The sequence below is a fragment of the Bombina bombina genome, chromosome 1 (genome assembly GCF_027579735.1).
Source record: "Bombina bombina isolate aBomBom1 chromosome 1, aBomBom1.pri, whole genome shotgun sequence".
Taxonomy (NCBI): Eukaryota; Metazoa; Chordata; class Amphibia; order Anura; family Bombinatoridae; genus Bombina; species Bombina bombina.
This window is the reverse complement of record NC_069499.1, coordinates 204,077,621-204,149,709: the sequence shown is the minus strand read 5'-3', so window position 1 is coordinate 204,149,709 and position 72,089 is coordinate 204,077,621.

The following is a 72,089-nucleotide window of genomic DNA, read 5'->3' as shown; positions in this document are numbered from 1 at the left end:
ACTGTAAGTGGATCATCAGGGGGTTAGTGTTAGGCTTTTTTAAGGGTTTATTGGGGGGGGTTTATTTTTTAGTTTAGGGTCTAGGCAGTAAAAGAGCTAAATGCCATTTAAAGGGCAATGCCCATACAAATGCCTTTTTCAGGGCAATGGGTAGCTTAGGTTTTTTTAGAATTAGGTTTTTTATTTTGGGGGGTTGGGTGGTGGGTTTTACTGTTGGGGGCTCTTTGTCTTTTTTTTACAGGTAAAAGAGACCCCTACATTATAGTTATTAACCCCTAATCTGCCTCCCCCAACGTCGCCGCAATCTAACTACAAGTATTAACCCCTAATCTGCCGACCCGATATCGCCGCCGCCTACATTATAGCTATTAACCCCTAATCTGCTGTCCCTAACACCGCCGACCCCTACATTATAGTTATTAACCCCTAATCTGCCCCCCCCCAACGTCGCCGCAATCTAACTACAAGTATTAACCCCTAATCTGCCGACCGCAAATCGCCGCAACTATAATAAATGTATTAACCCCTAAACCGCCGCACTCCCGCCTCGCAAACACTATAATACATTTTATTAACCCCTAATCTGCCCTCCCTAACATCGCCGCCACCTACCTACAATTATTAACCCCTAACCTCCCGCCCCCAACGTCGCCGCTACTATAATAAGGTTATTAACCCCTAAACCTAAGTCTAACCCTAACACTAACACCCCCTAACTTAAATATAATTTAAATAAAACGAAATAAATTTACTATAGTTAAATCAATGAATCCTATTTAAAACTAAAGACTTACCTGTAAAATAAACCCTAATATAGCTGCAATATAACTAATAGTTACATTGTAGCTATTTTAGCATTTATATTTATTTTACAGGCAACTTTGTATTTATTTTAACTAGGTACAATAGCTATTAAATAGTTATTGACTAATTAATAGCTACCTAGTTAAAATAAATACAAATTTACCTGTAAAATAAATCCTAACCTAAGTTACAATTACACCTAACACTACACTATCATTAAATAAATGAATCATATTTAAAACTAAATACTTACCTGTAAAATAAACCCTAATATAGCTACAATATAACTAATAGTTAAATTGTAGCTATTTTAGCATTTATATTTATTTTACAGGCAACTTTGTATTTATTTTAACTAGGTACAATAGCTATTAAATAGTTATTGACTAATTAATAGCTAACTAGTTAAAATAATTACAAAATTACCTGTAAAATAAATCCTAACCTAAGTTACAATAAAACCTAACACTACACTGTCATTAAATAAATTAACTACAAGTACCTACAATTATCTACAATTAAATAAACTAAAGTACAAAACCCCCCCACTAAATTACAAAAAATAAAAAACCACTAAATTACAAAAAATAAAAAAATATTACAAGAATTTTAAACTAATTACACCTAATCTAAGCCCCCTAATAAAATAACAAAGCCCCCCAAAATAAAAAAAATGCCCTACCCTATACTAAATTACAAAAGTTAACAGCTCTATTACCTTACCAGCCCTGAACAGGGCCCTTTGCGGGGCATGCCCCAAAGAAAACAGCTCTTTTGCCTTTAAAAAGAAAACACAATCCCCCCCCCCCCCACATTACAACCCACCACCCACATACCCCTACTCTAACCCAAACCCCCCTTAAATAAACCTAACACTACCCCCCTGAAGATCTCCCTACCTTGAGTCGTGTTCACCCAGCCGGGCCGAAGTCTTCATCCGATGGGGCAGAAGAGGACATCCAGACCGGCAGAAGTCTTCATCCAAGCGGGGCAAGAAGAGGTCTTCCATCCATCATACAAGTACCAAAATACAAACAAACACTAAATTACCAAAAATAATAAAATATTACAATAATTTTAAACTAATTACACCTAATCTAAGCCCCCTACTAGCTATTAATATAGCTTCAATATAACTAATAGTTACATTGTAGCTATTTTAGGATTTATATGTATTTTACAGGCAACTTTGTATTTATTTTAACTAGGTACAATAGTTATTAAATAGTTAATAACTATTTAATAACTACCTAGCTAAAATAAATACAAATTTACCTGTAAAATAAATCATAACCTAAGTTACAATTACACCTAACACTACACTATCATTAAATTAACTAAATAAATGAATCCTATATAAAACTAAAGACTTACCTGTAAAATAAACCCTAATATAGCTGCAATATAACTAATAGTTACATTGTAGCTATTTTAGCATTTATATTTATTGTACAGGCAACTTTGTATTCATTTTAACTAGGTTCAATAGCTATTAAATAGATATTGACTATTTAATAGCTACCTAGTTAAAATAATTACAAAATTACCTATAAAATAAATCCTAACCTAAGTTACAATTAAACCTAACACTACACTATCATTAAATAAATTAACTACAAGTACCTACAATTAAATACAATTAAAAAAACTAAACTAAAGTACAAACCCCCGCCCCACTAAATTACAAAAAATAAAAAAATATTACAAGAATTTAAACTAATTACACCTAATCTAAGCCCCCTAATAAAATAACAAAGCCCCCCAAAATAAAAAAATGCCCTACCCTATACTAAATTACAAAAGTAATCAGCTCTATTACCTTACCAGCCCTGAACAGGGCCCTTTGCGGGGCATGCCCCAAAGAAAACAGCTCTTTTGCCTGTAAAAAAAAAACACAATCTCCCCCCCCCACATTACAACCCACCACCCACATACCCCTACTCTAACCCAAACCCCCCTTAAATAAACCTAACACTACCCCCCTGAAGATCTCCCTACCTTGAGTCGTGTTCACCCAGCCGGGCCGAAGTCTTCATCCGATGGGGCAGAAGAGGGCATCCAGACCGGCAGAAGTCTTCATCCAAGCGGGGCAAGAAGAGGTCTTCCATCCATCAGAAAAGTACAAAAAAACAAAGAAACACTAAATTAGCAAAAATAATAAAATATTACAATAATTTTAAACTAATTACACCTAATCTAAGCCCCCTACTAGCTATTAATATAGCTACAATATAACTAATAGTTACATTGTAGCTATTTTAGGATTTATATTTATTTTACAGGCAACTTTGTATTTATTTTAACTAGGTACAATAGCTATTAAATAGTTAATAACTATTTAATAACTACCTAGCTAAAATAAATACAAATTTACCTGTAAAATAAACCCTAACCTAAGTTACAATTACACCTAACACTACACTGTCATTAAATTAACTAAATAAATGAATCCTATATAAAACTAAATACTTACCTGTAAAATAAACCCTAATATAGCTACAATATAACTAATAGTTACATTGTAGCTATTTTAGCATTTATATTTATTTTACAGGCAACTTTGTATTTATTTTAACTAGGTACAATAGCTATTAAATAGATATTTACTGTTTAATAGCTACCTAGTTAAAATAATTACAAAATTACCTGTAAAATAAATCCTAACCTAAGTTACTATTAAACCTAACACTACACTATCATTAAATAAATTAACTACAAGTACCTACAATTAAATACAATGAAATAAACTAAACTAAAGTACAAAAAAAACAAACACTAAATTACAAAAAATAAAAAAAATTACAAGAATTTTAAACTAATTACACCTAATCTAAGCCCCCTAATAAAATAACAAAGCCCCCCAAAATAAAAAAATGCCCTACCCTATACTAAATTACAAAAGTAATCAGCTCTATTACCTTACCAGCCCTGAACAGGGCCTTTTGCGGGGCATGCCCCAAAGAAAACAGCTCTTTTGCCTGTAAAAAAAAACACAATACCCCCCCCCCCACATTACAACCCACCACCCACATACCCCTACTCTAACCCAAACCCCCCTTAAATAAACCTAACACTACCCCCCTGAAGATCTCTCTACCGTGTCTTCACCCAGCGGGCCGAAGTCTTCATCCGATGGGGCAGAAGAGGACATCCAGACCGGCAGAAGTCTTCATCCAAGCGGGGCAAGAAGAGGTCTTCCATCCATCAGAAGTCTTGATCCAGGCGGCATCTTCTCTGTTCATCCATCGGGAGCGGAGCGGCAACATCCTGAAGACATCCCACGCAGAGCATCCTCTTCTTTCTTGATCCGACGACTAGGTGACTGTACCTTTAAGTGACGTCATCCAAGATGGCGTCCCTTGAATTCCGATTGGCTGATAGGATTCTATCAGCCAATCGGAATTAAGGTAGGAAAAATCTGATTGGCTGATTCAATCAGCCAATCAGATTCAAGTTCAATCCGATTGGCTGATGGAATCAGCCAATCAGATTGACCTCGCATTCTATTGGCTGTTCCGATCAGCCAATAGAATGCGAGCTCAATCTGATTGGCTGATTCCATCAGCCAATCGGATTGAACTTGAATCTGATTGGCTGATTGAATCAGCCAATCAGATTTTTCCTACCTTAATTCCGATTGGCTGATAGAATCCTATCAGCCAATCGGAATTCAAGGGACGCCATCTTGGATGACGTCACTTAAAGGTACAGTCACCTAGTCGTCGGATCAAGAAAGAAGAGGATGCTCTGCGTGGGATGTCTTCAGGATGCTGCCGCTCCGCTCCCGATGGATAAACAGAGAAGATGCCGCCTGGATCAAGACTTCTGATGGATGGAAGACCTCTTCTTGCCCCGCTTTGATGAAGACTTCTGCCGGTCTGGATGTCCCCTTCTGCCCGATCGGATGAAGACTTCGGCCCGCTGGGTGAAGACACGGTAGAGAGATCTTCAGGGGGGTAGTGTTAGGTTTATTTAAGGGGGGTTTGGGTTAGAGTAGGGGTATGTGGGTGGTGGGTTGTAATGTGGGGGGGGGTATTGTGTTTTTTTTTACAGGCAAAAGAGCTGTTTTCTTTGGGGCATGCCCCGCAAAAGGCCCTGTTCAGGGCTGGTAAGGTAATAGAGCTGATTACTTTTGTAATTTAGTATAGGGTAGGGCATTTTTTTTATTTTGGGGGGCTTTGTTATTTTATTAGGGGGCTTAGATTAGGTGTAATTAGTTTAAAATTCTTGTAATTTTTTTTATTTTTTGTAATTTAGTGTTTGTTTTTTTTGTACTTTAGTTTAGTTTATTTCATTGTATTTAATTGTAGGTACTTGTAGTTAATTTATTTAATGATAGTGTAGTGTTAGGTTTAATAGTAACTTAGGTTAGGATTTATTTTACAGGTAATTTTGTAATTATTTTAACTAGGTAGCTATTAAACAGTAAATATCTATTTAATAGCTATTGTACCTAGTTAAAATAAATACAAAGTTGCCTGTAAAATAAATATAAATCCTAAGGTAGCTACAATGTAACTATTAGTTATATTGAAGCTATATTAGGGTTTATTTTACAGGTAAGTATTTTGTTTTAAATATGATTCATTTATTTAGTTAATTTAATGACAGTGTAGTGTTAGGTGTAATTGTAACTTAGGTTAGGGTTTATTTTACAGGTAAATTTGTATTTATTTTAGCTAGGTAGTTATTAAATAGTTATTAACTATTTAATAGCTATTGTACCTAGTTAAAAAAAATACAAAGTTGCCTGTAAAATAAATATAAATCCTAAAATAGCTACAATGTAACTATTAGTTATATTGTAGCTATATTAATAGCTAGTAGGGGGCTTAGATTAGGTGTAATTAGTTTAAAATTATTGTAATATTTTATTATTCTTGCTAATTTAGTGTTTGTTTATTTTTTTGTACTTTTCTGATGGATGGAAGACCTCTTCTTGCCCCGCTTGGATGAAGACTTCTGCTGGTCTGGATGTCCTCTTCTGCCCCATCGGATGAAGACTTCGGCCCGGCTGGGTGAACACGACTCAAGGTAGGGAGATCTTCAGGGGGGTAGTGTTAGGTTTATTTAAGGGGGGTTTGGGTTAGAGTAGGGGTATGTGGGTGGTGGGTTGTAATGTGGGGGGGGGTATTGTGTTTTTTTTTAACAGGCAAAAGAGCTGTTTTCTTTGGGGCATGCCCCGCAAAAGGCCCTGTTCAGGGCTGGTAAGGTAATAGAGCTGTTAACTTTTGTAATTTAGTATAGGGTAGGGCATTTTTTTTTATTTTGGGGGGCTTTGTTATTTTATTAGGGGGCTTAGATTAGGTGTAATTAGTTTAAAATTCTTGTAATATTTTTTTATTTTTTGTAATTTAGTGGGGGGGGGGTTTGTACTTTAGTTTAGTTTTTTTAATTGTATTTAATTGTAGGTACTTGTAGTTAATTTATTTAATGATAGTGTAGTGTTAGGTTTAATTGTAACTTAGGTTAGGATTTATTTTACAGGTAATTTTGTAATTATTTTAACTAGGTAGCTATTAAATAGTCAATATCTATTTAATAGCTATTGAACCTAGTTAAAATAAATACAAAGTTGCCTGTACAATAAATATAAATGCTAAAAAGGCTACAATGAAACTATTAGTTATATTGCAGCTATATTAGGGTTTATTTTACAGGTAAGTCTTTAGTTTTATATAGGATTCATTTATTTAGTTAATTTAATGATAGTGTAGTGTTAGGTGTAATTGTAACTTAGGTGATGATTTATTTTACAGGTAAATTTGTATTTATTTTAGCTAGGTAGTTATTAAATAGTTATTAACTATTTAATAACTATTGTACCTAGTTAAAATAAATACAAAGTTGCCTGTAAAATACATATAAATCCTAAAATAGCTACAATGTAACTATTAGTTATATTGAAGCTATATTAATAGCTAGTAGGGGGCTTAGATTAGGTGTAATTAGTTTAAAATTATTGTAATATTTTATTATTTTTGGTAATTTAGTGTTTGTTTGTATTTTGGTACTTGTATGATGGATGGAAGACCTCTTCTTGCCCCGCTTGGATGAAGACTTCTGCCGGTCTGGATGTACTCTTCTGCCCCATCGGATGAAGACTTCGGCCCGGCTGGGTGAACACGACTCAAGGTAGGGAGATCTTCAGGGGGGTAGTGTTAGGTTTATTTAAGGGGGGTTTGGGTTAGAGTAGGGGTATGTGGGTGGTGGGTTGTAATGTGGGGGGGGGGAGATTGTGTTTTTTTTTTACAGGCAAAAGAGCTGTTTTCTTTGGGGTATGCCCCGCAAAGGGCCCTGTTCAGGGCTGGTAAGGTAATAGAGCTGTTAACTTTTGTAATTTAGTATAGGGTAGGGCATTTTTTTTATTTTGGGGGGCTTTGTTATTTTATTAGGGGGCTGAGATTAGGTGTAATTAGTTTAAAATTCTTGTAATATTTTTTTATTTTTTGTAATTTAGTGTTTGTTTTTTTTGTAATTTAGTGGGGGGTTTTTGTACTTTAGTTTATTTAATTGTAGATAATTGTAGGTACTTTTAGTTAATTTATTTAATGACAGTGTAGTGTTAGGTTTAATTGTAACTTAGGTTAGGATTTATTTTACAGGTAATTTTGTAATTATTTTAACTAGGTAGTTATTAATTAGTCAATAACTATTTAATAGCTTTTGTACCTAGTTATAATAAATACAAAGTTGCCTGTAAAATAAATATAAATGGTAAAATAGCTACAATGTAACTATTAGTTATATTGTAGCTATCTTAGGGTTTATTTTACAGGTAAGTATTTTGTTTTAAATATGATTCATTTATTTAATGATAGTGTAGTGTTAGGTGTAATTGTAACTTAGGTTAGGATTTATTTTACAGGTAAATTTGTAATTATTTTAACTAGGTAGCTATTAATTAGTCAATAACTATTTAATAGCTATTGTACCTAGTTAAAATAAATACAAAGTTGCCTGTAAAATAAAAATAAATCCTAAAATAGCTACAATGTAACTATTAGTTATATTGCAGCTATCTTAGGGTTTATTTTACAGGTAAGTCTTTAGTTTTAAATAGGATTCATTTATTTAACTATAGTAAATTTATTTCGTTTTATTTAAATTATATTTAAGTTAGGGGGTGTTAGTGTTAGGGTTAGACTTAGGTTAAGGGGTTAATAACCTTATTATAGTAGCAGCGACGTTGGGGGCGGGAGATTAGGGGTTAATAATTGTAGGTAGGTGGCGGCGATGTTAGGGAGGGCAGATTAGGGGTTAATAGCTATAATGTAGGCGGCGGCGGTGTTAGGGACACCAGATTAGGGGTTAATAGCTATAATGTAGGCGGCGGCGATATCGGGTCGGCAGATTAGGGGTTAATACTTGTAGTTAGATTGCGGCGACGTTGGGGGAGGCAGATTAGGGGTTAATAACTATAATGTAGGGGTCGGCGGTGTTAGGGACAGCAGATTAGGGGTTAATAGCTATAATGTAGGCGGCGGCGATATCGGGTCGGCAGATTAGGGGTTAATACTTGTAGTTAGATTGCGGCGACGTTGGGGGAGGCAGATTAGGGGTTAATAACTATAATGTAGGGGTCGGCGGTGTTAGGGACACCAGATTAGGGGTTAATAGCTATAATGTAGGCGGCGGCGATATCGGGTCGGCAGATTAGGGGTTAATACTTGTAGTTAGATTGCGGCGACGTTGGGGGAGGCAGATTAGGGGTTAATAACTATAATGTAGGGGTCGGCGGTGTTAGGGACAGCAGATTAGGGGTTAATAGCTATAATGTAGGCGGCGGCGATATCGGGTCGGCAGATTAGGGGTTAATACTTGTAGTTAGATTGCGGCGACGTTCGGGGAGGCAGATTAGGGGTTAATAACTATAATGTAGGGGTCGGCGGTGTTAGGGACAGCAGATTAGGGGTTAATAGCTATAATGTAGGTTGCGGCGATATCCGATCGGCAGATTAGGGGTTAAATAATGTTATTATAGGGTTTGCGATGTGGGGGGGCCTCGGTTTAGTGATTCATAGGTAGTTTATGGGTGTTAGTGACTTAGTGTACTAAATGGGTGTTAGTGTACTAAAACATACCGAATTTCGGAACGGAATAGAACCGAATTCAGCCGAATCAGAATAAATCCGAAACGAATTTATTCGGATCCGAATAAATCCGAAACGAATTTATTCAAATTTTGCCGAATCCGATTCGATCCGAAACGAAATTTGAAAAGTCCGAATCGATCCGAACCGAAAACGAACCGAATTTTTTAGCCGTGCACATGTCTACTTGCCGGCTGATATTGAGGACCTGTTATGCTGTTACAGGGTCAACCAATTAAATTAGGGGAGTATTGTTTTAACTTGTATAGTTATATTTCTTGTTTTGTATGCTCTTGTATTGGTGTTATTTTCTGTTGATCATATTAGTTATAAGAAATCATATAGTTTTTTTTTTCAACAGAAAAGCATGCCTTATTGGTATTAGTGCACATTGTAGTTTATGTACTTAAACAAAGTAACCCTTTAGATAAGCGTAACTCTAAACCTTGCAGTGTTGTGGCCTATTGAATGTCCAACTGAGTATAGAAAATATGTTTGCACCTTTATAGTTTAAAGAAAATGCTGCAATATATCAGAATATTTTAGACCCTTCACCCTATAGAACGCCAAGAGGACATGTCTCAGCTAGAAGTTTATATTAATTATACAGAGAAATATTTATTTAGGGAGTAGCATAGTTATAGTTTATGAAAGCAAATTTATTTTTCCCTTTTATTAAATGGTATGGTATCTGCAAAGTAAATTTAGTAATTCCAGATGTTTGTCAAAGAAAGGATTTATCTCACCATAAAGATATGTTTACCTTTAAGAGATTTTGTAGTTTTACATAATGTTATGATTGTAGTCTTTCCTCATACAGGAGTGTGAGATTGTTGACTATTAGGATCATAGTTGGAGAATTATAAACATTATAGATAGTAGCTATGCAGAATAAAGCAACACTAGGTTCTTTTATTTTTAGTAGTTCCAAGTGACAGTGTAAAGAGATTCATTTTTTTAAGAAGATATTTTTATTTTTGCTACAGGGCAGGCCTTACCATAAGTTTTAGCATAGCCATTCACCCTCTTGATGAAGTCTAGCAGTTTTCACTTGCTTAGTATTCATGAAGTATCATTTAAATTGTATAGAGAAGCTGTTAATTATTCTCTGTAAAAGTATCAATGTATTAAGTTTGTATTATATATCAATAATGTTTTTTCTTGGTTTTAAATGACATAGGATGAGTTAAGCTAAAGGAATTGTGATGCTTAAAAAAAAAAGATGAAAGACGTTTTATTTGGACATAATTGTGATTGTATTGGCGTGTGTACTCATCTTGTGCTGTTTCTGTTTCCTACTCAGACTCCTTCTGACTCGAGTGTCTGCTTGCTATGGGGATCCACTGGCTGCCTTGTCTACCCCATGAACAAACCATCAGATTTCCAGCATCTCCCTGCAGAAGAACACTGGATAAGCACCCCTACTGCAAATGAACTGTATTAAAGCAAAGTGTCTGAGGAAGGTGGAGCGATCTAAGAGGACAAAGACTGTTCTTAAAGTGATCAGAGGCCACCTAGAGACATTTGTGCTGTTCCCATGTCACGCTTCACTGTGGAGAGTGTACAGAGCAAAGAACAGTTGGACATATTGGGGGGAGGTGCTAGCAATGCAGGTGGAGATATAAAAGATGCAGCGTTGTTTGGGGGTAGGTGGGGGGCTGGTTGGATGTTTGTGCAGGTAGACCGGTAGTTTTGGGGATGCTGGAAGGTAGACGGAGCGTATGGGAGAGGCCGCACCTATGTGCAGTGACAAATTGTGCCCTATTAGCCTATAAAATTATACCATGACATGTGAATATTTTTCTCTATAGTATTCTTACATAGAGTTCTGTTACCGTAGTATTAGTCTCATACTGTTGTTAAAGGCTTTCCTCATTTTCTGCGCCTGTCTATTTTTATGTTATTCTGTTAGAATAAAAGGATGGTATGTTAGGGATTATTGTTAGCGTAAGTAGCACCATCTTGTTCTTGGGAGCCATTTTGTCTTTGGCATTGATCTTGTCTGAATAATCTTTTATTATAGCAGTTATTCTGTAGTGAGAGATACATGCTTGTTATTATTCTATGCAAAGCTAGTTAACCTTGCAGATGTCCTGGCACAACGCCTGGAAATTGCTATCTCTATAAGATGCTTGAATATCCTTGTCTTCATCCTAGATGCACTGTTTATTATGACTCTAGAAATATTGTTTATGAGCTAGTACTTTTCCTGACCCACACTGTGAAACTGTGTAAAATGACGCGGCCATAACGTGTCATCAAGTTAACCCCATATGCTGTAATTGTTGGCTATAAGACATGTTATGTGTCTTTCAATAAACAGAACAGGTTTAGATCATTGCTGCGTGGTCTGAATTACTGTTCTCTGGACGTCCTTATCAAATAATCTTCACTTCCAGGTGGTAAGGTGGTCTCAAGGCCTAACTGACACTCCCCCTCTGAAACCAATACCATACACGTATGAAGAGGATGCTCTGCGCTGGCTGCCTTCAGGATGGACCCGCTCTGTGGCTCCAGGATCAAGATAGAAGATGCCACCTGGATGAAGATTGAAGAGGCAGCTTGGATGAAGACTTTTAACCGCTTGGATCAGGACTTCGCTGCCGGGATGAAAATTGAAGAGGCTGCCTGGATGAAAACTTCTCGCTGCCTGGATTAGGACTTCAACTCTGGGATGAAGATTGTTCAAGCGGGACTTCAAAAACTGTAAGTGGATCATCAGGGGGTTAGTGTTAGGCTTTTTTAAGGGTTTATTGGGGGGGGTTTATTTTTTAGTTTAGGGTCTAGGCAGTAAAAGAGCTAAATGCCATTTAAAGGGCAATGCCCATACAAATGCCTTTTTCAGGGCAATGGGTAGCTTAGGTTTTTTTAGAATTAGGTTTTTTATTTTGGGGGGTTGGGTGGTGGGTTTTACTGTTGGGGGCTCTTTGTCTTTTTTTTACAGGTAAAAGAGCTGATATATTTGGGGCAATGCCCACAAAAGGCCCTTTTAAGGGCCATTGGTAGTTTATTGTAGGCTAGGGTTTTTCTTTATTTTGGGTGGGCTTTTTTATTTTGATAGGGCTATTAGATTAGGTGTATTTTATTTTGGATAATATGGTTTATTATTTTTTGTAATTTAGTGTTTGTTATTTTTTGTAACTTTTTTTGTATTTAGATACTTAGTAATTTTTAGAATAGTGTTAGGATTTTTTTAATGTGTAGTTTAGTTTAATTTAATTGGTAGTTTAATTTTAGTTTAATAATTATATTAGTTTAATTGTTAGTTTAAACTTAGTTTTTTTAATTTGACGGATAAGTTTTAATTTAATTTAAGATAGGGAAATTGTAATTTTAATATAAAGTTAGGGTTATGGTTGGGTTTAGGGTTTACTAGATTAAATTAGTTTATTGCAATGTGGGGGCATTCGGTTTAGGGTTTAATAGTTCAATTTAGTATATTTCGTCGGGGGGCTTTCGGTTTAGGGGTTAATAGGTTTATTATAGTGGCGGCAGAGTAGGGCTTAACAACTTTAGTATAGTGGGGGCGATGTGGGCGGATGGCAGATTAGGGGTTAATAATATTTAAATAGTGTTTGCGATGCGGGAGGGAGGCGGTTATGGTGTTAATACGTTTATTATAGTGGTGACAATGTCGGGGAGTGGCGGAATAGGGGTTAATAAAAAATTGTTAGTGGGGGCGATGTCGGGAACAGCAGATTAGGGCTTTAAAATAGTGTTTGCGATGTGGAAGGGCCTTGGTTTATGGGTTAATAGGTAGTTTATGGGTGTTAGTGTACTTTTTAACACTTTAGCTATTAGTTTTATGTTACAGCTTTCTAGCATAAAACTCATAACTTCTGACTTTAGATGGCAGTACAGATCTTGTCATTTTAAGCGGTAATGCTAATTTTTTAGCCTCACCGCAAAACTCGTAATACCAGCGCTATGGGAATCCCATGAAAAAACATCATTTTTACGAGTGCAGTACTGACATTGCGGTACAGGCTAAAAGGTTTGCGGTACACCTACACCGACAAGACTTGTAATGGCTGCGTTGGGGAAAATGATGCGTTATGGGCCACAACGCTGCTATTTGACTCATAACGCAAAACTTGTAATCTAGGTGACTATTCAGAAGTTCAATAGTTCATGTTGTAGGGAATTTAGTACATTGATACATAATAGATGCAAATATATCAATTTGAATGTTTCTATGTTGAATATTGCATAATTAGAATATTACATTTTAAGAAAGCATTAGAAATACTATAACAAATATATAAATTTGAATTTTTCTAATTCAAATAATGCATAATTTGAATATTACATTTAAAGAAAGCATTAGAAATACTATTACAAATATATAAATTCAAATTTTTTAAAATTGAATATTACATAATTTAAATATTACATTTAAAGAGAGAATTAGAAATACTATTTCAAACATATACATTTTTAAATTTTTGAATTGGAATATTGCATAATTCAAATTGAATTATTAGAAAATTCAAATTGAATATTACATTTAAAGAAAGCAATAGAAACACTATTACATTAAACGAATGTGAGAATGTTGTACAAACAAACGAAATTTGAAACGAACGAACGTGTTAAAATTTGTTTCATTTTTAGAATGTTGCGAAACATTTGCCCATTCCTAGTAACTACTATGGTGCCTATTCAAAATAATATGAACTAGTGAATTCTCGTCAATATCAAAATACACTTGAAATTCAGGAGCCAATATTTTAAACATTTTCAAAGGTTTTATAGTAGGCATGCACATTATTTCAGGCTATGCAGGCTGTAGCCAAATTTCAGCCTTTGTTTCACTTATGAATAACAATGCCCAAAGTAATGATTATGCCTAGTTTTTAGTAATGTATGTGACCATTTGCCAGTTGAATGATTAATTGCATGAACAACACACTTGCATTTTTCAAACCTTCACAATAGATGTTGTATACTAATTTGTGTTTAATTGACAAGTAAAAAGTATTCTACTAAAGGTCACCATCTGCTTATTGCAAACTCCCTTGTTAGCAATGGGACAAAAAGAGTCAAAACACTGTCACACACAGAAAAAGAATCTTCATATTTTTATGAAAATTATTCTTAATCTGAACACACAAAAACAATAATCACAAGCATAAAAAGGTACAATTTCACATTATTTTTAAACATGTTTTTATAAAAAAAAACCTGAGTAAATAAAACATATTCCAAGTTCTATATGGTTTAAGAGCAAAGGTACAAACATTTTTATGTTTTTCACGCAAATACACAAGTTTATGTTTGATTTTTGCTACCTGTAGCATTTTGCAACAATTTGCTTGAATTGAAGGATGCTTCATTAATATATAATACATTAATTACATAATTCAGTGAGAAACCCAAAATTTGAGAAAAAGTAAGCAATATTTTTATATGATTACATATGGCGGTGAAATGGTGGCATGAAATATACCAAAATGGGCCTAGATCAATACTTTGGGTTGTCTACTAAAGATATATATATAGTTTTGACAGTTAAATAAAAATAAACAAGGCTCTTTTTCTGATTATATGGAGTAATAGCTAAATGCTAAAAAAAACCTCCAGTATTTTGGGAATGGTTTTCCTCTGAAATTCCCAGTATTGAAGGGGTTAATCTATACAATGTATTTGTTTCTTTATTTGTAAAATTGATTTGGCCAGAACCTCCTTCATCAAATCCAATGTGCCTTTTAGGGTAGAGAGACAGATAGTTCTTGACACCTTACTGCCTCTCAGTTGACCATATACCCTTAAATTCTCATATAGTTGTGTCCAATTACATCTCTAAAGTAGGGAAGTACCCATTGTTTAATTTCCCTTCTCGCATATTAAGGTACATAAATAATTAATAGACAAAGAAATAGATTTCATAAATAGTGAAACATTTCTAACCAATGTTGTTTTGATGTGTGAAATATTATATGTAAGATATGTGTATGTATCAAGCATCAAATGAAATTATTTATATTAAAAGAGGAATTCCCAATAACAAAACGCTGGAACAGATAAGAGAAGTGAGGCTAAATGAATATTTAACATTGAGGTCCCTCAGCAAGATAACAAGTGTTTATAAATCTAGCTTAGTGGCTCAAAATGTCAATTAGATGTAAATTTATACTTCTAATCTGTATTATTTTGCTTTTTTTGCTGAAATAATATACCATTATTAACCTCTGATCTAATAACAGCACATTATTTAGCTTGCCTCAATACAAAAAGAAAGCAGCTCGATCCTCCTTTTCCTACAGAGCATCACAATTATGGAACGACCTCCCGCACACTTTCAAACCTTCCCCAAGCCTAAAATCCTTTAAGAGATCCCTCTCTACATATCTCAAAACAGAATGTGCCTGTCATGGTTGATTAAATATTTCCTACCAGTTCTATGTTAAATGTTTGCATATATTGTGTATTATTATTGTTTTTGTATTTTATTGTACCCTATTGTATCAATGCAATGTTTTGTGGTCCCAGGACATACTTGAAAACGAGAGAAATCTCAATGTATCCTTCCTGGTAAAATATTTTATAAATAAATAATAAATAAATAATTCAAATATGAACTTCAAGAATTCAAGGTTACACAGCTTTCAAGATTATTAATTAACCAAATAATACTATTATTGTTTATTTGTAAAGCACTAAATATTACTCAGCGCTGTAATATTAATGGCTTCTTTTATTAAAGGCCGGAGGACAAAGTTCACGGTCTTAAACCTTGCGCGTCCAGCCTCGTGGTAAACAGGCAGCAATATGCTGCCTACAGTTCACACTGCACAATCCCCTGAATGTGCAATGATGCCCCCTTTTTGTGTGCAGGCCAATCGCACACAAGATGGGATCTTACGAATGCTGCTACTTAACTAGCATTTCATGTTTGCTCTGAGTGAGACTGAAATGCTGGTGCTCCGAAGCAGCTATTGCTGATTGTTAAAGAGACATGAAACTCAACATTTTTCTTTAGTTATTTAGATAGAGCATGTGATTTTAAACAAGTTTCCAATTGACTTCTATTATCAAATTTGTCTAATTCTATTGGTATTCATTGTTGAAGGAGCAGCAATGAGCTACTTGGGAGCTAACTGATCATATCTGGGGAACCAATAACCAGATGCATTTATCTGCAGCCACCAATCAACAGCTAGTCCCTAATAATGCATTGCTGCTCCTGAACCTACCTAGGTATCCTTTTTCAACTAAGGATACCAAGAGAGCTAAGAAAATTAGATAATATAAGTAAATTGGAAAGTTTTTTAAAATCAAATGCTCTGTCTGAATCGTGAAAATCACAAAAAAAAATATATGGGTTTCATGTCCCTTTAAATGGAGCCCTAAGTATTGGGTACAATAATAAAATACATTTACATAAATAATAAGTATACAATTATGGAGTACAATAATCTGATTAGATTTACATAAATCAAAAGGGTAGAAGGTCCTGCCCTTGAGTCACTGTATGCTGTAAACCATCTTTACATAAAGTGATTAACAGGACAAGTGGACTCATAAGCTTACATTACTTCCTGTTTTTGTGACAAATGAATATTGTTTACCTTAAAGAGAAATAAAGGTGAGTTAAACGCTGGCGCTGTTTTGAAACAAGAGTTCAAATTTAATAGACTGAGCGCACACTCTCAAAAAGGTTTACCACTACTAATCTCCCTGATCTCTGAGCATATGCAGCCACCAATTACTACAAATACCATTGGCACGTATTTGATCCATAAGCAATGGAGTGTATAGCACATAGATATCAGTCAGCCGCTGCCTAGGAAACAAGATCACCAGCAGTATTTATAAAAAACCCAAATTCAGTTTACTTTATATTCCTTAGATAAATAGCACACAGATATACTTTGAAGGGGATATAATATATGCACAATTGGTAACAATAGAAATTCTACTAATAACAGTTGCATAATTTCGGAGTTTTAAATAAAAGTTAACTATCCTATAATTAAACCTCCTTCTAATTTGTCATCCTATCAGAAATAATTATTTAATGTAGCAGTCATAATTATGTGACATCTGTTCAAGATCAAATAATGTCAGATACTTAGAGAGCATTATAATCGGTGAATTTATTGTGCATAGCAGATGAGACTTGTATCTGTCATTGTGTTCTATAAAATGTGGAAAAGTACTGTATGAACCAGCTAAAATGATATAATACATTAATGTTATGTTGCATAGAAAACAGACACAGATTTTGTAAATGGTATTATATGTCAATAAGATCATACTAATATTTTCTGAAAGGAGAACTCATAAATACATTTAGAGTTGGCCGTTAAATTGAACTCGTAATCATTTGTGCAGCCTGATTTATTGATTTACAATACTCTGCCACTTATCTCAGTTACCATTATATTACCAAGCACTGTTTCCAAACAAAAATACAAATGTCATTGATTCACTTCATTTAACGAGCAATAAATAATTGTGTTTGTCATCGTCCTTAAAAAAAAAAAATACTGGTTGTTTTTTTTTTTTAGCATAAATTTGCACAGTTAGCATAAATCAGAGCTAAAGCTGATAGGACTGATTTTAAATTGCCATTTATTTTAGATTAACATTTACTTAGCAGGAACCTTATTTCTATATGTATTCATTATTATCTGCATTGACTAGAGCTTACCAAATAGCAGTCATGCTGGTAAAATACTATTTGGGTGTAAATAATTCTTAGTTCAAGTTTTCTATTAATTTCTAGGCTTTTTTTTTTTTAACAATGTATCAATTTGATGTATTTTTTACCTTGTAATAATTGTGAAGTATTATTTTTACCTTGTAATAATTGTATGTTAGGATTTTGAGCCTAATCTATCATTCTCTGTATACCTGCAGGACTCCAAACCTTCATTTTTTTTTTAAATTTAGCAGCCTGTTAAGATAAAGACTGTCCTCTGCTTAATTGTCTTTGAAAGCTTAATTATATATTCTATGTAAGATATGTGCTTGTGATTCACTGTGACTGCTCATGCTTCCTAGGGGAATTCCAGTACAGTTCTCCTTTTTATAGATCAAATACAGAAAAATGCAGCACGGTTCCTTTTCTATACTTAATGTTTAATAAATCCTTTTAATATCAGACCTTTCATTAATTTCTATAAATCAGGAGTCCTGACCGATTATTTTGCTTTATATTTCTTTAAACTTCATTTCTGAGTTTAGGTTTAAATGGACATAAGAAAATTATATATTGCTTTTTTAGCAGAATTAATAGATGCTACTATTTCGTGTTTATATGTGTATATATTGTGCAATAATTTTTGTAATAATTTTATTAGATGGTGTTATTATGAGTGTAGCTGTACTTTCGAATGTATTTGTGACACTTTTTTGTTTCGCAAAAGAATTAACTAGAATTCTGAGGACACGGTAATCATTCTAGCATAAATCGTGATTGTGCTCAAGCGATCACATTTACTTTCAACTTGTAATATCAGCAGTAAATCCAGAATAAACCCCTTATACTTCTCGCATTTCACTTGCAGTCTGGCCCTTTATAAGATCTAATAATATCACTGGAAACATTTGTATTCACTCCTTGACTCAGTGGAGCTATGTGAAAAAACAGCATTACAAAGGTTTTCAGCTGTCCTTACTTAAAGAGAAATGAAACCCAAAAATGTTCTTTCATGATTTAGATCAAGAATACAATTTTAAACAACTTTCCAATTTACTTCTATTATTTAATTTGATTCATTCTCTTGTTATCCTTTGCTGAAAGGTCTATCTAGGAATGTTCAGGAGCAGCAAAGAACCTAGGTTCTAGCTGCTGATTGGTGGCTGCATATATATACCAATTGTCATTGACTTACCCATTTGTTCAGTTAGAAACCAGTAGTGCATTGCAGCTCCTTCAACAATTGATACCAAGAGAAAGAAACAAATTTGGTAATAGAAGAAAAAAAATGTATGTTCTACCTAAATCATGAAATAAAAATGTTGGGTTTCATGTCCCTTTAACAGACTTGACAATCAGCCGGTAAATAGACCTCAGACCAAATCTCATGGTCTTGTTGTTTCTCTCAGCATTAAGCCCCCATTGGACTTCATATTCAATCCCACTACATTTCATTAATATGCTATGGCTCTAAAGCCCATGCCAGATATGTCATATCAGACATCAAATTAGAGTCCTGCCACTTAATCCCCAATGAATTTAGATCAGATCCATGACCCTAAAACTCATATCCATTTTATGCCCACATATAAGGGTTGGGTCGGGTCAGGCAGAATATTAGCTGTCTCTGTATTCAGGTGACGGAGCTTAGTGTCAGTGTCTTAGAGGTCGGGAATATCAGAAGGGACTAGGGCCTCCTTCTTACATTAAGATTTGTAACCCTTATTCATGACCAAAGATATTGTTACACTGAATAAATGCACAGGTTCAGATTTATTTGGAAGGCAAAAACAAGTGCAGAAAGTTCAGGAGTACTTAAATAAGTTTGCACAGTTTATAGGAACAGAACACAGTAATCAGAGTCAGGCATGGTTCACAAATATAGGAAACTTCACCCAGAGTCTGCAGCAGGGATAGGCACAGACAAAGACTGTGGCAGACATTTTTCAAAGTACAGACCTTAGTGAAGGACACCAAGGTACATTTGAAATTAAAAACATTATTTTATAGTGCTTAGTGTTATTATACTGCTGCAGATACCACTGATACTATAACCAGCCCTCCTCTGGCTATACCCATAAGCCAGTGTCACTACTGTGTCTTTGTATAGTGCTTGGTGTTATTATACTGATGCAGATACCACTGATCCTATAACCAGCCCTCCTCTGGCTATACCCATGTGCCAGTGTCACTACTGTGTCTGTATAGTGCTGGGTGTTATTTTACTGATGCAGACACCACTGATCCTATAACCAGCCCTTGTCTGGTTATAAGCATGTGCCAGTGTCACTACTGTGTCTGTATAGTGCTGGGTGTTATTTTACTGATGCAGATACCACTGATTCTATAACCAGCCCTCCTCTGGCTATACCCATGTGCCACTGTTACTACTGTGTCATTATATAGCGCTTGGTGTTATTATACTGATGCAGATACCACTGATCCTATAACCAGCCCTCCTCTGGCTATACCCATAAGCCAGTGTCACTACTGTGTCATTATATAGTGCTTGGTGTTATTATACTGATGCAGATACCACTGATTCTATAACCAGCCCTCCTCTGGCTATACCCATGTGCCAGTGTCACTACTGTGTCATTATATAGCGCTGTGTGTTATTATACTGATACAGATACCACTGACCCTATAACCAGGCCTTGTCTGGTTATAAGCATGTGCCAGTGTCACTACTGTGTCATTATATAGCGCTGGGTGTAATTATACTGATGCAGATACCACTGACCGTATAACCAGCCCTTGTCTGGCTATACGCATGTGCCAGTGTCAGTGACAGTAATATACACAGGCAAACACAGGAAGCAACTTATATATGTTGTTGATTGGGTAGCTACCTGCAGCTGGCAGGCAGGTGGAGCCAGAGAGCCAGCATAGCAGGCAGTAGAATAAGCAATTCTCAAACAAAGCCTGAGTCCTCGAGTGGCTCAGGAGGGAAGGAAGCCCAGGATCAATTCTGGGCACGGGCATGACAGGCAGGCAGTGACTGGTATATCTGAGAGGAAGGCAATGACAGGTATATCAGAGAGGCAGTGTCAAGGGAATAGTAAAGTCAGTCCAGAAAAGTGACAATGAAACACACTGCTCCAGCATGGAGGGTTAGACCCAGGACATGATAAATAAAGAGGACAAGACAAAAGCAAGCCCAGTTCAGACCAAAGGTCAATAACATGCAGGTTAAATACATTGCCAAATCAGGATCCAAAGGGTTAAACAACGTCCTGGTCATAGGTCAGAATCTTGCAGACAACAACAGAACCAAATCAGAATCCAAAGGCTGGAAACTGGTAGGGGTAAAACTCAGTAAACATCAGAAACAGGAATGGAAGCAGCACACCCAGGAATACAGTCCTATACATGGGCAAACACAGGAAGTAGGAAGCAATTTATATATGGTGTTGATTAAGTAACAACCTACAGCTGGCAGGCAGGTGGAGCCAGAGAGCCAGCCATAGCAGGCAGTAGAATAAGCAATTCTCAAACAGAGCCTGAGTCCTCCAGTGGCTCAGGAGGAAAGGCATCCCAGGATCAACTCTGGTCACGGGCGTGACAGGCAGGCAGTGACTGGTATCTCAAGGAGGCAAAGTGACACTGCAACTTTAAGAAGGAAGGCGCAAATCCAAATGGTCGGGAAATTGCAGCAGGAAAAATTTCAAAACATTATACTGGAAAAGGATCAAAATAGGGTGTAGGAACAAGTGCAGTTCTTTAAAATAGAATAAACGTAAACTGAGAATAGGAGAACCAGTAACAAAGCAGGCAGGCTCCACAACAGAGACATCCATGAAATATCAGAATACAGTGTAAGGAGAGAAGGAAAGGTTAATGAGGGAGCCCAGCACACCTGGGGATAAAAGGTGTGCTGGGAAAACAATTCCCACTCCATAATCTCACAGTCCAAGCTCTAACCAGCAAACACACCACTGCTCTAGTTTAAATATCTGCAGTGGCATAGTCCTTACATATCATCAGATCTTATATTAGACCCATAGGGGTATATTTACTAAACAGCGGTGTGAGCCTTCTGGCTCGCTGGAAACAGGAGTTAAGAAGCAGCGGTTTTAAGACCACTGCTTCTTAACTCGCCCACCACATTTTAGGTGGCAAACTGCAATCATCCCGATCAGATACGATCGGGATGATTGACTACCCCTGCTAGTGGTTGATTAGCTGTGAAAGTGCAGGGGGCGGCATTGCACAAGCATTTCTTGTGAAATGCTTATGCAATGTTAAATGCCGACAGTGCATGCTGTCGAAGTATACTGTAAGCATTCATATTTGGAAATGTATACTATAATTATTAGGACGCTATGCAATAATAATTATGCTAGTCTGTTTACATAGTCTCTTTAAAATCATGTAAATCTGTAGAGTAGTGTTGAGTAAATGTGTAACTCTTTTCAATCTGTGTAATGAGAAAGCTGAACCTGAATAAATATGTCATATCTTTTTATAATTAAACAAAAACTTGAACCCAGACAACAAGTGGACAAAATTAATACATTTTAAAATTATTTATTGAAGCAAACAGATAATACTAGATAAAATTGTATTGAAAACACTATTAGGTTACTTAGCCCAGAGCATGAACAAGATCAAACAGGATACCCAATTTAATTTATTTGCAACTTTATTAAAGGGATATTAAACCCAAATCTTGGTATCTTTGTTTGAAATATATATATATTTTTTCAAGAATAGCAATGTGTGTATGGTATCAGGAAGTATCATATACAGGGCTAGATTACAAGAAGCTCTTTAGCATTAGTGTGGGTACAAAATTACATAACAAGTCGAAAGTAAATGTGCACTACTGAGCACAATCTAAATTTGTGCTCGTTGGGTTAGTTTAAAGACCTTGTATAAAGGGTTAGGGCTAAAAATAAATGTGCACCAAACACAACATAAATACATTAAAATAAAGTGTTACACATTAATATATACAGTATCTAATAAAAAATGATTCATATAAATATGAATACAATGTTTTGATAAGGGTTAAAGGTATATGGTATATGACAAGGTGTTTGAATGGAAACAGATTTATTATATATATATATATATATATATATATACAGGTGGCCCTCGGTTTATGCCGGTTCAATTTGCACCGTTTCAGAATAACAACCTTTTTTCAGTCATGGGACTGCTATTGAAATGCATTAAAAATCAGTGCACTAATTAAAATAGCCAGTAGGTGGAGCTGTCCGCTTGTGTTTCAGCAAAGTTAAGCTAGTTTAACAGCCTGAAATTTATCTGTGTTCACAGATCAGACAAGACCTGTCGAGCAAGATCTTGCAGCCACTTCCCTATTAATCAATGCAGATTGAAATGCATAGAATAGGTGCAGACCCAATATTATCTAACATGCTAAGAATGCAGAGAACTGATTGCAGAAAAATGCAAGTAAAAAAAACTTTTTTGTTCATTAAACTTAGTTTGATGATAATACAATCAATATTAGGTTTATAATGCTGTTTAGCATTTAAAGTCTTCATTTCAAACCTTTAAAAATAATGTATTAGGTATTACTTATGACAATTTTGAGAGGGGCCTGGAACCTAACTCCCTCACTTCCCATTGACTTACATTATAAACTGGGTTTTAATTTACAATGGTTTCGATTTACAACCATTCCTCTTGGAACCTAACCCTGGCGTAAACTGAGGGCTACCTGTATACAGTATATACCAAAAGAAATGCGTGCACAGGACTTTAGGATATCAATAAGTTAAAGTTTTATTGATGTTTCGGGGGACTGATATATCCCCTTCTTCAGAATATCAATAATGTGGCAAACAACACTCTTATATAGTGTATACAGTGAAACAGAATGAATTGATCTAAACCTGATGTGATCAATCAAATCAAACATGCAAAATTCATAACCGGAACGTACGCCATGAGTTTTTTGGACTAACATAAAAACTATATCAAGACATTATATACAAAGTTAGTAAACATTAAGAAACAAATAAATAAACATCACAGACATAACAACACACTAAGACCTAGATTTGGAGTTCGGCGGTAGCCGTCAAAACCAGCGTTAGAGGCTCCTAACGCTGGTTTTGGCCGCCCGCTGGTATTTGGAGTCAGTCATTAAAGGGTCTAACGCTCACTTTTCAGCCGCGACTTTTCCATACCGCAGATCCCCCTACGCCATTTGCGTAGCCTATCTTTTCAATGGGATCTTTCTAACGCTGGTATTTAGAGTCGTTTCCGAAGTGAGCGTTAGAGCTCTAACGACAAGATTCCAGCCGCCTGAAAATAGCAGGAGTTAAGAGCTTTCTGGGCTAACGCCGGTTCATAAAGCTCTTAACTACTGTACCCTAAAGTACACTAACACCCATAAACTACCTATGTACCCCTAAACCGAGGCCCCCCCACACCGCCGCCACTCGATTAAAATTTTTAACCCCTAATCTGCCGACCGCCACCTACGTTATATTTATGTACCCCTAATCTGCTGCCCCTAACCCCGCCGACCCCTGTATTACATTTATTAACCCCTAACTTGCCCCCCACAACGTCGCCGCCAGCTACTTAAAATAATTAACCCCTAATCTTCCGACCGCAAATCGCCGCCACCTACGTTATCCCTATGTACCCCTAATCTGCTGCCCCTAACACCGCCGACCCCTATATTATATTTATTAACCCCTAATCTGCCCCCCTCAACGTCGCCGACACCTGCCTACACTTATTAACCCCTAATCTGCCGAGCGGACCTGAGCGCTACTATAATAAATGTATTAACCCCTAATCCGCCTCACTAACCCTATAATAAATAGTATTAACCCCTAATCTGCCCTCCCTAACATCGCCGACACCTACCTTCAATTATTAACCCCTAATCTGCCGACCGGAGCTCACCGCTATTCTAATAAATGTATTAACCCCTAAAGCTAAGTCTAACCCTAACACTAACACCCCCCTAAGTTAAATATAATTTAAATCTAACGAAATAAATTAACTCTTATTAAATAAATTATTCCTATTTAAAGCTAAATACTTACCTGTAAAATAAATCCTAATATAGCTACAATATAAATTATAATTATATTATAGCTATTTTAGGATTTATATTTATTTTACAGGCAACTTTGTAATTATTTTAACCAGGTACAATAGCTATTAAATAGTTAAGAACTATTTAATAGTTACCTAGTTAAAATAATAACAAATTTACCTGTAAAATAAATCCTAACCTAAGTTATAATTAAAACTAACACTACCCTATCAATAAAATAATTAAATAAACTACCTACAATTACCTACAATTAACCTAACACTACACTATCAATAAATTAAATAAACACAATTCCTACAAATAAATACAATTAAATAAACTAGCTAAAGTACAAAAAATAAAAAAGAACTAAGTTACAGAAAATAAAAAAATATTTACAAACATAAGAAAAATATTACAACAATTTTAAACTAATTACACCTACTCTAAGCCCCCTAATAAAATAACAAAGCCCCCCAAAATAAAAAATTCCCTACCCTATTCTAAATTAAAAAAGTTACAAGCTCTTTTACCTTACCAGCCCTGAACAGGGCCCTTTGCAGGGCATGCCCCAAGAAGTTCAGCTCTTTTGCCTGTAAAAAAAAACATACAATACCCCCCCCCCAACATTACAACCCACCTCCCACATACCCCTAATCTAACCCAAACCCCCTTAAAGAAACCTAACACTAAGCCCCTGAAGATCTTCCTACCTTGTCTTCACCATACCAGGTTCACCGATCCGTCCTGGCTCCAACATCTTCATCCAACCCAAGCGGGGGTTGGCGAGCCATAATCCGGTCCAGATGAGGCTCCAAAGTCTTCCTCCTATCCGGCAAGAAGAGGACATCCGGACCGGCAAACATCTTCTCCAAGCGGCATCTTCGATCTTCTTCCATCCGGAGCGAAGCGGCAGGATCCTGAAGACATCCAGCGCGGAACATCCATCCGGACCGACGACTGAACGACGAATGACTGTTCCTTTAAGGGACGTCATCCAAGATGGCGTCCCTCGAATTCCGATTGGCTGATAGGATTCTATCAGCCAATCGGAATTAAGGTAGGAATTTTCTGATTGGCTGATGGAATCAGCCAATCAGAATCAAGTTCAATCCGATTGGCTGATCCAATCAGCCAATCAGATTGAGCTCGCATTCTATTGGCTGTTCCGATCAGCCAATAGAATGCGAGCTCAATCTGATTGGCTGATTGGATCGGCCAATCGGATTGAACTAGATTCTGATTGGCTGATTCCATTAGCCAATCAGAAAATTCCTACCTTAATTCCGATTGGCTGATAGAATCCTATCAGCCAATCGGAATTCGAGGGACGCCATCTTGGATGACGTCCCTTAAAGGAACAGTCATTCGTCGTTCAGTCGTCGGTCCGGATGGATGTTCCGCGCTGGATGTCTTCAGGATCCTGCCGCTTCGCTCCGGATGGAAGAAGATCGAAGATGCCGCTTGGAGAAGATGTTTGCCGGTCCGGATGTCCTCTTCTTGCCGGATAGGAGGAAGACTTTGGAGCCTCTTCTGCACCGGATTATGGATCGCCAACCCCCGCTTGGGTTGGATGAAGATGTTGGAGCCAGGACGGATCGGTGAACCTGGTATGGTGAAGACAAGGTAGGAAGATCTTCAGGGGCTTAGTGTTAGGTTTCTTTAAGGGGGTTTGGGTTAGATTAGGGGTATGTGGGTGGTGGGTTGTAATGTTGGGGGGGGGGTATTGTATGTTTTTTTTTACAGGCAAAAGAGCTGAAATTCTTGGGGCATGCCCCGCAAAGGGCCCTGTTCAGGGCTGGTAAGGTAAAAGAGCTTGTAACTTTTTTAATTTAGAATAGGGTAGGGAATTTTTTATTTTGGGGGGCTTTGTTATTTTATTAGGGGGCTTAGAGTAGGTGTAATTAGTTTAAAATTGTTGTAATATTTTTCTTATGTTTGTAAATATTTTTTTATTTTCTGTAACTTAGTTCTTTTTTATTTTTTGTACTTTAGCTAGTTTATTTAATTGTATTTATTTGTAGGAATTGTGTTTAATTAATTTATTGATAGTGTAGTGTTAGGTTTAATTGTAGGTAATTGTAGGTAGTTTATTTAATTATTTTATTGATAGTGTAGTGTTAGGTTTAATTATAACTTAGGTTAGGATTTATTTTACAGGTAAATTTGTTATTATTTTAACTAGGTAACTATTAAATAGTTCTTAACTATTTAATAGCTATTGTACCTGGTTAAAATAATTACAAAGTTGCCTGTAAAATAAATATTAATCCTAAAATAGCTATAATATAATTATAATTTATATTGTAGCTATATTAGGATTTATTTTATAGGTAAGTATTTAGCTTTAAATAGGAATAATTTATTTAATAAGAGTTAATTTATTTCGTTAGATTTAAATTATATTTAATTTAGGGGGGTGATAGTGTTAGGGTTAGACTTAGCTTTAGGGGTTAATACATTTATTAGAATAGCGGTGAGCTCCGGTCGGCAGATTAGGGGTTAATAATTGAAGTTAGGTGTCGGCGATGTTAGGGAGGGCAGATTAGGGGTTAATACTATTTATGATAGGGTTAGTGAGGCGGATTAGGGGTTAATACATTTATTATAGTAGCGCTCAGGTCCGCTCGGCAGATTAGGGGTTAATAAGTGTAGGCAGGTGTCGGTGACGTTGTGGGGGGCAGGTTAGGGGTTAATACATATAATATAGGGGTCGGCGGTGTTAGGGGTAGCAGATTAGGGGTACATAGGGATAACGTAGGTGGCGGCGGTTTACGGAGCGGCAGATTAGGGGTTTAAAAAAATATGCAGGGGTCAGCGATAGCGGGGGCGGCAGATTAGGGGTTAATAAGTGTAAGGTTAGGGGTGTTTAGACTCGGGGTACATGTTAGAGTGTTAGGTGCAGACGTAGGAAGTGTTTCCCCATAGCAAACAATGGGGCTGCGTTAGGAGCTGAACGCTGCTTTTTTGCAGGTGTTAGGTTTTTTTTCAGCTCAAACAGCCCCATTGTTTCCTATGGGGGAATCGTGCACGAGCACGTTTTTGAGGCCGGCCGCGTCCGTAAGCAACTCTGGTATCGAGAGTTGCATTTGCGGTAAAAATGCTCTACGCTCCTTTTTTGGAGCCTAACGCAGCATTTGTTTGAACTCTCGATACCAGAGTTAATTTTATGGTGCGGCCAGAAAAAAGCCCGCGGAGCGTTAACAGCCCTTTTACGGCCGAACTCCAAATCTAGGCCATAGTGTGGATACATTCTAGTGTGTATTTCTTCCATTTTTAATAAATGCAGTGTGTGGTGAAATTCGCTGTGAGCTGGGCTTAAGGATCATTGGTTGTCATGGTAACTGCAGATGCTGTCAAATGCAAGTGCCTGTACACATGATAGTGCCATGAGAGCCTCATGTCCCAAACATTTATGAATAATGGAATAATATGCATTATGCCATGTGTACATGTTTTAAATATTAGCACATTGCGGGTTCACAAGAATCCTGTGAGAAAGGAATGCTGGCCGGGGGGACTTAAAGATGTACGGTTAGTTACAGGTCCATTCATGTGGTAAACAACCAGAATATCTTTTTTTATTAGTGCCTCATCCCCAGCAAGTTAAGTGTGCCAAATACTTTGATGTACCTTCATTGAATTGTTTAAATCTAGAACATATTAACAAGTGCATGTGATACTAAATATAAACATTGTATATCAGAGTGGTTACAAATTAACCAAATACCCTGAATAATATATACAATATCTACAAGTGTCTTGAACAGTTAAAATCAGCAGAACAAATATCTTTGGAACTATACATCTTAGACTTCATTCCTTTGGAAACAGATTAGTAATAACATACTATGATGTGTGCCATATCCTGCTTAACAATATATATGCAAGAATACATATACTGAAGGCCCAATAGGGAACACCGAATATCATGAGTGACTGAAAGTCATCTGTGAAACTGTAGAGAGGTATGTCAAGGTGTGTGCAGGATCAGAGAGACGATCCCAGCAAGCACCTCAGGCACCAATGATGTACCAGGAGAGCATGCAAACCAAAAGGTTTGCTGCAGACCTGATAACCACTAGCACAGAGACACCACACCCCTGGTCTGTGACAGGTGTTATCTCCTATATGATTGCCTTGAAATCAGGTATGGAGTTAAGTCCACGGGGGTGGATGGTCCCCAATCTGTAAATCCATTCTGCTTCTCTTCTCAAAAGGATTTTTCTCTATCCCGACCTCTGTCCAATCTTGGAACATGATCGATGAGGATAGTTCTTATAGAGGACACCAAATGGCACCTCTCAGCACAGTGGCATGCCACAGGTTTATCAGAATAGCCTTTGTCCAGAGCCTGCCTAATGGCCAATCTATGGTTTGCCATTTTTTCTTTCATGGTACCCTGCATTTTCCCCACATAGTAAAGGGAACAGGGGCAAATGAGAATGTAAATCACATGTGTTGTGTTGCATGAAATAGAGAATTGGATCTTGAAGGTTTTATTTTTATGTTGGTGATGAAAGGATTTTGTAGCAATTAGACTGTTGCAAGTCATACATCCTAAGCATTTGTAGCATCCTTTAATATTGGTCCTCTTTGTGTGTTGGTAACAAGACTTAGGATCCATCTTGACTAAATGGTCTCTTAAGTTGGTACTTTGTCTATAGCCCAGCATAGGTGTGGTATCTTTGATACTTGGTAACTTAGGGTCGGAGGTTAGAAGGGATCAGTGTTTCCTCAGTATGCTTCCCGCTTGGGTAATATTAGGTGCAAAGGTGGTGACCATGATTAGTTTCATATCAGTGACCTCCCTTTCTCTATTTGTATGTATCAAGTCCCTTTGACATTTACCTTGAACTTCTTCCATCATGGTGTCTACCTTCTGGGGTCTATATCCCCTCTGGAGAAATCCATCTCTTACTTCATGCAACTGGGAGACCCCTTCTTCAGTGTGTGAATTATTTCTCAGAGCCCTTATCATCTGTGACTTGACAATTTCTTTAATTAATAAAGGCTCATCTTTTAGCATGGAGTTGCGGTCTGTTGGCTTGGTGTATAGTGTGGTACCTAATGAATTCTGTGAAATAAAGATGGATAAATCTAGGAAATGAATGTTTCATTCCTCAATATTGATCTTAAAATGTACTGTGGTGTCAGGGATGTTAAATTTTATAAACCAATTTTCTAATGATTCTCAACTACCCCTCCATATAAGAAGGATGCCGTTGATATATTTTTGGTAGAAGATAATCAATGGTTCATTTGTAACCCACAGATATTGGTTCTCAATAGAGGACATAAATGTGTTTGATTAAGCGGGGTCCATGTTGGAGCCCATAGCCGTCCCAGAGGTCTGCACATAATATCTTTCTTCAAATTTGAAATAGTTATTTTTCAAACAAATTTCAATTAGGGATAACAGATATTTTACCGGAGGTTAGGTGTATTCTTTGTACTGAAGAAGGTGTGTGTTAACCGCTTTCAGTCATTCATTATGTGGGATAATAGTATATAAGTTGTTTTCAACTAAGGTGACCAATAAGTCACCTTCTGAGATTTGTATCTCTCTCAATAATTTAATAAGCTCTTGAGTGTCCGATAGAAGGGATTTAGTCTGTCTGACCATGGGTTGTAGTAAGGAGTAGATGTACTGAGCCACTGGTTGTAGTAAGGACCCTCTGGCCAACATAATAGGTTGGCCAGGGTGGTTATGTAGGGTTTTATGTATTTTCAGTATTGTATACAGAATGGGTGTAATCGTAAAATCTGTAATACAAAACTCTTTGATCTGTTCATTGATGTAACCATGTTTGAAACCCAAATGGATTAACTCATCCAATTCCCATTTGTAGGACAATGTGGGATCAAACGTAATTTTGTTGTATGTGTTTTGATCCGCAAGTTGTTGTATAATGTCATCTCTGTAATTTACATAACTCATAAGGACAATGGCTCCGCCCTTATCAGCTGGTCTGATTATCAAGGTGGGGTCTGTTTGTAATGTTTTAATAGCTAGGTGTTCGTCTCTAGTCAAATTGTTTCTCCATTTATTGTCCTTTTGTTTAGATTTCATTGAAAGTTTTAGTGCTAGGGTTGCAGTTAGTTGGCTCAAATGTGCTTCATTTTTTGCACCTGTTTTGTATGTTGTCAGTTGTGGGAGTGTGGTATTGAAAGTGTTCCTTTATTTTGAGTAATCTCTTGAACCGGTGTATATCTAATTTGAGGTCTAGTTCTGTAATCCCATAACTGGGCACAAAATATAGCCCTTTGTTAAGTAATTTTTCTTCAGCAGGAGTCAGAACATGAGAGCTCAAACTGTGTCTTAAATTTCTCTCTCCTGGACTGTTGTTCCCCTCTGGACCGGGTAGTCACCCCTAAAAAATTAGGTGATCTATATTGACCTTGTGACTGTTGTGGTATGCTGTGATCAATGTTTTGTGGAGAGGAGAAAGAGTCAGTGTGTGTGGAGCGGTCTCTGTCAGTATCAAAGGATTCAGTGCCATTGGTATTAACAGTGTCGAATCATACTCTGCGTTGGCGCTGTCTTCTTCTGAACTTATTATGGTGTGAGGTATTTAGCCACTTATATACTCTCCCCTCCATAACCTGTCTGCCTTCTCTGATCAACCGGATCCAATATGATCGGGTTGATTGACACCCCCTGCTAGCAGCCGATTGGCCGTGAATCTGCAGGGGGCAGTATTGCACCAGCAGTTCACAAGAATGCTGTCGGCATTTATCGATGTTCAGCGATGTGCAGCGGACATAAATGTTGTGTTTTATATACTTAAGTCTGCTGAGTGTTTTCCTTCCATGATTATACAGTATAATATATATATATATATATATATATATATATATATACATATGTATACAGTATATATAACATTTTCTTCTATGTGAACAATGATGGAATGCAAAATATGCAAAACTCGAGTTAACCATACTTGTTCTGATGTAGTATCAAAAAGTGTTGTTATTTTTTTTTCATCAGTGCCCTCCTTGAAAATCTATAGGGAGAAAAGTTAATGAGGTTGCGATATCCGAGGTCCTGAAGTTAGCGCAAGTCAGTTTTCACTTACACACAAACCCATGCACTTTCAAAGTTTACTTCTGGCGGTGTTTGTGCCACTTGTAATCTGGCCCATAGTGTTATTCTTTGTATAGGACACATAGACTGTTGGGACAGGTGTGAATCATGCTGGGGGAGGGGAATAAGGGGGCTGGGCTGAGGGCCCCACAAATTTGTCTTGATCAGGGTCCCACAAATTCTAAGGGTGGTCCTGCAGGGTTGAGAGTACATTTATTTCATTAAGTGAGTTACCCCTCTTCTTCCTTCCATATTACACCACTCTTCTTTACTACTCTTTTTCTCTCTTCACCCTGCACACTCAGCCTTGTTTTATAGCTTATACCCATAGAAGGGAAATATGGTGTTTTGCTATTTTGCAACTTCTATTTCAATATGTCTCAAAGTCTGCAGGTTATCAGATTTCTAGAAATATAAAAAAATTAACTACATTTTGTTAAAATGTGTGTACTTATAATTACCTGCATCTAATCAATTAAGTTTACAATATACAGAATAAGTGATTGGTAATATGATATCCTGTTCAATGAGCAGTTGCTGCTAGTTTATGGCTCTTAAGTCATAAAAATATGGAAGATAATATAAAAAAGCCTAATGAATATGCATAGAATCAGACGCATATGATGGTTTTTATAGGATGGTTTTGTTTAGTTTTGTATATGAATATTTTAAAATTGTAAATTTGTTCTATGGTTAAACATATCCCTGGCATTTTTCCATGTCTTCTGTCTAAAGACAACAAGTAATATTTTTCTAAATAAATCCAGCTACTGTGTTTTAATATTATTTGGTTTATGATAATTTTGTGTTTTTTTTAAGAAAGCAAGTCATCCAATTAGCTTGTTGTACAACAGATGGTGTGTCAACGTGCAGAATATATTTATGCTTCTGAACACATGTTCAGAACAATCCTGAAGTGAAACAGATCAGTAGCATACAGGAAATTAATATGTTACCGCAAATATTCGCGACAAAAAGCACACACAATTTTCTTCACACTGAATATTAATTTTGGTCACCATAATTTCTTAAAGGTTCACAAATATCAATAGTTGCAAATTAGCCTTTTCTTAACTTTTACTATCTAATTTTTACATTTAAAATATTTTTTATTAAAATAAAACATTAACTAAAATTTAAATTAGATTAACTGTATTTCAATGTCCTTGTGCTATATATTTTATTGGCATTAAATACAATATACTGTACAGGTAGCCCTCAGTTTACGGGGTTAGGTTCCAGAAGGAATGGTTGTAAATCGAAACCGTTGTAAATTGAAACCCAGTTTATAATGTAAGTCAATCGAAAGTGAGGGAGATAGGTTCCAGGCCCCTCTCAAAATTGTCATAAGTAACACCTAATACATTAATTTTAAAGCTTTGAAATGAAGACTTTAAATGCTAAACAGCATTATAAACCTAATAAAATAATCACACAACACAGAATATATAATTAATCCAGGTTAAATGAACAAAAACATTTGCTAAACAGCATTATAAACATAATAAAATAATCACACAACACAGACTTCACTTGCATTTTTCTGCAAACAGTACTTTCTATGCATTCCAATCTGGACTGATTTATAGACAGGAAGATCTTGTTCCTTTGAAATCTGCTCAATAGCTCAGGTCTGGTTAAACTGATTAATTTCAGCTTGCTTGGTTTTGCTGTAACACAAGCGGACAGCTCCACCTACTGGCTATTTTAATAAATGCACTGCTTCTCAATGCTTTTTAGCAGTCACATGACTGGAAAAAAAGGTTGTTATTCTGAAACGGTGTAAATTGAACCGTTGTTAAAACGAGGGCCACCTGTATATGTACACTGTCACACAGATGACAATATGAAATGAACTACACAGAGAAAAGAGTGACAGGTTGTCATTGTCGTGTCATTCTATTTCCTTTGGAGCGTAAGGATTAAGCATACATATATATATATATATATATATATTTATATTTTTTTTAAATCCATTTCGCCACAAAGTTAAGGGGCATAAAACACTTTCAACAAGATTACAAGTCCCGCAGCAAATCAATAGTTTGGATTGTGTATTCATTTTTTTTTAAAACAAGTGTTATTAGAGACAAAGGGCTCCATGTACTAAGTGCAATGTTGTCCGCCCACCTTCGGCTACACATGGGCAGCGGATCTGTTGATCCGCTTGCCCTTATGTATCATTACACACTCATCGGAGTGTGTAATGCCCACCCCTTCATTCACGTGACCAATCACGTGACTGAAGGGGCTGTCAATCACCGCTCTCAGTGATTTTCCCTCGCCACCTCAGAGGTGGTGTAAGGTGTAAGAAACAGCAGTCTAATGACCGCTGCTTCTTACATTGCGGGAAGCAGGCTCGCATATGCGAACCTGCTCCGCAAAGGCTCCATAGCAGCTTTCACTGCTTCGTACATGGAGCCCATATATTCAACAATACAAGGACATTTGGTTAATAATACAAGTTTACATAGCCATATACAGATTTATATAAATAAAAAGAGAGAAGCGCTCAACCTGGGAACGAACAATAGCATAATAGCTTGTTCTATGGCTAGTTACCACCCTAGAATCAGCCTCTTTTTGCTCAATATGTGCCTTTCACAGAGAAGAACTTTAGTGTAGCATATCAGTCTGATCCTGACTTAACAGTGCAGTCCAGCCCCGAAATACCAGGCAATCCCTCTCTGAACAAGAGAAACGGCAAAACCCCAGACGTACATTTCGGCCTATTGTGGGCCTTGTCAGTGAGGTGCAGCCATATCCCTCTAGGCACACTGAGCAACGGGTCCACGTCTGGATTCCCGCATCACACTTAGGGAGACTTCCCTAAATGTCATAATTTGCATAAATAAAAAGAGAGAAGCGCTCAACTTGGGAACGAACAATAGCATAATAGCTTGTTCTATGGCTAGTTACCACCCTAGAAGCAGCCTCTTTTTGCTCAATATGTGCCTTTCACAGAGAAGAACTTTCCTGCAACATATCAGTCTGATCCTGACTTAACAGTGCAGTCCAGCCCCGAAATACCAGGCAATCCCTCTCTGAACGAGAGAAATGGCAAAACCCCAGACGTACGTTTCAGCCTATTGTGGGCCTCGTCAGTGGGCCTCATCAGTGAGGTGCAGCCATATCCCTCTAGGCCCACTGAGCAATGGCTTTGCGCTTGATCAGTTCCAGAGCTTATACCACTACTGGTTAGTGGTATATTCTATTTGCGCATTTTATATATATAAATACTTTGGGGATATAGATCATAATGGGGATACATTTTCTCTAGTTTAACCAGTAAACTATGGGGGGGGGGGACTCAGCCGCAACGTAGGGGGCTGATTACTTTATATAGTTAATACTATTTCTTAAAGAGAAGTATATTCATCATGTATTGCAGGATCAGCCAATGGAGAAAGCAAGTAGGACATATCTGTATCACATCTGTACGCAATGTGTATGGAAAGGTGCTTATAATATACATGGTGCAGCTATAATAAACAAAACCATAAGGACTCTTTAGGTACAGATTAACAGACTGCTCGAAAACCAAAAACACCTCTAGTGTTAAGTATTAACTAATTATAATAACTACTCACATAACTCATATCTAGCCTTGTCAGCAAACATAGAACATATATGGCTCACAGGGCTTCAGTATAGTTTTGTATAGGATCGACCTATATGTATGAGAGGGATACAATCTCATCAAATGAAAAGAAGGGGACTAAATGGCACTACTATCCGGTATTCTTGAGATGCTCTATAGTAATTAAGACAGGTAATTTATCTTGCTATAATACTGAGAGTTAGGTGCTGTGTACTGTTTTATTCTGAAAAGAAGGGGTTGTTTCAATACTGAGATTGAAAGGTGTACACTTAATAGCACTCACATCTGAGAAAATGTGGCTATAAATTAGAACATGTGGTTCCAAAGGGGAGAGAGACGGTCTATGCCGTAAGAATTAAAATATGACCTTTATTAGGATTTCTTAAAAATATGTTCCACAAAACAAACACAAACATATATGAATAAAAACGCAGAATGTTGAGGAGGATACTATATGCTGGATACATGTGCTAAGCGTAGGCAAATACACTGAGAAATATCTCCTGGCCCAGGATTGAAGTATTCCTGATCCAAAGGATATCTCCTTATTTAAGCTGCTTTAGTATATGATATAGTGCTTGTGAATACAAGTATGTATACTTCTTAAATATTCGATTTTGCTCGTGCTTTTGTACTGCTATTGCTCCTGGTCACGAGGATATTCTCTTATTATAGTAATTCTGATATACAGTATAGTGCTTGTGAATACAAGTATATGTGCTTCTTGAGCATGCGCATTCAATTCTTTTGATTTTGTGCTTCTAATAAGATAATAATTGTGCTTCAGAACTAATAGTGTCCTTAATTCTGGTAATCCAATGTTATAATCATTAAATTGCTCATTTGATTAGTGGAGCAGGGTTTGCTGTCCAAATTATAGTTGTAAGATTATGGCCGTTATTTTTAAATATTATTGGCTCTGGTCACACTATATTATAGAGCAGAGTTCCACTCCTTTATGCTCTTAAGGATATTTGTACAATATAGTTCCCCTTTCGGGTTAAGTTGTATAGGTACACTATTTTTAATGCATAATACACATTGATGTTGATGCTTATACGCCGTTAATTCCTGGATATACAGTTAGTATCATAAACCGATATTTGCCTTAAATTATAATGGTAAGTTTGGCTGTATTCTAAATAGAATTATAATAATGAATTAGGTTACACATCTATGTGGTGTGCCCCAATTGTATTAGGTGAAAGAACACCAGTGTATTAACATATACGTGTTGCAATTTCAGGGCTGTGTGTAATTTTCATTAATTGATACAAATATATTCAAATGGCAATATATAATCAAAAAAAGAACTGCAAATAAATACCTACATATACATATATGTGGGTGGGTGTGGGTGTTGGTACATATTTATTTATTGTGTATTTATACGTGTTTATATGTATTTATAGACATATGTACAACATATACACATGCAAATACATATGTATACATATCTAGACATATATAGAAGTGCATTGAAGCCATTTACAGTCATGTAGAAGAAAAAAAGCATATTTAGGCCATATTGATATTTAATAAAGTGTTTAACTATGTATTTACTGTAAATATTTCACATTCCAATGTTCTTCACATAGGGAAATATGTTCTTAATATTTATAAATAGATATTAAAATAGATATTAAATAAATATTATAATAGATTGATATTATAATAGATATTTGTAGAAATATGTATTTATGAATAAATAGAACATATTCTTCTATGTGAAGAACATTGAAGTGTGAAATATTTATATTTTAATGTTGTGTTAGTGCATTTGAGAAAACGTGCGTGTGAGTAGGTTCTAAGGTTTTTTTTCCACTTTTCAAGCTCCGTTGACTCCTATGGGGGAATATGTTAACGTGATCACAATAGTCGAAGTTTGGCTTTTTGTGCACATCAGAGCGTACATGCGAAACCTTTTTTCTTTCAACTTGTAATATGAGCACTACCCGACGCGTTTAAAAATGAACTTCTAGTGGAGTTAGCAAGCGAGTGGGAGGGCAAAGTAAAATTTCACTCATAATCTAGCACTAGATAGACTACAGTATAGTGTAAATATAACTTTTATATGCACTGGGAAACCAAAAAAAATAGTGGGACTCACTTTATTGCTATAATCGCTTTATTGTGGTTTTCTATAACTGAACCCTCAATATCTCAGAGGTACGCCTGTATGTCTAAATATTTGTGTGTTGGTCTAATGCGGCGTCAGGTTAGCATGGGAGACTATGGGGAGAAGAAGCTAGTGCGGTATCAGAAGTCCTGAAGTTAGCGCACATCTATCTTTTGTTAGTACTCTAACTTTTTACTTTAAACTTTTAATACATGTACTAACCTGGCCATGGTAAAATATTACTTTGAGCGCAGTTAGAGCGCGAGCGAAAAAGTTATTTTAAGTGCCCCTTGTATTCTGGCCCATTATACAGTAACAACACAGCTTCAAGTTAAAATTTATGTTAAACAGCTAATAACAGTTAATAAAGTTAATAAAGGGACAATCCTATTTATATATCTGCATAAATCTCACAGAATAACATATTTTCCAGCTCTGAGCACAATAATAACAAGCACATTTTGGATTAATTTATTCAGCATTTCAAAACATAGCTTAACCATGCAAGTTTGTTAAAAAAAAATGGTTTTACTTTTATTGTACATATTTCTTCAGTATACAACCATTTGCTTGTCATCTGGTTTGTTACTATTGTTGTTTTCCACTGTCTATTGGTCTATAACCTTTACTATATTCTTGCTTGGTATTTGACCTGATCTTTGGTGTTCTTCAGACTGCCAAGTTCTGCTGCTTGCCTCTGTTCCCTGAGTAGTGACCCCAATCATTTCTTGCTGCTGTAAGTTATAGCTACAAGGACTATAAAAATAAATAGCGAGGACTTTTTTATTTAGAAATAAAAAATAAACTCAGTGTTTCTCGTTACTTGTAAGGCATGATTATGTTGTTAGAATGCACCTTGGGATACTAGTGATTTTATAAATGCCCTTTGCTGAGATTAATAGGATTTTTATATTTGTCAAAAAAAAATATTAAAAGATTGCTATTTCCTTTAAGTTTTGTTCAATGTTCTGTGTTAAATGTTTTTTAAAACTTATAATGTCTCAATGATTTAGGTTGATGTTGTACTGGCAGTATCCCTTAAACCTGGGTAAAACTGGTTCAGAACTTGTGAGATGTTTAGCAGTAAAAAAAAAAAATCCCAATATTCTCATATAAGAATCTATAGACAAAAATAGAACAAAAAACTTTACAACATTTGACATGCAGATCATATTGGGATTTTTTAAAATCTTTTTTGGGGGGGTTTGGGCTTGTTTGATGAATAAAATGAGCAGAAGATACAGAGATTTAAGAGCATAAACCAAAGGCAAAAAAACATAAAAATTCAGTTTGGCATGAGCCGTTACTGTTTCCCAAATGACACTGGCATAACTTTAAAGGGACAGTCAAGTAAAAAAAAACTTTCATGATTTAAATAGGGCATGTCATTTTAAACAACTTTCCAATTTACTTGTATATTACCAATTTTGCTTTGTTCTCTTGGTATTCTTAGTTGAAAGCTAAATCTAGGAGGTATATATGCTAATTTCTTAGACCTTTAAGGCCACCTCGAATCTGAAAGCATTTTGACAGTTGTTCACCACTAGATGTCGTTAGTTCATGTGTTTCATATAGATAACATTGAGCTCCGGCACGTAAAGCTCCTAAGAGCAAGTACTGATTGGCTAAAAATGCAACTCTCTTAAAAGAACTGAAATAAGGGGGCAGTTTGCAGAGCCATAGATACAAGGTAATCACAGATGTAAAAAGTATATTATTATAACTGTGTTGGTTATGCAAAATTGGGGAATGGGTAATAAAGGGATTATCTACCTTTTTAAACAACAAAAGGTGAAGGCCAAAACAATTGTCTGGGGTTGCTGTGTTCCTTGTTCAGAGAAGAAATGCCTGGTATTACTGGCGCTGGACTGAACATGGTAGGCGGGATCAGACTAATGTACTACAGGAAAGTTCTACTCTGTGAAAAGCATTACTGGGCTAAAAAGAAGCTGCACCCAGGTGGTACATCGCTATAGAACAGGCTAACAATGGTATTGAGCCTGTTGTTCATTCCTGTGAGTGCACTTCTCTGTGTATATATATACATAGTCAGAAGTAGGCTTAGTAAAGACAGAATCAAAATATCCAGGATGGGGTGCTGAATAATTAATAACTACAATCCTCAATATGTTATTAATAAACTTTATTCATATACATATCATATTATTCTGAGTATAGGCTGCACTTTTCCCCCCTAATTTAAATCTTTAAATTAGGGGTGCGGCCTATAATCATGATGTTATCAATGGCGTCCGATGCCCCATGGCAGGACATGCTGCAATCTTCGTTGTCATCGCAGAAAATGCAGCATGTCTACAGAAAGAACGCACAGGTCTGTTGCATAGAGAATGGTACCAAGATCCATTTTATTTTGCCAACACCTGTCATTTTCTAAATGATTGGTCACTCTGATCAATGTTTGGCAGTAATGACTAGCACAGCTTCTAATAACTTAATATTCCTGACAATCAGTTTAGTGCAGCGCAGCCATTGTCTGCTATTGGATATGAAGGATGGACAGGCTGTTTGACGGAATTTTGACAGCCAGAACAGAAGGCGTTGCTTTGACAGCTCTGAGATTTGAGGTATGTAAGTGTTAGGGTTTGTCACACTGTGCTATACCACAAACGTATCACCAATGCACTGATTGAAACAAATTGTACAGTGTGTGACCCAAAATGGCTACCTGCGCTTGCAAATATTACCTATTCCCTGGTTCCCTGTTCTGTCAGTAATCAAGCAGGAGAAGGTGGTGACCGCTAACCATTATTTTAATGATGCCGCGCTGCAACCCGTTTCCAAAGGCGTTCATGTGCGATGTGCCTGCCTGTCATCTTTGCAAGTTCACAGATTCTGACATGAATTTTTAGGATAGGAACTAGCTATGTTTGTGCAGAGTTCGGTATGAACTAAATTGGCATTTGTCACATCGGTATGGGTGAAAGTTACTTGTTGTGGAGTTACAATGTTGTATGTTGCATACAAAAGATGACTATTTGCCCTCTAAATCCAGCTTTTTAAGTTATGCAATAGAGAAAGAAAAGAAATGTCTCCTACTCTCCTTTTGTTTTTAACAAATTTTGAGACTATTTATTTTTGTATTTCCAATGCACCAACCTCCTAGCATTTGGAAATTATTAGTATATTACAGAAGAAGTGAGCAAAACAAATGTGTAATTTGAAGTTAATGTTCCTCTAATTTCTTTAAAATGCTGAGTGTACATGTTAAAACTGAATTAAATTTTCTTTAAAAATGGCACCAAAATGAAATTTTCTTGAAAATGGCACCAAACTTTAAGGGTGTGGCTTATAACCATGTGCGGCCTATACTCAGAACAATTGTGTATATATATATATATATATACATATATACTATAACCAGGATGTGGACTTTCACTGGATATTTGCACTCACTGGATATTTGAAAAATCAAATTTACTGTGACAAGTGTAACGTTTCGGGAACTTTACATCCCCTTCCTCAGACGTATGTATATAAGAATTCTTATTTTATTTTACACAACCTATCTAAAGCATAAGTCTAAATTATTGCACAAGAAATATATTTTTGTGGTATACAAAACATTCTACAATGGATTAATATATTTGTAAACTAAAAAATGTAAAAAATAAATAATAAAAAAACCCAGAACTTATTATTAAAAGTCAAACACATAACATTATTAAAAAGTCTAACTTTGCAAAAGTCATACATTTAATAATAAGTTTAATGCTATTTTGATAAATGATTGCTTCTTAAATAATTCAGCTTTTGTGTAAACATGATACATCCATTTGCTGAAGATGTCTTATCATTTCTGTGTACAAAGCAGAACAGAAGCAGTCAGCATGAAATTAAGGTCATACTGTGATCTGGAACTGGAAGCTTGAGATAAAGACCAAGCAAAACAGGCAGAAGTTTTACTTGTCATGAGCCAATGGATTTTATGCTGTAAGATTTATGCTGCACAAAAGTTTGCGATCTTAAGGATTTGCATTTTAAGAACATAAGAAGTGCTGTATCAATAGAAAAACATTGGGTGAAAACTGAAATGCAAGCTCTAGAAATAACTACCAAGTTTTCATATAGCTTTCTTAACTTATAGGGAAACTAAGACTATCTAAAATATTTTGATCTCTTTTAAATAAGTTTAGATATTACCACATTCTGTTGTGTAATTTTTACAGTTACAGAGAGAAAAGTAAAATATTATTTTTCAGTTGTATTGCATACTTAATTTATTATTTATTTTTTGCAAAGCAAGAGTTCACGCCACAAGCATGCACGCAATAAATACAAAACGGTGCATGAAGGTGGGTAAGCATATACATGTAATTAAAAATGTAAATGTCCCTTAAAGGACCACTCAATTCTGTAGAATTACAAGTACATAATAAAAAGACAATGGGGCTGATTTATCAAGGACTGAATGGCCCCTGGTGCCCCTGTTTCGGTGCGAGCCTTCAGGCTCACTGGAAACAGCAGTTATGAAGCAGCAGTCTTAAAACCAATGCTCCATAAATGGTCCGCTGCATCTGAGGCTGCGGTTTGCAATCCATCCGATTCTATACGATCGGGTTGATTGGCCCCAAATCTGCAGGGGGCGGCATTGCACAAGCAGTTTTGGTGAACTGCTTGTGGAATGTTAAATGCCAACAGCGTATGCTGTTGGCATTCAGCGATGTCTGTCGAACATATAATGTCAGACAGACAATAATAATCGGCCCCAATGAATTAACATCTACTCTGAATTTCAAATAAGCAGTAGGTTTTATCTGACAAATTTATTTTTCTCACATTTTCCAGCCCCCTGTATCATGTGACAGACATCAGCCAATCACAGACTAGTATATGTATACCCTGTGAGCGTGTGCAAATCCTCAGTAGGATCTTGTTCCCCATAAAGTGTGAATAAAAAAGACTGTACAAAATGTGGTAATGGCAGTAAATTGGAAAGTGTCTTAAAACTGTGTGCTTTATCTGAATCAAAAAAGTTTATTTTGACTTGTGTCCCTTTAAAGATACCTTAAAGGGACAGTAAACCTTAAAAATAATGTTATATAATTCTGCACATAGTGCAGAATTATATAACATTATATTAGCGCAATCTTTATAAAACAAAATTTCCCCTTTGAAGTTAAAAAAAAAAAACATGCTGTTTTACAGACCCGCTCTCTGTGATCTGCTGAGCGGGTCTGTTTTTTTCAAACAGCGCATTGGGCCAGCTTTATAGTCACAGCCCGGCCCAACCGCGCCATAGCACTAAGTGCAGCTCGCTCCTGCTCTGTCAGACAACAGGAGCGAGCTGCATGTTTTTTTTAAATTCAAAGGGGAAATTTTGTTTTATAAAGATTGCGCTAATATAATGTTATATAATTCTGCACTATGTGCAGAATTATATAACATTATTTTTAAGGTTTACTGACACTTTAAAAAGAAGAACATGTGGTTTCTTTAAAATGGTGAAAGGATCCTTAATCAATTTACACAAAAGCAAGTTGGATTTAATGTACCCTTAAGCTTAAACATATTCATGAACACGAGTAAAACAGCCTCTGAAATCTGCAACCATAGATAGAAATATCACACCAACCATAGATAGAAATATCACACCAACTATAGATAGAAATATCACACCAACCATAGATAGAAATATCAAACCAACCATAGATAGAAATATCACACCAACCATAGATAGAAATATCAAACCAACCATAGATAGAAATATCAAACCAACCATAGATAGAAATATCACACCAACCATAGATAGAAATATCAAACCAACCATAGATAGAAATATCACACCAACCATAGATAGAAATATCACACCAACCATAGATAGAAATATCACACCAACCATAGATAGAAATATCAAACTAACCATAGATAGAAATATCACACCAACCATTGATAGAAATATCACATCAACCCTCTCATGGACAGACCTCACCTGATTCATTAAAAAAGTGGAGTTAATCTTGGAAGTCCTAGCAAGTGTCAAACTGCTCCCCATAGAAAGTAATGAAGCTCCCTGAAATGGAGAATCCATGGGAAATCAAATGTAATACAGGGCACCTTAAGCTGATAATAACATTTAAAAATAAAATACATCAGATTATGGTGTTTTAAGTAAACTTTAATTTGCATTCACTTCTAGTGTTGCATTTATTCAGTGGAATAATTGCATTGTGTATTTTGAGACAAACTCAGCAGCAGAATACTATTAGATCTTTGAGAGAACTTCAGACACTCCTAAAAAACTTAGGCCTAGATTTAGAGTTGGGCGGTAGCCGTCAAAACCAGCGTTAGAGGGTCCTACTGCTGGTTTTTACCGCCCGCTGGTATTTAGAGTCAGTCAGGAAAGGGTCTAACGCTCACTTTGCAGCCGCAACTTTTCCATACCGCAGATCCCCCTACGCCATTTGCGTATCCTATCTTTTCAATGGGATCTTTCTAACGCCGGTATTTAGAGTCGTGGCTGAAGTGAGCGTTAGAAATCTAACGACAAAACTCCCACCGCAGAAAAAAGTCAGTAGTTAAGAGCTTTCTGGGCTAACGCCGGTTTATAAACCTCTTAACTACTGTGCTCTAAAGTACACTAACACCCATAAACTACCTATACACCCCTAAACCGAGGTCCCCCCACATCGCCGCCACTCTATTAAAATTTTTTAACCCCTAATCTGCCGCTCCGTACACCGCCGCCAGCTACGTTATCCCTATGTACCCCTAATCTGCTGCCCCTAACATCGCCGACCACTATGTTATATTTATTAACCCCTAATCTGCTGTCCCCCGCTATCGCTGACACCTGCATATTATTATTAACCCCTAATCTGCTGCTCCGTACACCAACGCAACCTACATTATCCCTATGTACCCCTAATCTGCTGCCCCTAACACCGCCGACCCCTATATTATATTTATTAACCCCTAATCTGCCGCCCCCCAACGTCACCTCCACCTACCTACAATTATTAACCCCTAATCTGCCGACCGGATCTCACCGCTACTCTAATAAATGTATTAACCTCTAAAGCTAAGTCTAACCCTAACCCTAACACCCCCCTAAGTTAAATATAATTTAAATCTAATGAAATAAATTAACTCGTATTAAATAACTTATTCCTATTTAAAGCTAAATACTTACCTGTAAAATAAACCCTAATATAGCTACAATATAAATTATAATTATATTGTAGCTATTTTAGGATTAATATTTATTTTACAGGCAACTTTGTAATTATATTAACCAGGTACAATAGCTATTAAATAGTTAATAACTATTTAATAGTTACCTAGTTAAAATAATTACAAAATTACCTGTAAAATAAATCCTAACCTAAGTTACAATTAAACCTAACACTACACTATCAATAAATTAATTAAATACAATACCTACAATTATCTACAATTAAACCTAACACTACACTATCAATAAATTAATTAAATACAATACCTACAAATAAATACAATTAAATAAACTAACTAAAGTACAAAAAATAAAAAAGAACTAAGTTACAAAAAATAAAAAAATATTTACAAATATTAGAAAAATATTACAACAATTTTAAACTAATTACACCTACTCTAAGCCCCCTAATAAAATAAAAAAGCCCCCCAAAATAAAAAAATGCCCTACCCTATTCTAAATTAAAAACGTTCAAAGCTCTTTTACCTTACCAGCCCTGAAAAGGGCCCTTTGCGGGGCATGCCCCAAAGAATTCAGCTCTTTTGCCTGTAAAAAAAAAATATACAATACCCCCCCCCAACATTACAACCCACCACCCACATACCCCTAATCTAACCCAAACCCCCCATAAATAAACCTAACACTAAGCCCCTGAAGATCTTCCTACCTTATCTTCACCTCGCCGGGTGTCACACCAATCCGTCCTTGCTCCGATGTCTTGATCCAAGCCCAAGCGGGGGGCTGAAGATGTCCATGATCCGGCTGAAGTCTTCATCCAAGCGGGAGCTGAAGAGGTCCATGATCCGACTGAAGTCTTCTATCAACGGCATCTTCAATCTTCTTTCTTCCGGATCCATGTTCATCCCGCCGATGCGGAACATCCATCTTCACCGACGACTTCCCGATGAATGACGGTTCCTTTAAGGGACGTCATCCAAGATGGCGTCCCTCGAATTCCGATTGGCTGATAGGATTCTATCAGCCAATCGGAATTAAGGTAGGAAAATTCTAATTGGCTGATGGAATCAGCCAATAAGAATCAAGTTCAATCCGATTGGCTGATCCGATCAGCCAATCAGATTGAGCTCGCATTTTATTGGCTGTTCCGATCAGCCAATCGGATTGAACTTGATTCTGATTGGCTGATGGAATCAGCCAATCAGAATTTTCCTACCTTAATTCCGATTGGCTGATAGAATCCTATCAGCCAATCGGAATTCGAGAGACGCCATCTTGGATGACGTCCCTTAAAGGAACCGTCATTCGTCGGGAAGTCGTTGGTGAAGATGGATGGTCCGCATCGGCGGGGATGAACATGGATCCAGAAGAAAGAAGATTGAAGATGCCGTTGATAGAAGACTTCAGTCGGATCATGGACCTCTTCAGCTCCCGCTTGGATGAAGACTTCAGCCGGATCATGGACATCTTCAGCCCCCCGCTTGGGCTTGGATCAAGACATCGGAGCCAGGACAGTTCGGTGTGATACCCGGCGAGGTGAAGATAAGGTAGGAAGATCTTCAGGGGCTTAGTGTTAGGTTATTTAAGGGGGGTTTGGGTTAGATTAGGGGTATGTGGGTGCTGGGTTGTAATGTTGGGGGGGGTATTGTATGTGTTTTTTTTACAGGCTAAAGAGCTGAATTCTTTGGGTCATGCCCCGCAAAGGGCCCTGTTCAGGGCTGGTAAGGTAAAAGAGCTTTGAACTTTTTTAATTTAGAATAGGGTAGGGTATTTTTTTTATTTTGGGGGGCTTTGTTATTTTATTAGGGGGCTTAGAGTAGGTGTAATTAGTTTAAAATTGTTGTAAAATTTTTCTAATGTTTGTAAATATTTTTTTATTTTTTGTAACTTAGTTCTCTTTTATTTTTTGTACTTTAGTTAGTTTATTTAATTGTATTTATTTGTAGGTATTGAATTTAATTAATTATTGATAGTGTAGTGTTAGGTTTAATTGTAGATAATTGTAGGTATTGTATTTAATTAATTTATTGATAGTGTAGTGTTAGGTTTAATTGTAGATAATTGTAGGTATTGTATTTAATTAATTTATTGATAGTGTAATGTTAGGTTTAATTGTAACTTAGGTTAGGATTTATTTTACAGGTAATTTTGTAATTATTTTAACTAGGTAACTATTAAATAGTTATTAACTATTTAATAGCTATTGCACCTGGTTAAAATAAATACAAATGTGCCTGTAAAATAAATATTAATCCTAAAATAGCTACAATATAATTATAATTTATATTGTAGCTATATTAGGATTTATTTTACAGGTAAGTATTTAGCTTTAAATAGGAATAATTTATTTAATAAGAATTAATTTATTTAATTAGATTTAAATTATATTTAATTTAGGGGGTGTTAGTGTTAGGTTTAGACTTAGCTTTAGGGGTTAATACATTTATTATAGTAGCTGTGAGCTCCGGTCGGCAGATTAGGGGTTAATTATTGTAGGTAGCTGGCGGCGAAGTTGTGGGGGGCAGATTAGGGGTTAATAAATATAATATAGGGGTCGGCGGTGTTAGGGGCAGCAGATTAGGGGTAAATAACTATAATGTATGTTGCGGAGGTGTACGGAGCGGCAGATTAAGGGTTAATAATAATATGCAGGTGTCAGCGATAGCGGGGGCGGCAGATTAGGGGTTAATAAATATAACATATTGTTCGGCGATGTTAGGGGCAGCAGATTAGGGGTACATAGGGATAACGTAGCTGGCGGCGGTGTACGGAGCGGCAGATTAGGGGTTAATAATAATATGCAGGGGTCAGCGATAGCGGGGGCGGCAGATTAGGGGTCAATAAGTGTAAGGTTAGGGGTGTTTAGAATCGGGGTCCATGTTAGGGTGTTAGGTGCAGACTTAGGAAGTGTTTCCCCATAGGAAACAATGTAGCTGCGTTAGGAGCTGAACGCTGCTTTTTTGCAGGTGTTAGGTTTTTTTTCAGCTCAAACAGCCCCATTGTTTCCTATGGGGGAATCATGCACTAGCACGTTTTTGAAGCTGGCCGCGTCCGTAAGCACCGCTGGTATTGAGAGTTGCAGTGGCGGTAAATATGCTCTACGCTCTCTTTTTGGAGCCTAACGCAGCCCTTCTGTGAACTCTAAATACCAGCGGTATTTAAAAGGTGCGGGAGAAAAAAAGTCAGCGTAGCTAACGCACCCCTTTGGCCGCCGAACTCTAAATCTAGCCGTTATTTTTTTCAAAAGACTGGCCCAGGTTTTTTTTTTCACATTAGATAACTAAAGTATGCATTAACTTTTGCAATTTTTAGTATGTTTTTATTTTTTTTATTTTAAAATAACTTCGTCCATTAAATACAATTTTTACTGTGTACATTAGATACATAAAAAAAAAAACTACCACTTTAAGGGAGAGTTATTAGGTGCGCCAAGTGTGAAATTTCAGTATCCAACAATGATTAATTAAAGGATACAAAAAAATTTAAAATAAATAATATAAAATATAAAAAATAAAAAAATAAAATATAAAATAAAAAATAAAAAATGTATAAATTGAAAATAATAATGTAGTTAAAATTTACAGAAATTAAAAATTATATAATAAATCTAAAACACTCTAAAGATATATATATATATATATATAGGAGAATGTTCAAATAGCCCCTTTGTATTGTATTTGCTAGAGTGATATCAACCACCTAATATTGTATAAATATGCTGTTACATATTTTCATCTACTTAACTGCAAAGGGCTCCAATATATATATTACAAAAGAAGAATGCGAAGGACAAATGGTCAATATTAATGAGAAATTGTACTAATAATAGTACTATGCTTACAATACAATTATATACATCTGACTGGACTGATATATTGCCATACACTATAAGAAAAGAAATGTAACATCTTAATAAATGAACCATATGAAAGATAGGGAATGAAGCACTCTTTTAAATAATCAATCAAAATTCTTTTTATATTCGTGCTAACATAGAAGCTACAGCTCAGATCAATATAAAGACACTCAATGCTAATATATCATGGCATAAAATGTCACAAATTAAATGCAGAACATGAAATCACATGGCAATATACAACAAAGTCACGTGACTTATACAAATACCCTGAATGTGTGCACACCTTGTCATCATAGTGCAAACAGAATAATCTTTAATAGTACTACACTCATACTACACCCCGGCTGCGCACAGTACCCAAGAAAATTACAAGAACTATTACTGGGCAGGTAGTATGAAGGATTCTAAGTATGGCGATATACTAAAAGATGTTAAATATATGACCAGGACTTAGCAAATAGTTGTACATACACATTGCATTCTGACCACAATAACATCGGATACATTCATAGTTCCTCATACAGGTACGTCACATGCTCTTGCAGTCCAATGCCTACGATTGTTTCACCCCTAACGTCATATGCAAGACGGGGCTTCCTCAGGGCTAATGAATCTACGCCCTGCTATTGGAGCTTATATTTCTGAGAAGCTCCACCTATCATTAACTCATGAAATACCTCTTTTTTTTTGGTTTTGGAACTGTGAATGTATCCGATGTTATTGTGGTCAGAATGCAATGTGTATGTACAACTATTTGCTAAGTCCTGGGCATATATTTAACATCTTTTAGTATATCGTCATACTTAGAACCGTTCATACTACCTGCCCAGTAATAGCCCTTGTAATTTTCTTGGGTACTGTGCGCAGCCGAGGTGTAGTATGAGTGTAGTACTATTAAAGATGATTCTGTTTGCACTATGATGATAAGGTGTGCACACATTCAGGGTATTTGTATAAGTCACGTGACTTTGTTGTATATTGCCATGTGATTTCATGTTCTGCATTTAATTTGTGACATTTTATGCCATGATATATTAGCATTGAGTGTCTTTATATTGATCTGAGCTGTAGCTTCTATGTTAGCAGGAATATAAAAAGAATTTTGATTGATTATTTAAAAGAGTGCTTCATTCCCTATCTTTCATATGGTTCATTTATTAAGATGTCCCATTTCTTTTCTTATAGTGTATGGCAATATATATATATATATATATATATATATATATATATATATATATATATATACATATGTGTGTTCATTATGGTGGTGAATGGAAAAAAGTGCATATATTAAAAATATGTGTCAAGTTTTCCAAAAGTATTGAGTTTACTCATATACTAAAATCTCTAAAAAAAAATTGGATATTTTAAGAGAGTCAATCATTTAAATGGTGCAGACCCATTAAATAATTATAACCATATAGTTCAAGTAGAAAAAATGGCACACAATAGTTACATTTGAAAGACTGGGAATTCAGCACTCTTTTTGAAAGAAAAGGACCAAACACTTGAATTTTGATACAATATCATAAAGTGACTTTATTGTGCACAGCACTGTCCAGAAACCTGGGCAGATCCACATCAAAAGATGTGCATTACATTAAACACCAAATATACCATAGACAGTATAATACACTGAAAACAAACAGTTATAAAAAGAAAAGAAAAAAGGGACCGGCCCCTGTGACATTTTAAGCTGGTAAAAAAGGCATCATAACATATGTAGCTATTAGGTGCAAAGTGTAGTTCACGGGAAGAATGTTCTCAAGTGGAATAACAGACTATAATATTGGTTTTAGTGCAAACTGAACCACTAAAAAAAGAACATTCTAATCCTGTTCACAGGACTTGGCATCCGTTATACATATAGAGCATATCAGTAATGCAAGACCATTTGACTAGGCTACAATGTTACCCTTCCAAATATAAATGTAAGGTGGAATGACATCAAAAGCCAATTGTAACACAGACCAGAGCTTAATGTAAGTCCACAGAAATTTCACTGGAAGTCGTTGCGGAGCTCCGATACACAGCGGCAAACAATTTGAAAGTCTGTATCCAGATCTTAAGCAAGCACATATAAAGCATGCAGCAGTGTTAGTGGCAAAGCGATGTAACAGCCCTTTTAAAAATGTAAGCCAGTGTGTTTGGTTAGTTAATCAGCTTAGCAAGCTTAGCGGGTAAGGGGGAGGCAGTCAGTAGGAACAGCCTAAGGGATAATTCAGCATGGAAATAGGTACAGGAGGATACTCATATATGTTATCGTACCCCTCTGTCAACCGCACCTTTTCTTAGCACTCTTCATTATTGCCAGATGGCTTTATATGTGCTTGCTTAAGATCTGGATACAGACTTTCAAATTGTTTGCCACTGTGTATCGGAGCTCCGCAACAACTTCCATTGAAATTTCTGTGGACTTACATTGAGCTCTGGTCTGAGTTACAATTGGCTTTTGATGTCATTCCACCTTACATTTATATTTGGAAGGGTAACATTGTAGCCTAGTCAAATGGTCTTGTATTACTGATATGCTCTATATGTATAACGGATGCCAAGTCCTGTGAACAGGATTAGAATGTTCTTTTTTTAGTGGTTCAGTTTGCACTAAAACCAATATTATAGTCTGTTATTCCACTTGAGAACACTCTTCCCGTGAACTACACTTTGCACCTAATAGCTACATATGTTATGATGCCTTTTTTACCAGCTTAAAATGTCATAGGGGCCGGTCCCTTTTTTCTTTTCTTTTTTAGCTGTTTGTTTTCAGTGTATTATACTGTCTATGCCTATGGTATATTTGGTGTTTAATGTAATGCGCATCTTTTGATGTGGATCTGGACAGTGCTGTGCACAATAAAGTCACTTTATGATATTGTATCAAAATTCAAGTGTTTGGTCCTTTTCTTTCAAAAAGAGTGCTGAATTCCCAGTCTTTTAAAAGTAACTATTGTGTGCCATTTTTTCTACTTTAACTATAGGGTTATATATATATATATATATATATATATATATATATATATATATATATATATATGTGTGTATATATATATATATATATATAGGATTGTGTCTTACCTTATGCTAAGTTTGCACTTAGTGCATATGTTACTAGCACCGTGTTCCCGCAATCGAACAACTGTGGATCATAAGGTGTCTCAGCACAAAAATGTAATTTCACAGAATATGCGCAGACCTAAACAGGTTTTAATGCAACTGAGCATGTAAAATCATAGATATCTGCATGGACATCCATATCCTTAATGAGGGTAAAAAAAATATACTAATGTATGGTATTTATTTTTACCCTCATTAAGGATATGGATGTCCATGCACATATGTATGATTTTACATGCTCAGTTGCATTAAAACCAGTTTAGGTCTGCGCATATTCTGTGAAATTACATTTTCGTGCTGGGACACCTTATGATCCACAGTTCATCACCATATATTTGGGTACATCTACTACAATAAACGTAAATGCATGTCTTTTCACATGGACCGGTCCTAATTTATTTCTGTTAATATGTATATATTGGATACTATATATTTTTTTATTTTAACATAGTGTTTACAACATCCATATGGTTTTGGATGTTGTCTTTTTATGGGCCTGAGCCTAGCACGGTGTGAGAATAAAAATACCTCTTCTTTCATTCATTATTTGTGTTGTTAATTTTTCTATTTCTAAAAGAGTGCTGAGTTCCCAGTCTTTGATGGGGGTTTTATCGTAACCTCTACCTCTTCTTGATTTATTGTTGATAAATATTTAATGGGTCTGCACCATATTTACTAAATTTCGACCTTCTCACTAAATTCGTATATAAGTTGGTTTTGTATGTATATATAAGGAAAACCTTTTATACCTTTACAACACTATATAAATTATAGCAGTGTTTCCAGCCACTTTCTTTATAATATTATATATATATACTAGTACTAAAGCCCGTGTACACGGGCCATTTTTTTCAGAACAGCGGTCCCACCCCTTGCTCTCTCCCCCCTTTCTTTTGCTCTCTCTTCCCCCCTCTCTTTTGCTTTCTTTCCCCCCTCTCTTTTGCTTTCTCTCCCCCCTCTCCTTTGTTCTCTCTCTCCCCTCTTTTGCTCTCTCTCTCCCCTCTTTTGCTCTCTTTCTCCCCTCTTTGGCTCTCTCCATCCTTTCTTTTGCTCTCCCCCCCCCCCTCTTTGGCTCTCTCCCCTCTTTTGCTCTCTCTCCTCTTTGGCTCTCTCTCTCTCTCCCCTCTTTGGCTCCCCCCCCTTTGGCTCTCTCTCCCCCCTCTTTGGCTCTCTCTCCCCCCTCTTTGGCTCTCTCTCCTCTTTGGCTCTCTCTCTCCCCCCTCTTTGGCTCTCCCCTCCCCTTTGGCTCCCCCTCTCTTTGGCTCTCCCCCCCCTCTTTTGCTCTCCCCTCCCCTCTTTGGCTCTCTCCCCCCTCTTTTGTTCTCTCCCCCCTCTTTGGCGCTCTCCCCCCCCTCTTTGGCTCTCTCCCCCCCTCTTTGGCTCTCCCCCCCCCCTCTTTGGCTCTCCCCCCCCCTCTTTGGCTCTCTCTCCCCCCTCTTTGGCTCTCTCTTCCCCCTCTTTGGCTCTCTCTCCCCCCTCTTTGGCTCTCTCTCCTCTTTGGCTCTCTCTCTCCCCCCTCTTTGTCTCTCCCCTCCCCTTTGGCTCCCCCTCTCTTTGGCTCTCCCCCCCCTCTTTTGCTCTCCCCTCCCCTCTTTGGCTCTCTCCCCCCTCTTTTGTTCTCTCCCCCCTATTTGGCGCTCTCCCCCCCTCTTTGGCTCTCTCCCCCCCTCTTTGGCTCTCCCCCCCCTCTTTGGCTCTGCCCCCCCCCTCTTTGGCTCTCTCTCCCCCCTCTTTGTCTCTCTCTTTGGCTCTCTTTCCTCTTTGGCTCTCTCTCCTCCCCCCTCTTTGGCTCTCCCCCCCCTTTAGCTCTCTCCCCCCCCTTTGGCTCTCTCTCCCCCCCTCTTTGGCTCTCTCTCCCCCCTCTTTGGCTCTCTCTCCCCCCTCTTTGGCTCTCTCTCCTTTTTGGCTCTTTTTCCTCTTTGGCTCTCTCTCTCCCCCCTCTTTGGCTCTCCCCCCTTCTCTTTGGCTCTCCCCCCTTCTCTTTGGCTCTCTGCCCCCCCCCCATTCTCTTTGGCTCTCTGCCCCCCCCTTCTCTTTGGCTCTCTGCCCCCCCTTCTCTTTGGCTCTCTGCCCCCCCTTCTCTTTGGATCTCTGCCCCCACCTTCTCTTTGGCTCTCTGCCCCCCCTTCTCTTTGGCTCTCTGCCCCCCCCTTCTCTTTGGCTCTCTGCCCCCCCCTTCTCTTTGGCTCTCTGCCCCCCCTTCTCTTTGGCTCTCTGCCCCCCCCCCCTTCTCTTTGGCTCTCTGCCCCCCCCTTCTCTTTGGCTCTCTGCCCCCCCCCGCCTTCTCTTTGGCTCTCTGCCCCCCCGCCTTCTCTTTGGCTCTCTGCCCCCCCCCGCCTTCTCTTTGGCTCTCTGCCCCCCCTTCTCTTTGGCTCTCTGCCCCCCCCCTTCTCTTTGGCTCTCTGCCCCCCCCTTCTCTTTGGCTCTCTGCCCCCCCTTCTCTTTGGTTCTCTGCCCCCCCTTCTCTTTGGCTCTCTGCCCCCCCTTCTCTTTGGCTCTCTGCCCCCCCCCCTTCTCTTTGGCTCTCTGCCCCCCCCCTTCTCTTTGGCTCTCTGCCCCCCCCCCTTCTCTTTGGCTCTCTGCCCCCCCCTTTTCTTTGGCTCTCTGCCCCCCCTTCTCTTTGACTCTCTGCCCCCCCCTTCTCTTTGGCTCTCTGCCCCCCCTTCTCTTTGGCTCTCTGCCCCCCCCCCTTCTCTTTGGCTCTCTGCCCCCCCTTCTCTTTGGCTCTCTGCCCCCCCCCTTCTCTTTGGCTCTCTGCCCCCCCTTCTCTTTGGCTCTCTGCCCCCCCTTCTCTTTGGCTCTCTGCCCCCCCCCCTTCTCTTTGGCTCTCTGCCCCCCCCCTTCTCTTTGGCTCTCTGCCCCCCCCCTTCTCTTTGGCTCTCTGCCCCCCCCCTTCTCTTTGGCTCTCTGCCCCCCCCCCCTTCTCTTTGGCTCTCTGCCCCCCCATCCCTTTGGCTCTCTGCCCCCCCCCCTTCTCTTTGGCTCTCTGTCCCCCTGCCTTCTCTTTGGCTCTCTGTCCCCCCCCTTCTCTTTGGCTCTCTGCCCCCCCTTCTCTTTGGCTCTCTGCCCCCCCTTCTCTTTGGCTCTCTGCCCCCCCTTCTCTTTGGCTCTCTGCCCCCCCCCTTCTCTTTGGCTCTCTGCCCCCCCCTTCTCTTTGGCTCTCTGCCCCCCCCTTCTCTTTGGCTCTCTGCCCCCCCCCTTCTCTTTGGCTCTCTGCCCCCCCCCCTTCTCTTTGGCTCTCTGCCCCCCCTTCTCTTTGGCTCTCTGCCCCCCCTTCTCTTTGGCTCTCTGCCCCCCCTTCGCTTTGGCTCTCTGCCCCCCCCTTCTCTTTGGCTCTCTGCCCCCCCCTTCTCTTTGGCTCTCTGCCCCCTCCTTCTCTTTGGCTCTCTGCCCCCCCCTTCTCTTTGGCTCTCTGCCCCCCCCCTTCTCTTTGGCTCTCTGCCCCCCCCCCTTCTCTTTGGCTCTCTGCCCCCCCTTCTCTTTGGCTCTCTGCCTCCCCCTTCTCTTTGGCTCTCTGCCCCCCCTTCTCTTTGGCTCTCTGCCCCCCCCTTCTCTTTGGCTCTCTGCCCCCCCTTCTCTTTGGCTCTCTGCCCCCCCTTCTCTTTGGCTCTCTGCCCCCCCCTTCTCTTTGGCTCTCTGCCCCCCCCTTTCTCTTTGGCTCTCTGCCCCCCCTTCTCTTTGGCTCTCTGCCCCCCCCCCCCTTCTCTTTGGCTCTCTGCCCCCCCCCTTCTCTTTGGCTCTCTGCCCCCCCCCCTCCTGCTCCCTCTCTGGCTCTGTCTTCGCGGGACCCCGTCCGGCCACGCCCCATCGCGGCAACACCCGCCCGGCCATGCCCCTCGCGACGCCCGGCCACGCCCCTGGCGATGCCCGGCCACGCCCCTGACGGTGCCCGGCCACGCCCCTCGCGATGCTCCCGTCGGCCACAAACAGCTGTGAGGTCTGGGGAGCGCGTTGCCGCTTCTCACGCAGCACACCTCACAGCTGTTGAGTAGCTCCCGCTCCCTATCTCACAGCTGCTTGTATGCTGTGTACCTCGCGCTCCCAATCTGTCAGCTGTCAGCTATGCCGAGGTGCGCGAGAATAGAATCTAAGGCCAAGTGTTTGTCTGTACTGCGCATGACGGCTTCAGACAAACACTTGTCTTTTATAATATAGGATATATATATATATATATATATACATACATATACATCTTCAGACATGCATATGTATATTAAAAAAAGAGAATAGATGATGAACCATAAAGACTAAAATACATCATCCATCAATATTCCATACACTCTTCAAGGCATAAATGAGTGGGGGGAGTGCCAGAGTTATATGAGAAAGAAATAGATATAACCACTTGACACATACTTAAATTACTGAGGTCATATATGGGATGGAAAATTAAAACACAACTTTTAATTAGGCTACTAAAAACAGTATCACAAGGATATTGACTTAAAAGCTTTTAAAAAAGAAACAAGTAACGCTGTCTGGTTGCCTGGGATAAGATATAATATTGTCAAGAATTATCAGATATTAGTTTAGCGTGAATGACAAATCAATAAAGTTGAGAGTGTCAAAGGACTAAGAGGCCCATTGGGAAGCATCCAGCAACCATAAAAAAAGTTCAGCTAAATACACCATTAAACCAAAATTAATCCCCAGGGAAACTCAGACAGGTGAAAACCTGACAAACGTGTTGCCTGAGCTTTTTTTAAGGCAATCCCCTCTCTGAGTTTCTTTAGAAATTAATTCTGGTTTAAGGGTGTATTTAGCTGATTTTTACGAAAGTGTTTTGACAAATATGGTGCTAAAGAGTTGGACTATTCCCAGACCTTTTTGATAATATATGAGATTAGCAACCCAGTAACAGGGTATATTGATAAGCCCACTTATCTTCCACTGTTTGTGAGGCTCACAAAATCATAGTCAGTAACACACTAGGGATACTTCACAATGGGCCTCTTAGTCCTTTGACACTCTCGACCTTATTGATTTTTCAATTATGCTTAACTAAATATATGGTAATTCTTGACAAGTTGGTACAATATTGTATCTTATCCCAGGCAACTAGACAGTGTTACTTTCTACTTTTTTTAATTGCTTTTAAGTCAGTATCCTTCTTCTGAGTGGAACCTGTCCTGTGAAGCCGCTGTATGGTCTTGCCCACCGTGCTGCATCTCAGTTTCAGGGTCTTGGCAATCTTCTTATAGCCTAGGCCATCTTTATGTAGAGCAACAATTCTTTTTTTCAGATCCTCAGAGAGTTCTTTGCCATGAGGTGCCATGTTGAACTTCCAGTGACCAGTATGAGAGCGATAACACCAAATTTAATACACCTGCTCCCCATTCACACCTGAGACCTTGTAACACTAACGAGTCACATGACACCAGGGAGGGAAAATCGATAATTGGGCCCAATTTGGATATTTCCACGAAGGGGTGTATTCACTTTTGTTGCCAACGGTTTAGACATTAAAGGGACACTGAACCCACATTTTTTCTTTTGTGATTCAGATAGAGCATGCAAATTTAAGCAACTTTCTAATTTACTCCTATTAGCAAATGTTCTTCATCCTCTTGGTATCTTTATTTGAAAATCAAGAATATAAGTTTAAATGCCGGCCCATTTTGGTGAACAACCTGGGTTGTTCTTGCTGATTGGTGGATACATTCATCCACCAATAAACAAGTGCTGTCCAAGGTTCTGGACTTTCTTTTTTCAAATAAAGATAGCAAGAGAACAAATACGAATTGATAATATGAGTACATTAGAAAGTTGCTTAGAATTGCATGCTCTATCTGAATCACGAAAGAAAACATTTGGGTTCAGTGTCCCTTTAATGGCTGTGTGCTAAGTTATTTTGATGGGACAGCAAATTTACACTGTTATACAGGCTGTACACTCACTACGTTACATTGTAGCAAAGTGTCATTTCTTCAGTGTTGTCACATGAAAATATATAATAAAATATTTACAAAAATGTGAGGGGTGTACTTACTTTTGTTGCCAACGGTTTAGACATTAATGGCTGTGTGTTGAGTTATTTTGAGGGGACAGCAAATTTACACTGTTATACAGGCTGTGCACTCACTACGTTACATTGTAGCAAAGTGTCATTTCTTTAGTGTTGTCACATGAAAATATATAATAAAATATTTACAAAAATGTGAGGGGTGTACTCACTTTTGTGAGATACTGTACCAAGAAAGCAAAGAAAATTTATAAAAGGAGTAGATTAGTTGCTTAAAATTGCATGCTCTATCTGAATCATTAAATAAATTTTTTTGTTTCAAATCCCTTTAAATAAATTAATAAAAGTGTAACTGACAGCAGATCACAGCACCAAAATAACTTTTCATAATCCCTTCGTATTACCTTAAAGAAATAAAGTCAAAACAAAACAGGATTAATGTATAAAAACAAAAACAAACTGTTTGAAAATTTGATTCGTATATGGGTAGCTGTATCAATTAAAATTCACAAAGCAGAAAAAATTCAAAGAGCAGACGTGTTTGCATGGAGCTCCGTGCAGATTCCAACTTTATACCGTCTGATTAAGGCATTTGGAGACAGATTGCAGCTGGGATCTGTCCTAACATAGCCAGTCGACTGTCAGATCTCCAGCAGAGGCTATCCGGAGACAATTTTTACCAGGCCAGCCATATCTAGCCCTATGAATCACCACGGCCTACCCTAAAGGCGACCAGACCTCTGAAGCCCGCAGACAGCAGCTGCTGAGGCCCTATACCGCCAGTCCTCAAACTTCTAAAGAGGGACTTTTGATCCGACTCTGCTCCGGAGCTCGCACCAGCCTGCACATGCCAGCGGTGATCCCAAACGCCAAGATCCTGCGATGGGCCTAACAGCCTGTAAAGAGCATCCTCTTATCTCTCCCTACCTCCTCGACCCCACCAGACTGTCGGTGCTCCATTCCGGAGGTACTAACAGAGGATTAACTGCAGTCTCTTCACGGAGGCCTGATTGCACAACTGCCACACCATGTGGTGAGCCTTGCCCGCCACACTGGTCCCAACTGCACGGGTCCCTTCACAGGACACAACTATCTCATACCAAGGCATGGCTAACACCACAAAGTAAGGTAGCGGGCAAATTGGGGAATACGGGTCTACATAAGTGAGTCCACAGCTTGCTAATTAATTCACTACACAGCCGAATAATAACCCTTCAAGGAGCTCATACCTCTCTTCTTGGGACCTAGAGGTTGCTACAAAGGTTTCCTACTATTCTCTTGCAAACACTGAAGTGTATATTCTGGAATTACCTGCCCAAATAATTCCTCCTACACACTATTAAAGGAACTTTGTCCTGCAAATCTGGAAATTCAGACCCATTACAGACTCTAGGAGTCCTAATACTTACTTTGCCCATGCACTTTTGTGTTCCCTCTTGGCGTAACAAACTCCAGGGTTAACTTTCCACTTTGGGGAGACTCTCAGGCCAACGCATATACCACCTGTACACTGCATATTGTGACAACACAGGCCTTGTATGATATTATATTTACCTACTCACCTAGACTACTATTGTTAATCCCAGGGTAAACTATATACTGTATTGTTGTTGAATTTGCTTTGTACCATATGTAGATTTGCCCCTTCTGCGCTGGTCTCTAACTTTTAATTTTCTCTGTTTGGGCTTTCTCTCGCCTCCCCCTTTCCCGCCTGGCTTGCCCGGGTGGGTCACTTCCTCCTCCCCTTTCCCCTTCCCACTGGGTCGTATTCCCCTGTTCTCTGAAGTAGGAGACGGGTCTCATCTTTGCTCTCTATTAACATTTTTCTAAGCTTCACACTCTCTAACAAATCTTGAGACCGCACAGCCTTGCTTGATACTGTATCTACCCACTTACTTAGGCTAACACTGTCACTATTAGGGTAAGCTAAATACTGTATTGTTGTTTAATTAGCCTTGTATCATTTGTGGATATGCCCCCTCTTGTGGTGATCTCCAACTCTCCTTCTTTCCTGTTTGGGCCTTCTCTCACCTCCCCCTTTCCCGCCTGGCTTGATCAGGTGGCTCACTTCCACTTCCCCCTTTCCCTCCCCACTGGGTCATATCCCCCTGCTCCATGAGGTGGCAGATGAGTCCTGCCTTTTATCTCTGCGAACATTTTCCTAAACTTTGCATTTCCTAATAACTTTTTGGACCGCATAGCTTAGTACGGTAGATACTTATTACGTTGTTATGCTGATTGGTATCGCACTGTGATTTTGTCTGTGGCATCTCCTGGATACTTGCCCCCTCATTGAGGCCTTACCCAATATACTTCAACCTTGGGAGATTGCCGGTCTACAACTTGACTGTCACCACCCTTCAATTTAAATACTTCTGAATATATGGATTTTCTTCTGTCTCCCTTCCCTTACTCTTTTCCCCTACAAACACCCACCTGCCCTATTCGACCCCTTGCATTAGATATTTAGCCCATCCCCACCGGCTCAGGAGATGCCATTCAGCCCTGCTCCACTTTCCAATGTACCTTTATCATAGAGTTAACTTCTATTTTGTCAACTAAGGGGGTAAACATATACCACCCAAATAAATATACTCAACAAGCTTGTTCTCATCATCTGCCTACTCTACCTGAAAATGCCTCATACTTCCAGAAGGCACCCAAAGACTCCAGGGACTATAAAAAAAACAGTCTTCGTCCATTTCACCCAACCACCTAAAGAACCCGAGTAAGGATCAAATGATGATCTCAGTGATTCAGAGTCATTAGGAGAAGGCTCTCAACCTGATATACATCTCTTTGCCCAATCCCAACACTTCATTACCAAAGCTACTCTCAAAAAAATGCTTGCACTTTAAACACGTTCTATCAAGAAGGAAATCCAGAGAAGCCATGCTGAGCTTTGTAAAGATATCTCAGAGATAGGAGAGAGAAGACGCTCTCGAAAGGAAGCAAGATGACATAGCCACAGATCAGACTAACCTCCTGGTACTCAGAAGCCCTATCCGAACAACTAAACCAGCTTGAATTCAAACTAGCTGATGTTTAATATCGAGCCCGCAGGAATATTATCCGGTTCCGCGGGATCCCGGAAAAATTCCAACCAGCTGTCCTTCAGAGTTACTTAAAAGAAATATTTAACAAATTTCTAGGCCCTATTGAGGGCATGACATCCACCATGGAAAAGGCTCATAGAGTTCTGCACCCGAGAACAGTCTCACAAAAAAAAACAAGAGACGTTATTGTCTGTTTCCACAGCTTCCTATACAAAGACAAACTGATGAGGGGTGATTTCAGAAAACCGCAGATGTCGGACAGATTTAGGGACATCCAATTGTTACCTGTGCTGTCGGCACACACTCTACAACACAGACGGCATTTCCAGACAGTTACACTACGGAGAGCAGGCATAACATACAGATGGGGCTATCCAACCAAACTAATAAAAACAAAAGACAAGCAGATGCATATGGTTTCCCCCTTTCATCAAGGGACCACTCTCCTCACACAGTGGGGCCTCTCAACTGATGCTTCACGGAACCTGCATTCTACACAGTCCAAATTATGGGTAAATGCTCCTGAATGGTCTGCTAGGAATCAAAAGCCAAAGAGACTGAAGACCCAACATCAGCAGGAACTCCCTAGACCCCACACCCTCCCGCCCTGAGTTAAGGCTATTATTGAGTCTTTATTTAAATCCCCTCTATTGAGTATCTTTTTCTCTATGAGGATTGGAGGATGGCTCTGAGAAGATAGAGTCACCCCAAGTGCTGGTTAACAGGACGATGCTCCAACACACAAGTTAAGTTGACATGGTTGTTTGTTTATACAATTTTCTGTTCTGCTGTTATGTTAAGGAGCAGGGTTGGCATAGCACTAGATATTTGACATAATTACTTTGATGGAGGGTAACTGATGTTACTTATATTATCTGTTTCCTGGACACCATTGGTATAGGATAATGAATGTTACTAAGATATCCCCTTTTGGTTGACTAATCTTAATTTTCCTTTCCCCTACTTGACCTCCTTACTTATGGAGTGGGGCCGGGGTTCCTGGCTCCCACCTGCTCTGCATTAATCCTCTCCCCCCACACACAGTGTAGCCCATGCCAGGGTTCCGCCCAAGTGGACTATTTCCACCTCATCCTATCGATAAATTACCTAGACCTAAGATCCTGACTGATCTCACCCCCACCCCTATCTCTTATCCCTGTCTACCCAAAAAATTTTACTCAGTACGACTATACTTCAAATCCCCCAATCCCTATTGACCTAGGGCTCTATAACAATAATCAAAAATGAATCGCCTTAGAATCCTCACTCATAATACTAGGGGCCTAAATTCACCCTTTAATCGAAGCTTAATGGCTTGCTCTCTTAAATTTCATAACCTGGACGTTGTGTTCTTCCAGGAGACCCACTGGCAGCTAGATGCTCTCCATAGACTCCACTCACACGCCTACACAACAATAGAACACTCCCCTTTTACTAAAAAGGCTAGGGGAATGGCCATCTTGGTACACATCAGACTGGCATATGAACAAATTCAGGTGATCAGGGATTCTCAGGCCAGGTACACATTTTTAGTTTGCAAACTTGACCATGTGCTGCATACACTGGTATCAATATATCTGCCTAACTCGCACCAACCTGCATGTCTTAGAAAAATCCTACAGCTAGTGGAACGATATAGGCAGGGCACTGACCCCAAACAGAAAAAAACCCAATCTGATCCTCTTTCTCTACATTTCAGGACCATTATGTCCCAATATGGATACTTTGACATTTGGAGATCCCTTCACCCGAATGAGATAGACTATACTCACTATTCATATTCACACAAAACATACTCCTGACAAGAGCACATATTCTGCCTAGCTGAAACTTTAGACTCAGTGTCTTGCACTCATATTTCCCTTTGCTCTTGGTCAGACCCTTTAGGCCGGATGGATTCCCTGCTCAATTCTATAAGACATACACACAGGAATTGTCCCCCCTGCTTCTTAGATTCATCAGCCTTGCAAGAGAGGAGGGTACTTTTAGGAAAGATTTCTTGGAAGCTACCATTGTCACAATCCCTAAGCCAAACAAAGATCCCACCCTGTGTTCCAATTACAGGCCCATTTTCTTAATCAACGTAGATGTCAAAATCTACTCTAAATTTTTGGCAAATCGTATTTGTAAGCTCCTACCCAGTTTAATCAATCCTGATCAGGTGGGATTCATCCACAATAGAGAAGGACCCGACAATACCAGGTGTCTTATCAATGTAATTTGTGAATCGACCAGAATGAATAGGCCTTTCTTGGTTATCTCTTTAGATGCTGAGAAGACTTTCAATCAATCAAACCTTTGGGAAACTCTTAGAGCCTTTAAGTTCTCTCCTGCAATTTGTCTCGCTATTCAAGCCCTTTACTCTATGCCAACAGCCACAGTCAGGGGCCTAGGATTTCAATCCCTGCCATTCCCGATCTCCAATGGAACCAGACAGGGTGGCCCCCTGCCCCCCCCCCCCTACTATTTGCCCTAGCAATTGAACCCCTGGCGGAGCAAATACGCTTAGATAAGGGATTAGAGGGGATCACGCTATTTGGAACAAAACACAAAGTTGCACTATTTGCCAATGACATTACCATATTCTCTGCAGATCCTGCACATTCTATTCCTAGACTCTTGACGATACTCAAGACATTTGATGACCTCTCCTTCTATAAGCTTAATACTTCAAAAACTGAGATATACTGGTGGGGATATGCCCAGGACTATATTCTTAATCTGAAAAATGAATTAAACTTTACTTGGTCAACCGAGCAGCTCACTTACCTCAGGGTCAGATTGTCCAACAGTATCACTCGGATGGTCAAAGATAACTATCTCCCACTTTTAGCAGAACTGAGAACCCTGAAACATAAATGGGACCACAAGTCCATTTCTTGGATGGGTCAAATTACTTTCCTCAAAATGTCCTTTCTCCCAAAACTCACCTACCTTTTTAGATGCCTCCCGATTAGTATGCCCACACATCTTCTATTACAATTCCAAAGCGAATTCACAAAATTAATTTCACAGGTTAAACCCCCTAGAATTGCCCACAGAACCCTTCAATACCCTATCCACCTTGGAGGTCTGGCCTTCCCATCTATAAAGTATTATGAGGGAGCAATGCTCACACATATATCCCAATGGGGGTACTTCAATCTCTCGATAAATGGAGAGACATTGAACAGACCTCGCTCCCCCCAAGATACTTCTTAGAGATCTGATTTGGACCCCAGTCACAGAACTCCCAGAATTACTAATCCCATAATCATTGAATGTCTTTCTATCTGGGGCAGGATCCATCACCGTCAACTTATAGCACCTCACCCCTCTCCTGTTACCTCAGTTGCTGGCCTTCTTATCGGTTTAGCGGAAACGCACCCTAACACTTGGGCTCATTTAGGCATTAAACAAGTATCAGACTTTTGTCGACAGCCCACCAAGACAGATTCATCACACTTGATCAACTAGAAAATCACACTGGTATTGTGCCCTTTCTTCACTTTGAACTCACCAGAATTAAAAGTTTCCTTACAAGCTGGGGATTTATCCCCAAATCTTCTCGTCCCCTTACCCCTTGGGAGTCCATCTGACGCAGGGGTCATAGGTTGTTCAAACCACTATCAACACATTACAATTTATTAGAAGGCACCATACCTCCTGAACTAGCAACCCACCTCCTTAGATGGGACACCCTCCTACACACTCACATCCCAGCAGACACTTGGCAGAGATCTCTCACACTGACTAAAAAAAAACACTATACTGCATAACAATGTTCAAGACGTACTATAAAATTATATCCCACTGGTACTATGTCCCCACCAGACTATCCAAAATGTTCCCGGGAACTTCCCCCTCTGTTGGCAGAAGTGTGGCCTTCCGGGAGATATGCTCCATACATGGTGTGCATCCCCAAAAATTAAACCCTTATGAAATTTGTGCTTTTCTACCCTCTCCAAAATGGAGATCCATTTACCTAAAACTCCAGCCACATTGGCTTACATACTCTCTCTAAGCACCACAGTCTATTAAGCATTTTCCTCTTTTCCTCCATTAAAACTAATATTTCTAGGTCCTGGAAAAAGGAATCTCCACCAAAATGGGCTGAAATCCTGAATATAATGGCATATCTGTACACCATGGAAAAATACATATACCACTCAATAAATCCAATTTATTTGAATTTGCCTGGGCTGACTGGAAGGATAAGTTTAACATTCTCTGGCAGCCATCTGTCATAACGCAAGATGCCGTATCCAATAATTAATGAACCGACTACACTCCCTATCAAGCCCTTTCGCAGAACGGTTAGAGGAGGTCTGTATCCCCCACCAACTACCTGCCTCCCCCAGATACTTGAGACTTGACTGTAATGTATATGTTTGAACTTTTCACTCAAAGCTCCCTTCCAATACTAAGGAAGGGTTAACACCTAATAAAAATTATTAATTTTTTTTTTTTACAAACACCTGCAGCAATTAATAAGTTGAATTGCATTACAAAATGTATCCAGAACTGTTGCATACCCAGCTTTCAAGATGACCTGGATACATTACTTATTTGTATTATTTAGAAGTCTCCTATAATTGAGAAGGTAGCTCAATTGCATTGTGAATTTGTTTCATATTCTGAATGTAAATGTAAATCTATATAAATATCTATATAAAAATCAGGTTAGGATCTACATTATTTGACAAATACTTTGGGGTCTATTTATGAACAATTACAATGATGAGATCACACATAGCAAGGAAATAGTATTGGTTTTCTGCATGTCATATTTTTTATTTGATTATTGTATACTAAACTACATTACTGGTCCTAGGGGTATCATTACTGTATTGGTTAAAAACACCTCACATAACTTTGACAGAAAATTTTATCTGGACTTTATTAACTGAAAACTTAAAGGGACACTGAACCCAGTTTTTTTTTTTTCTTCTTCTTTTGTGATTTAGACAGAGCATGCAATTTTAAGCAACTTTCTAATTTACTCCTATTATCAATTTTTCTTTGTTCTCTTGCTATCTTTATTTGAAAAAGAAGGCATCTAAGCTAAGGAGGCAGACAATTTTTGGTTCAGAACCATGGACAGCACTTGTTTACTGGTGGGTGAATTTATCCTTCAATCAGCAAGAACAACCCAGGTTGTTCACCAAAAATGGTCCGGCATCTAAACTTACATTCTTGCTTTTCAAATAAAGGTACCAAAAAAAGAAGAACATTTGATAATAATGCAGGAGTAAATTAGAAAGTTGCTTAAAATTGCATGCTCTGGGGGTGGAGTCAGCCGCAGACAAGTATGGCCGCAAAGTTTTAGAGCTCCGTGCCAAGAATTTTAGAAAAGCGACGAAACAGCTGCATATTATACTCAAAAACTTATATCTAACGGTGACAGTATCTAGTAACCACATCAAGAGAAAATATGGTGTAGTGGTGGATGGTGATCTCCTTCTAACCCGACTTAATTGCTCACCCCCTACACCACTTTCAACCAAGACCTGCATGGTGGGGAACTACGGGGAACACGCAGAGCAGTAAGCACAAAGACAGTGAAGCTTTTTTTTTTACCCATTTGCCGGCTGCTGCGGTATCCTGCAGGTGAGACATGGAGGCCACGCTACTTAAGCTCATAAAAGGCCTGAGTGATAAAATGGAGGCCCACTTCACCCAGCTATCATGGCATATTTCTGTCTGCTATGGGGCCTGGGGCCACAACCTTAATCCTAAAGATGGCGACTTACCCTCTCCTGCAGTGCTTACTGAGCCTTCGGCTCCCCGCAATGCTGAAACAAGCCGGATTTTGCGACAGGAAGAGTTGTCCCAGGAGACTTATGAGAGCTCCGAGGTTGCGACAGCAAGAACACAGAGGGGTGAGATCGGGATTAGCTACCTCATGAGCGGGTGGAAGCAGGGATGCGAGACCCGACTGCCTGCTGCAGATTGTGCCTGTCAACATGCTTACAAATTAAAGCTGCCAGACGATACACAGTCGTCTCGGCCTTGCACCATTCACACCTCCCCATCTGAGATGCAAGATGTTACCAGATACACAAGAGTCATCAGACCTACATTTATTATGAGGCCAGTCTTGTATTCCCCAGTCATTTTCTGTATATTGGTCCCGACTCAGAGCTATTTACCATCTCAGGCCATGGCAGGCTATACAATGTATATGTTCAGTAGGGGGCCAGTACCTACACATTGGAGCAAGCTGGTTAAGTGTGGAGTGGGCTAACTTTTTACTAACAGCCCCGGTGTATCGGGAGCCCTGCTCTTACTTGTTTGCGGCAGGACTTATAGCTTCAAGCTGGATTCTTGTGTGACTCAAGTTAGACGTTTATAGGGGACTTTTCACTTGATATTATTTGGCTGTAATTTCAGAATATAAATGTATTTACATTGCGCTGTTTTACACTCCTTTGTACAGTTTTTATGGCGGCCATTCACTACAGCGTACGGCTCCCAGGTTGCTTAATTCATTTAGCAGGTTCACTTATGGGAATCTTACTGTTTGCACTGCTCTGTTTGTGGGGATGTGTCGCTTTTGAGTGAGTTACCTGACATATACATGCACTCCAGTTAGTAACATGTAGAGTAGGAAGATTATCGTATTGAGTTTCAATATTGCTCCCTTGATAGTTTATGTTAGTTGGCTCCCTCTAACCTAGCACACTCTTACGTCAGATGGAGCTTTGTTATTTCCATTCGAGTATATCCTAAGGGGACATTTCCTCTTGACATGTATTCTAAAGCCAGTATGAATAGGAGGTTTTAAGTTTAGACGTTTAGTTCCTATAATTTATACTGAGCACTAGAGAACAAAGAAATGGATGAGACTACATAGCTATTATTACCGCACTTAGTATAAAATAGCATTTGGTTTTCCCCTTGAAAAAGTTAAAAGTTAATAGATTATTTCATCCCACATTTTTGCTTATACTGTTATGGGTGTTATTCATGCTTTAGGTTGTCATACTAACGTTGAAGCTTTATTATTTCTTGGCTGTTTAGTCTAACCTTCATTTTTATGTAAACAGACAGTTACCTAATGAAACAAATTGGTCCTTGGGGGTTTATGTGTATATATGCAAATATGTGGGGGTACCATACACGTGTTGATCCACTGTACCTTCGGTCTCCCCCAGCCAGCGGGGGAGATGGGAGATCGCTAGGGATAACATGCAGGTTGCCTTATCTTTTATCATTGTGCAATATATAGATACTGCATATAAAGCATGGTGCCTATCCCATCTGAGCTTCAGTCACTGTAAAAACGACTCACACTATCGATGGTTGGATATCTAGAGTAATCATTCACTACTATAGAGCTGTTACTTTAATGTGTGGGTACAGCATACATGAAGCAATAAGTACAGAAAGGCTCCGCTAGTACTTAGATGTAGAGTATGTATGGCAACAAGATGTATATAAGTATACATAGAGTCATTTTGGAGCAAAAGTAGATAATAGATCTGCGCTGCCGATATTCAAACTACCCCCCCCCCCCCCGAGTTAATGTGAGTTCCTGGGAGGTCATATTAGCCATTCACCCAACGTGGTGAATTTTTTTTCTGCGGTTTTAATCCGCATACTCACACTTTTTCAGATTTATAATTCATGCCCATAAGGGGCTATATATCATAATATTTACCTCCAGTGTCATAAGCTTTCAGAGATGGGTTCAAGAGCGGCCTATAGAATTGGATAGGAGGTATTTAAAATTAAAAAACTGAGGTTCTTTAGCTAAATATGTTTTAGTGGAAATATATCCCAATCTGTTTAAAATTATTTCATTGTATCTATACTCATGTAAATGTCATATGCATGTTAGAACATATTTTGCATATCAATGTTATATGAAAAAAACCTCAATAAAAAAGCTTTGATTAAAAATAAAAATAAAAAAATTGCATGCTCTATCTGAATCTATCTAAAAAAATTGGGTTCAGTGCAGTGTTATTTTTTACGGCAAATTTCAATATAGTCTTAGTTTTAGTCTTTTGATTAAAATGCCATTTTAGTTTTAGTCGTATTTTAGTCATCTGAATTGTTTAAGTTTTAGTCTAGTTTTAGTCGACTGAATCTCCAGTAGATTTTAGTTGACTAAAATCTAAGGGGTTTAGTTAAAGTGTAATGCATTATTTAAGCATTTCTCTATAATTTGTAAACTGATTACATACTCCAGGAGTAAACATAACACCTGTAAATATTTATGGTATTAAGGTTTAAACATGCAATACAGACACAGATTTAGCTGTTGTGATATGTAACATCTTTATTAAACTTAAAATTAAATAAAACCAAGTTTCATAAACAAACAGAAGTGCAACTTTAAAATATAAAAAAACAAAACTGTAAACTGTATTGGCTGTATTGCAAATATTACCTAACATAAAAACTTTAACAGTTCTCTGGTAATAATTAAAACAAATATCAAGTAATTCAACACAGCAAAAAGTTTCTGCAGCTAGCTCAGGCACAGCATTACTTAAACCCATATCCATGGGTTATGCTTATTTCTATAGGAAGAATCAGTTGATTGTTCACAGATTCGTAAAATTTTCGGCAAAGATATTAGCACTGCTCTAGAACTTCCAAACTCATTATATACTCCTGGAGTAAAGGTTTATTAACCTGTTTTTATTTGTGGTATTATGGTTTGAACATGCAATACAGATATAACAGATTTAACTGTTGTGGTATATAACATGTCTTTATTTATCTTAAAATTTAATAAAATTAAGTTTCGTAAATTTTACAAAAGAGCAGTAATTGGATATGGATTGATTATAACACCTTGCATAAAATGTTTTTGTCAGCAAATTTTGATTTAGTTTTAGTCATAGTCTTTTGACTAAAATGTCATTTTGATTTAGTTTTATTCATAGTCTTTTGACTAAAATGTCATTTTGATTTAGTTTTAGTCATAGTCTTTTGACTAAAATGTCATTTTAGTTTTAGTCGTATTTTAGTCATCAGAATTTCTTTAGTTTTATAGTCATTTTAGTCTAGTTTTAGTCGACAAAATTAACACTGGTTCAGTGTCCCTTTAAGCTTCAAAAACATCTCTGGTTGCATCAAGTTAGTTTTAATTTTATTAGAACTCTTTGCCACTCTCCTGCATATTCTGCATCAGATTCTCATTTATGTTTTTTTTATGGCTCCTTTGTTATGTTAGAAATATGATTGCAACAAATAAAAGCACCACTGATTACCTACTGTGCTCATTGGGAAGCAGAATCACCAATCAGCATGTGTTCATATATGTCTGCACTATATATACTTGCTCTCTGTTTGATTATTCAGCTGGACGTGAGTCTGGTCTCCTGCTTATTAGTAAAGCAATCACTATTCCAAATGAAAAATGTTTCTGATATGAATAGGCTAATTCCTGAAATACGCATTTTGAAAAAAACTGGAGCACAACACAATTTCTTCAGCTTCAATCAAGCATGCCCAGATATGAACCAGAAATCAAAAGATTTATTATATGGGAATTTAATTTTTATAATTTTACATTAAAATTTGTGCATTTAATATGGCACAAGATAACACATGATTTGGTGATAGAAAATATTGTAAAATTAGAATGGTAAACATTGGTTTCAGTGTTGAGTTTTAAAATGTCAACAAAATGTTAAGCTTAGAAATGTTAACCAAAAGTTAAAATAATTAAATGAATACACACATGCATAAATAAAAAGGAAAATATACAAGGAAAAAAAGAGGTTGTATGTGGTTGTTCCCTTACATATGTGTAGAGATTATTAGGGTCTGTCATACATACATAAATAAAAAGGAAAATATACACAGAAAAAAAAGAGGTTGTATGTGGTTGTTCCCTTACATATGTGTAGAGATTATTAGGGTCTGTTTAAGGCAATTGCTTTGTCTGTGCATTTCACCTAGACAAAACATTATTACATCGTTTGTTCATTTAATATCTGAAATACTTTTTCAATCATCCCTCCAAAAGATTTCATATGAAGGTCGAAATGTAATAAGCAAAGAGTGATGGAGAAGGAGGAACAGGAACAGATGATAGTTTTTACTCTGACAGCTCAGACAAATGCTTTAGTATTTATAGACAGCAGGGACCAGATGATGACAATTAGCTTTTTGCAGAAGGGAGGATAAGAATGTAATTTCTCTTATCACACTATAAAATGCCACTGAACTGTAATGAATAAAGTCTTAAAGTATTGATAAATGAAAAAGCCTACTAATGAGTTATGACAAGTTGCTCAATCTAGTAACAATTAGAGACAATTTTCACAAGTGACGCTTTGTCTAGTTTGTAATGATGCATAATAAGACATTCAGGGAAGATAAAAGTTAAATATAGGTAGTCATAATTGTATGAAACTCAGCTTTGTAATTGTTCTCCTAGATGTGTAGGAAAGTGTAATATTCTGCTAGCATAATAATAATAAAGTTATTGCAGATAGGTCTATTGTTAAATAACTTACTTGACCTTAAAATCTATTTCCCTCTGGAGTTTGGCTGTCCTAAGCTGACAGAGAGTTTTAAAAATAAAAATACACATTCAGATGGTATTATATTATATTATGTCCTATGCTCCAATATAAAAAGGAATTACATCATTACTTATAGATGAAATAGTGTTTCAGTCTTACCCTAAATTAAATAAAAATGGTTTGCCCTTTTTTTCTTTCATAATTCAATGTATAAGATTTTTTTTTTTTTAAAGTTTTCCATTTACTTCTGACTTTGACTTTGTTTTTGTTATCCTTTGTTGAAAAGCAATCAGGTAGGGGGGGCGGAGCCAACTACCACAGGAGTAGGACGCATATCTTGGGAGCTCTTAAATTATACCATGATTCTAAGCTCATTTGTGTCCTTATTTTGGAGACTAATACTGAAAAACACCTTCTGGGTACTACTGGAGAACATCGCAGCACTAAGACTTGAAATTTCCCTTCTAATCCCTGCTCTCTACCTCTCACGGGGGCACAGAGTGCCTGAAAGCATGGCTGCGCTTTTTCTGACTCAGCTGACGAATCTACTAGATCGGCACCATGTCTCTTTACTAGAGGCAGTAGGTGAGGTTTTTGGACCTCCCGCTAGCCACATAACTGAAGCCTACGGGGTGCAGCACACAATAGGCGCACAGCGCACTGCAGTCGCCATCTTCACTTGTACCGGGATTTCCCTCATGGCCCTGCAGTGAAAAAGAGCTTGAAAGGCGAGATGCTGTCAGCGAGATGGATTTCAGCTTTGCGCTACAGGATTTGCAGCCGGTTGAGCCTCGCAGGGATTTGGTAGCGGCACTGGTAAGAGATACTCATCGCCGCGTGGCCCCTATCTATCAACTAACCTGCCGACATCTCTTCACGCTACGGGTCACAGGCCGCACTGCTAACCTACAGCTACAGGGTCCTGAAACAGGTACGCTGCGACCCTGCGGAGTTTGCCATCTCTGCTACTGCCGCTGCTGCGTCTCTGGGTTGGAACGACAGTGGGACCCTGGAGGTTCCTCATTTTAACCTTTTGATGGCGCAGATGGCGCAGCTCTCAGTTTATCAATCTGAGCGGATGTTACTCTTATTATGTAC